Source organism: Pseudopodoces humilis, chromosome 9 (assembly GCF_049639895.1).
Source record: "Pseudopodoces humilis isolate 2021_Gansu_Grassland_sample_001 chromosome 9, ASM4963989v1, whole genome shotgun sequence".
Classification (NCBI taxonomy): Eukaryota; Metazoa; Chordata; class Aves; order Passeriformes; family Paridae; genus Pseudopodoces; species Pseudopodoces humilis.
This window is the reverse complement of record NC_142208.1, coordinates 21,435,089-21,496,036: the sequence shown is the minus strand read 5'-3', so window position 1 is coordinate 21,496,036 and position 60,948 is coordinate 21,435,089. Positions and strand designations below refer to the sequence as shown.

Here is a 60,948-nt window from a genome sequence, read left to right as displayed (position 1 = left end):
ATTTTTCGGTTAAATTGTGTAAGTAAACTGGTAAATCATATTTTTGGTTTTGACCACAAAGATTAAACAAGAAATTATAGGGATTATAAAGAATATTAAAATTTTTCTCCAACTCATGAAAACATCTGAATAGACAAAGGAAATAAGCACTAAAATTTGATAGAAACAATTTATTTTTTAAATTTTTCATTTGCATGAAGATAGAAAGCTCCTTACATGGATAAGCTTCCCTACAGTAGTCAGTCATTGGTCTTCAATGGATAATCTTTATAGGATTATCAGTTTTGTATCAAGAGGATAGCAAAGGAGCTGATGTGGAGCAGCACGCAATGATGTGTGTGCCCTCTGTAAAGTCCTCCACAGTTAAAAATTGTCTCTACTCTAACAGGTATCCTTTAGGAGGGACTCTAAATGCTAAACTTTCAAGGCTAAATTGTGAAAGACCAGAAGTCAAGGTCCAAAGTTTTTGAGCAGCTGGACACAGGGGATACAATGGAGAAATCCAACCCTTTTCCTGGTAAAATAATGGGTTAAAGTGCAATGGAAGAACTTCATTATTTCTTTCCCATTAGTTAAGTATGGGGGCAAAATCCTAACTTTTAAGTTTCCCAGTAATTTCCTTTATGTACTATAGATAATATATATAGAAAAAAAAAAAGGAGGTTGTATTAGACTCATCTAGACATTAAATGTGTGCTGCTTATTGTGGTTAAATGGATCCAGCTGCTTGATATGGTTAATTCTCTGTAATATTAGATCAAAACAACTATAACTATGGCATTTTTCCTAAAAAAGGAAAGGAAGAGTATTTGAAGTGAATGCTTAGTCTTTCTGGAATGTTAAACACCAAAAACTGGTCAAACCAGCATAAATTCTGCAGTAGTCTTGCACATGTAATTATATCACCTGTCCCAGATGCACCCAAAAATCTTTGAAACAACAGCATGACTTCTTCAAGTGACCTTCCCACAAGAAACTCACTTTTGCAAACAACACTTGAGTTTCAGATAATGAGATGAAATTTATTTGATGATCAATTTAGAGAAAAGTAATTTCTGCTTTACTATCAGTTGTGTAAAATCAAGAGATATATGTAATTTCTTAAACTATGAAGTGTCTCGTTAATAACACCTGTATATACTGATTGTAAGCCTACAGGTCTTCCCAAAAAATTGGCTAGTTTTGAATTCCAAGGGTCAAAAACTGAGAACTTTTTATTTTACTGTTACTCAACTGTGGCTCAATGGAATGACTATTTGGTTGATCTGATTCCCTCCCTGAGCATGAGGGAAGGAAGGTTTTCTTAAAGACTGCAAGAATGGAAAAGGTCAGGATGGCACAGAAGAGTATTTTTCAGTCCAAAAATGAGAAACTGATTGAAAGTTTGAAATGTAAAATTACAGTCTAATCTCTGTTTTGCAGAGGTTAAGGTGCATAGTTTTTGACCATTCACCAAAACAAATTTTTTTACTAGAATCATGGTTTACATAAAAGCAAACCAAACAAACTAACCCCTCACTCAGATTTTATTCATATACTTATTCATACTTAATATACTTCTCATGATACAAGTAAACTCTAAAATAATCATGAAATTCATTCCATCAACTCTGTTCTTCCCCAAAATGCTGAACAGGAATGAGGAGTGATAACAAATCAAATAGGTATGTGCATCACTAATCCATACAGCTCAGCTCTCCTTGAAATGTAAATTCCAGAAAGGAACTTGGATTTTCAAAGATGCATACAGTTTCTGCTAGCTGGTGCTCCTGCATTCAGCTCATTTAAAAATTAGCTGTAAACTTCAGACAAGAAAGACTTGATGCCTGCAAGAATAAATATAGAAAGACATTAGAACCTTTCTATATAGGGATAGATAATAGCTTAACAATATCAGTATTTTATCCCTCCTCATGACATATTATAGCCATGTTCCATTTTTCTGATTTGGATGAACGTTAGACAAGGAAGACACTGTTAGACTGCACACCTGCAGTTATTACAGTTTGGCTATCCAGTGTCCTTCTAGAGAAAATAACCCTACACTTAAACAAAACCCTAAACCTAACACCCTAACCCTAACCCTTCTAGAGAAAATAACCCCAACCTTAAACAAAAAACTAACCCAAACCCAAACCCTAACCCAAACCTAACCATAACTCTAACCCTAATCCTAACCCCAAACCCAAACCCTAACCCAAACCTAACCATAACTCTAACCCTAATCCTAACCCCTAACCCTAACACCCTAACCCAAACCCTAACCCAAGCCCTAACCCAAACCCAAACCCAAACCCTAACCTAACCATAACTCTAACCCCTAACCCTAACCATAAATCCCTACCCCCCTAACCCTAACACTTCCTTTTTCTTGGAAGACTTGAAATCTAATGTGGCATATGGGCATCTGAGTTTTTCAATTACTAGCATCTACCTTAAACTTTTGTTAAAGTATACATTGTTTTCAAATTTGCTTCTTGTAAGAAAAAATTAAAAAGAGGAAAAAGAGATTTTCAGAATGTGTAAGAAACAGAAAGTTATATATTTTTGTCCAATATAAGCGGCATTTTAGGTTGCTCCCTTTGATAATGTGTTTCTGAAATGAGTGGCCTGGAAGGGGTTTTGTTTATCACTGAGATTGCACTGGTCAGGAAGAACCAGCCACGCTAGAGAGTATTGGGAATTTGGATTTGGGTGTTCTGTTATCAGTGCTGTGCCCACAAAATAGAAAGAGCTATTCTGATATAGAACTGTACTGTTAATTCAGAGTTCAGAAATATTCTGGTTTAACTTTTTACTTGACAAAAGATAAAGAACTGTAGAATTGTTAGAAAGAAAAGACTTGTTAGACTGCACAACTGTAGTTATTACAGTTTGCCTATCCAGTGTCCTTGTAGAGATGGTAGAAGAGCAGCATAAACATTCTGCTCTTTGACTAATACAGATATTTTTGTATTTCCACAGATTCTTATTTGACATTATATTTCTTAGTGCCTACATCTGATCAATATTAATGATTAAGAAGCCACTATCTCAGAAAAGTGGCAGAAGTAAAAGAGAATTTACACCATCTATAGAAATCAGGGATGTATTAAATATATTTCATAAAGGTAATTTCAGAGACTAATTATATGCTAGTGAAAATAATTTGCTTTCATATATACACTGTATTTTCTTTCATACATACATATACAAGTAGTAGAGCAGATAAAAAATAAGATTTATTATAATATTTTTAACATTTAACATTTTTTGAGAGAATATTTGATGAAAGTTATTTCCACTTAGTCTGATTCTATCCAGCTTCAGAAAAATACTGCTATATGTCTATGTAGCCCTCTCATAAAGTATTAAAAGCTTAAAAATCAGCCCTGCAATACATACCTGTTGTGGAAAGTGGAAGAATCCCATGGTAGGAACACACACTCCTTTAGGCTGAGCAGTGACGTAGGTAGAAGGACACAGATGCAGAACCCTCACCAGGGTCCAGTTGGGTTTGATGCTCAGAGTTGATTTTCCTCTTTGGTATTGATATGCAATAAAATGCTTATGTGAAAAAACAGAAAAATCAGCACAATACTGTTAAAAAAAAAACCCTGAAAATAAAATCTTGATGCAGGGCTAAAAATGGGTGTAGTTCTTACATATAATGTGAGTATGTCATGCTGAACACTGTGTCTGTGTGTGTCACACAGCAAGAGGTTACTTTAATGTTGGGACTATCCCATGATCTGCACCAGAAATGGCAAAATAAAACTACACCATGCTTCAGGGGGCAAGAAAAGAATATTTTTTTTTTTAACAAGAGCCATTTGCCAATAGAGTTATATAAACCAAAATCAGGAGAACAATAGAATAACTAGTCACAGAGTACAAACATAATTTATATGGTAGTACTAAGAGCTTTCCCATTCAAGAGCAAAGTGACAATTTATGCAATCAAGTATTTGTACAGTTGCTCATTAATTATTAATAATTTTTTGGTATTGATTTTTTTTTAGTGTATAGAGTATCAGTGTTCCTGGGATATTTTAATTTCTTTACATTCAGAACTCTCACTTTAACCTTCTTCAAATAGTTCATATTCTTACTTCAAAAATTTTTTTTGCAAACCCAAGACAGTAAGAGCATGGTTTAATACTCATGTTATACAGACAGGTAGCTTCTAGATCACCTATCCAAAATTACAGGTGAAATAGATTCCTTCTATTATTAATTAAGTACTTCAGCATATTAAAGATGACAATTTATTTCTTGGAGCTACTATGTGCGCCCTTATTTTAACATACAGTTTAAACTCACTTTATGAAAAGTTCTATAAATCAACACCACTATCATGTGGAATATAAAAAATAATAACAACAAAAAATACAGAACAGTTAGAATAATACTATTTCCAATATTTACATTTTTTACAGTTAGATGTATTTTTCCAAAAAAGCAGAACTCTTGTAGAGATACATCTTTGCTAAGTCTGCTGAAGTTAATGTATTTGCATGTGAGAGAAAGAAGATCAGAATATGACTCCCAGTAATCATACAAATACATAAAGCTTATTTTTCCCAACATAAAGAGTACCATTTCAATGAGTTAACGGATGTTATTCCAATGAAGCATGTAAGCAGGATGTTAATTCTCATAATATGAATCTTTACAATTTAGAAAGATATGTCTGAAAGTTTGTCTCAGGCCCTTTTTAGGAAGCAGTGACTCCAAATGCATTAATGCCAGTCAAAGGAATGGTTAACCATCCTGTAAAATTTTGCATTGTGCTCTCTGAAGTAAGAATACAATTGCTCTAAGACAGTGCTGTTAACAAGAGGATGAGGACGCCCTTTGGACTCATGTAGACATCTCTCCCTCCCATCACTTCTGATGCAGTAGAATCCCTTGGTTTGGTTAAAATAAAAATTAGAAGACATAATTCTGGAAGGAAGATTTAGAAATCTTTCAACTTTTTGTAACTCAGGAAGAGGGTCCTTGATCAAAGTATTGCCATCCACTATGTGAATCTGATCCAAACTGAAATGCTTAAGCCACTTTTCCATATGGACATCATATAGACTTCTCTGAATAGCTTTGTATTTGGTGTTAAGCACTCCATTCTTAATAACAATATCTTCAAAGAGCTGAACAGGCTTGTGACTTTCTACTCTGTTGTAATATACTTGGGTATAGTCAGATATAACTCTCTCAGTGGGATCTCTTAGAATGAGCAGCAGTTTAATGGAGCTATTCATGTCATGAATTCTTCCTGGAGCCTGTGGTGATGTAAAATAGCCTGGTGTTTTCTCAATTGTAATTTGATTTCCATAAGAAAATGGCATCAGATTTCTATACCAGTCTATTCCTTTCACATAATTTTCATCCCAGTCAAAGAAGTGGACTTCTGTAGCTGCCACCACAATGTTAGGGTGAATATCCAACATTTCCAGCAAAGCCCTGGTCCCTCCTTTACGAACTCCTATGATGATTGTCTGAGGTATTTGTCGGCTTGTGCCAGGAGGTCTCACCTGTGCTGAATAGTGTTCACTTTTATTGCTGAATAATCCCACTTGTGACTTCAGTGTTTCCAACAGTGCCCCATTCTCAACAGGAGCACCTCGAGCGTGAGTCAGCAGAAGATAAGCTGACACAAGTAGGAAGGCCATGTGGAGAGGAATAATTATTTCAAGATAATGTTTTGCTCAATTAATGAAAGAATAGGCGAGTCCCCTCTTGAGATGGTTGGCAGAACCTGTGGTAAGCACACAGCAAGCTTCTGAAGCATCTGCAAAATAAAGTAAGACAAGTCAGTGCTTCTAAGCTCATCATCAGTTAAAAAATTCAACTCACAATTAGCTAGTTCACAAAGCTAATCTGTGATCCCAATAGGAAAATAATAGGGAAGGTATTTGTTTGAAATGAAGCTGACTTCATTATAGAAGGACAGAAAAGTCCCATGTGTTGGGGTTTTTTCTCCTTACCATGAGTGACCAATAATAGATACCAACCTTTCAACAACTTTTATTTCCTCAAAGCAGATAAGAATTGTTTACCTGATTTTAAATCCTGACCATTTGTTGCTTGCTTTTATTTTCCTAATTCCATATATACCACATACTTCTCTTGTTATAAATACTGTACCCCACACAATAACAATAATTCCAAAGAATATTTGAATGTCAACACCTTTCCTCAAATTCCCTGCTAGATTAGTATATTCTTCTATAAATAACAGACCAGGACAATGGTGCCACCATCTGGGTTCTACTGAGCTATGAATCATACAAAAACTATTCTCTTTACTTAGACACAGAAAACAAAACACAGATATAGGCAAAGTTTTGGTATCTGAGCCCTTTAGAGCATAAAACTGACTGTGCCAAAGCAAGAGTGAAGTGACCAAGTTGGATCAGTGTGGGAAAAAATAAATAATGCAGGGTGGATGGATTCTCTGCAACTATCCAAGCATTGTGATGCACAGTCATGTAAGTGTTGGAAAAGTCTTTGTAAAATCAGATCTTAAGATAATATTCTGCAGTTCCCCAAAGCTCTGTATAAGAGATACCCAGGTGCTTTCTGGTAATCTGTTTAAAAAACAATAACCATTTTTGGAATAATTTTGAATTATGGCTCTTATTTTAACGTAGCCTCAAAAATGTTACAACCTTAGCTCCTTCTCCAGTGTTCACTGTCTCTTTCTTCTTCTGAACATATTGGTCACAGTACTTCATCTCTTAGAAACAACCTTAGAAAACACAGCCAATTCCCATTTGTCATGGCACTGAGGAACATTCAATATTTCTATTTAAAAATTGTTCACTTTGAGTTTTACTTTACAGGCTTGAAAATTTTAAATTTTTGATAATAACAGTCACAATGCAGCAGATTCATTAAATCTATTTTCTAAATTTTATTGAAACCTTCTCCAGCTTCTTGGATATCTAGGGAATGACCCCAGTCAGACTCAATGAGCACTAAACTCACAGTTATATAGCAAATATTAACCCTAAAATTGTCATTTAAAAAATAAACTATGACCTTTAGTGAGGAAATCTGCAGAGAACATTCCCTGTTATGTCCAAGCAAGACTTAAAGGGAAACTGCTTCTTCAAAAAGAGCACAGTTTCAACTAGGAACAGTGAATATGCAATTACTAAATATTGGAAAAGCCTAAGTACAAATTGGCTTTGTGATGACAGACAGGAATGCTGTTCTTTAAAAACTTGAAAGGATGTTTCACTTTAAAGACCACAATTTCTTTACTAAGAACTTCACACTGAAGTTCTGTTTGAAGTTCCCTAGAGCAAAGAATGCAAGAATTTCTATGGCAATCACAGGAGGGAAGAACAGGTATGTTTATACCAAAATCGTTTATAGTTACTATTCCTTTGGATGGCAAGTTTGGAAAATGGTAACCATGCTGTTTAGTGCTGCTGAGGGATTAAAATGCATTTTACAATAATGGCAGCTAATGTTGGTTTTGGAAAGCTCCTCAGGATGCATTTGAAGCGTCACAACCCGGGTGATTCCTGGAAAGCCAGCTTTCAAAGGAGGGACTCTGTTTTAATGATTTCAAGCCAAATTTTTCACAGTTCTCAAGGTTCCTGAACAGTTCAATCTGAGGAAAGGCACAGCTATGCATAAGACGGTTTCAGGAGTAGCAGCATATGACAGCATGGCATCTTTCCAGACCTGTGGTGCCAGCAGCATGATTTGGGAGCAGGGGCCAAGGGAGAAGTTAATAATTCTTTTAACCTGTTCTGAAATCCCAGTGTTAGTTTGCATTCCATTCATCTTCATTGCTAAATTAAATTTTTTTCAGGAAGACTGAGGAATTGTTTTCATTAAAATCTTCCCATTTTTCTCAGTTTACCTCTTTCATGATAATACAACACATTATGCATTATAAATACACTTACACATATATACATTAGATTACAAGTGCTTTGAACTGAGGGAAGACCAGTCTGAATGTCTGCCAAGCAAGGGACTACTCAAAAATACCAAGGTGGAGACATACAGTTCATTATCTGATTTAAATTCTGGAACTATCCCATTTTGAAACAGTTTCATGAACTGATTCTTGACAGGTACGTTAAGTAATTTTATTTAACTTAAAAGAAAACTATTTTTATATTTCTTGAGACTAACTAGGTTAATAGCTTAAATTGAAAAAATAGAAAGGAAGAGGGGAAAAAGCAGGAATTTCTCTGAAATAAACTAAAACCAGAGTAAAAAAGAAACAAGTATTTGATACTGGGACTGTGCAGTAGTATAGACAGAGATATGTTCTTCCTAGACCTGGTGACAGGTGAAAAAATTCTCAAATTCTCTTTTTTATTGTGTTTAAAAAACTCAAAACACTAACATTATTCCATCCCTAACTAACTGAGTTCTCTGGTTTCATCACCTAAGAATCAGGTGCAAATACTGAAACCCAAAGAAGACTGTAAGCTGAATGAGAAAGTCATACTTATCACAGAGGAAAGATTGGTCTTCCAAAATATTCTCAGGTTCACTTCTGATGTGAGTGAGAGTCTGCTTAATTTACCATCCGAAATCAGCAGTTCTCTGTAAAACATAGTCAGACAGCAAGAAGCAGAAGGGATTCTGCATATTCTGTGGGCTGAAGTATTGTTTGAAAAATAATTCAACATAATTATTAACCATTTTAACCAGTTTTCAAAATAATTAGTTGTTTTACAAATTTCTTAGAATCATTGCTAGAAAAAACCTTACTCAGGAAATACTACAGAAAAAATCAAATTCAAAATGTACTGTAAAACTGGTTCCTAAATAGATCAAAATTGCCTTTGGGAGCAATTCTATCAAAACAACATTTCAGCTTTGGCCTAAGACATTTGATGGATTTCAGTGAAGCTCTAATAAGTTAGATTCTGTGGTTAAGTTATAATTGCTACATAAATGTAAAGGTTTTAAAGAAGATTTATCATATAATTAGAATGTTATTTGAATAAATTTTTGTTGTTGCTGTTATGCCTTTATGCAATTGTATTTTTAGAAGATATTAACTGCTTTTTATAATGAAAACAATATATTTTGCACTGGTGCACTGCACCAATGAAGAATTTGAAAGTATTCTTATGAAACTAACCCCATGACACATGACCAGAATTACAATGCCTTATTACCATTTTTCCCTATTATTTGGTAGTGTTGGTGCTGTTTAGTACATAAGGAACATCAATAGACATGGTACTTATTAAGCAGAAAAGTAATTCAGAAATAAATTCATGCTGCAGAAAGGACTAATTAAGTAAATAATACCTTGGGCTGCTGTTTGTTTTATTTTTTAAAACCTTAGACTAGACTTGAAAAGCTGCTATACTGGCTGAAAAATCATTTTAATATTACAAAAATGTACTAAAGACCCTTAACTGCTGCACTCTACTCTGAAAAAACTTCTAAGTGTCTTATGATTTATCTTGCATTGGGGTAAAGTACAAAATCATAGGGTAAACCTAAAGATATTATTATTACTAATTTGTAACATTATTAGTTCCTAATAATACTTCCTGTATTACACTGCCTGTAATGCTTTTCATTGGAGAATCCTGCAGCACTCTGAGTTAATGAACTGCCTGCACCTTATTAAGGCACCATTCTCACCTTGCAGGAAATTGCAACTGACCAATGTATAGATCCAGTTCAGGAGTGCAAATGCTTTGGAAAGTCAGGTTAATCCAATCTGCTCAAGGTCACAGAGCAGGTTTATAGTCCAACCAAGAATAAAAACCCCAGGGCTCCTAATTCTCCATCCAATTCCCCTTCCAATTCCAACTTTGTGTCATTCCATAGCAGCCTCTCACAATCCTGATGATAACTTATAGCTGGATTACATGCTGAACTGAAAAGCGAAGAGGTTCTTCGATGTTTCAACATAAAACTCAAGTTTTGGGGTTTTTTTTTGGAATAAAGCTGCTTCTTTCCACTTGTTCCTCGCAAAAAAAAAAAAAAAAAACAAAAAAAAACAAGTACAAACTTGGGATTTTAGTGTTCCAAGGCATTTGTGCAGAAATACTTGTGTTGGTGACTGAAAACTGCAGCAAGGGGAGGTGGTCAGAGCAAGCATAACAAAATACCAGTTTTTGTCTTGATTTTTAAAGATTTATTCCTGTTACATTCCTAGTTAACTCCTATTAGATACAAACTCATCCCAGCAAAAAGATCAATCCCTGAGAAGAGTGCAATGCAAACGTGTTAAGGTTTACTGGCACACAAACTTGTAACAGCTCAGTTATATCTCTATAATTAAGAACATCTCTAATACTGACAATATGAAAAAAGAATTCCAGACCAACTGCATTCACAACCAAAGGTCTATAAGGTGAACAGTTTCAGAAATTTTTTTGAAGGACAATCATACTGTGATGTCAGTTAGACCCATGTAAAGTATCCCTATACAAACTGGCTTATGTAATAAATAATTCTAAACAACAATATAATACTAAAAGTTTTGGAATATCTGAAATTAGGCCAGTGATTTTCTTTCAGTAAAACTGGAATTAGTTACATAGCATAATGAATGCAAATCTGCTCTCAATATGGCTTATGCATTTTTTCAAAACAGGCAAATGAATTATCCAGTGCATATAGGGCACAGTGCTCAATAGAATGCAGTATCAATGTATTCAAATCCAATAATGTAATGACTAATACTATTAATTGTAAGCATTAAATATTAGAAGTAATACTATCATCAAAAGTCCTCTGCATAATACCTTAATTCTGATTATAATATAACTTGTGAAATAATGGACATTTGAAAATACTTGGCACATGTCCAGTGGTTGAACAGAAAGGTATCCTCTTTAATATTAATTGGAAGGAAACACAGTTCAGCTACTTCTATCCACACATGCGAGATGCCTGGGCAGAGTTCAGGAGACAATGAGAGCACATTTCTGAGAGTGAAAAATGTTAAAAATTTTGGAAAAGTGTGAAGACAATTGTGAGTCTTAATTTTATTACAAGTAGAGCAATTTAGGTTTATATTGGAATGAGATCAATCAGGTGCATTGGAATAATTTTGGAGCTGTGCCCTAGAAGTGAGATTTGATTCAGAAGAATCCCAAATTACCTATTCTGTGAGACTAAAAACTATGTGGAAAAGGACAGTTATCCCAGAGAGATAACCCTTTCTAGGGCATTAAACTTTCCTGCCTCACTTTTATGCTATGCTCTGTTCCCAGTAGTAACCGAATAACATTTGCACTGTCATTACTGGGCTTTATCAGACTCAGGTAGGAGAGGTCAGTCAGTTCCCAGAAATATAGAGTGGGACATGAAGAACATCTCCCACCTGTGACCATGGAAAATGTCTGCTGCCAGCTGGAGAAAGCAAAAGGGTAAGAGAGTAAAATACGACACTGGAGTTTTGTAACAGAGCTGCAAGTTGAGCTCAGTGATCTCTTTTCTTACAAGGACCAGGGGACTAAGTACAAAAAAGACCACAGACCCAAAGTCAAATAAATATTGCAGCTGTTCCTATTGCTGATAAAGGATGCTGTAGATACCCAAGAATTTTTTTCACTTTCATTCTACTCAAATTATGGACATATTTTTGTTAAGGAGATGCATTAAGAATTCTTAAATGAGGTAGTACCTAAAAACCATGATCCCACAGACTGTCCAGAAATGCTGCTTTACTGTTGTAACACCTCTTTGGGTAATGAGAAACCTTAAAGGTTTCTCTTTAAGCATCAATACAATAATATTTGTTAGCACAAAGAAAGACAAAGACATTAACATTTTAAAGTCGCAATCTCAGCAGTGAATTTATTTGTGTGAGCCTTTTCCAATGATATTGCAGTTTTATAGCAGCCAACAGTTACTACCTTACAGGAATTAAAAAAAAGGGAATAAAAGAAGGAAATAGCTATTTGGTGAGTAAAGGTAGGTGCTACAAAGTAACAGAAATCAGCTCCAGGCTTCTACCAAGCACACAGACTATAATGGATAAAGAGGAAAGCTAAGAAATGTTAGCATAAAATATAAACACCATTAAATCATTGGCAGGTGATATTAGCAGATAGGAGTTTTGAAAAAAGTTTGCTTCCCTAAGGCTAGCATTACATTTCCTAATTCCCTTTTCTGATAGAAAATTGCCCAGTGTTAATATGACTGCAAATATGTAGCAGTACAGTAATATATACAGTATAAACACACTAACAATAATTTCTGAGCTAAATAAACCTACACACTTATATTTTATGGAATATTTGAAAAATACCATACTCAAACCATCCACATAAAAGTCACTGAATTGCAATTTCATAAAGATCTTTAAGAAGTTTAGCCCCTAAATCCAGGTACATTCTAAGGATGCTTCTAAATAGACATAAATAAAAAATTCTGTTCCTATTAAGATGCAAAGAGTGGATAGTGGTCAGATTAGCACAGATGAGAAGGCAAATTTTACTTATCACATTGGCTTATTTGAAATGGAATTGCATTACCATTTTGTTGAGTTAAATTTACACCTCTAATTGTTAATTAAGCATCTGAATTAATATAAATTGAAGTAACAAAGATTCTGTGCCACTTCTTCAGACAAACAAGCAGTAGTCATGTAATTATAAAGAGGCAAGATGCAATGATGCATGGCTGATAAGTAGCTTTTGTGTATATTTCTACAGTACAGAAAAAAGGTTAAACTTCAACCTCTCTACCTCTGGTATAATTAATTGAATATTATTAATTTTCCCACACTCATTGTCACAAAGAACACCTTAATACTCACAAATATTTAGGAAATAAAATTAGAATTTGATGCAGAGGATTTATGAGAGTCCTGTCTTTTAAAGGAAAAAATTCCTCTGAGGGTCAGAGATGGCAAGAAAAGCATTCAAGGGAGATGAGTTAACTCTGTGGTGCAAACCAGCAAATTCCTACAGGACATCCATGTCAAATAACAGACACTAAAACCTTTTATTCTTTTGTAAAGAGCACAGATTCCTGGTGTTAAAAAAAACAAAACCAAAAAATCACATACACAAGCCCTTCCATCAAATCCTACCCCTGCCAAAAAACCCTAACCAAAACTGAAAACCCCACCAAAAGCCAAAGAAAAACCATAAACCCATGCTGGTTTTAAGGCGTTACTCCAAGGACTCCAAAAAGGGATCTGAGAGCTTTTCTGGGCAGCACTTGCCAACATTACACCTTTTGTTTTCAGCACTGCCCCAGTGCAGGGGAGGAGCAGTCTGGAAAAGCTCATCAGACCATGGCAGTGGCTTGGGGATCGCCCTGAGCCAGCCAGGAGTGACACTTGGGGAACAGCCAGGGGGAGCAGCCAGGAAACAAAAGTCTTGCAGGCAGGAAGGTTTCTTTATCCCCACCTTGAAATCTTTTCAACAGTGAGACATCTCAGATGAGGTGGATGAGCCAAGGTCAGAATCCTACCCTTTGTTTAAATCCTTCTGAATAACTTCTCCAGAGCTGTGGCATTAGTGCTCTGATGCTGTCTGAGAAGCGCTGCTCTACTGGGTCCCATCCAGCTGTTGTCTATCCCCATCATACAAGGCATGAAAGAAACTGATCCTTCCCTTGGTAATGAGTCCTGCTATCCAACAACCACCAGGCTGAGACCTTCTAATGTCAAGTGCCAGCAGTAAGAGAAGGATCCAACTTCTTGGCTCAGGGTTACACTGTAAAGCACAGATGTAAATCGAGCAGGGAATTCACCCAGAGTAAAAAAAAAGCAGCTGAAAGGCCCATGAGAGTTCAAATCTTTTGGCCTTGTAAAGGATGACTGAACAAAATTTAAGAAAAAATAATAGCTCAGGAGGTTTTTTTTTTTTAAAGAGTGATTATAGAACAGGGGATGTGAGAGGATATGAAGAAGCTGAAATAATAAATCAATGATGGAGTTAAGATTGAAAATTTAATTTTGAAATTTTGAATACTGGCTCAGGCCCTGATAAGAGACAAGATCAAGATAAAGGTCAGAGAAAAACAGTGTGAGTATGAATGTTTGATAGAATAATGGGAGTTACAAAACCAAGAAACATATTAAATTTACGCTGAGTTTAGGTATGCTGAGAGACTTTGGGCATCAAAGAATCAAAAATTATATAGAAAGGAGTTCATAGTCCATCTTTTCTTAAAGTAAACAAACAAGTATGACTTGAAAAGACCACAGAAAGTAACTGCATAGTAATTCTTAACACTGATTAATAAATAAATTAGTAAAATATATAAAAATATATTAGTAAAATAAATATATTAGTCAAAACTCTGTCTTCCACTGGTAAACAAATCCTTGCTAATAAAGAAGGCAAATACACTGCAATACAGAAGAGGCAAACATATTAGAAAAGAAATAAATTGATAAAATGTCCCTTGAATAGAAGCTCAATGCCTACAACACATATCCATCATCAATCTGTGTGCACATCCAGCCCAGAGATAGCTGTAGAGCTACAGGAATGGAGGCAATTTAGGGAACATTTGAACATGTCTGGAAACTGGAATACAACACGTGAAACAGCCCTCAGTACGACACTCCCGTGTCTCTCACACTGCTCCTCAGGCTGATACTGGGAGGCTGAGATGACAGGCTGCAAACATGGAGTAAGTAAAAGGCAGATTATTTTCTGGCTGTTATGGAAAATCAGAAATCAGATCCTTGCTCCTTACTGAACCCATTTCAACTGCCAAAGTAGCACATTAAAATACAGTGAGAGGATACTCAGTACTCTTATGAGTCTGAGAGCAGATAACTAATACCACACAATTCTAATGATTTTCCCCAGGGCTTCTGAGATTTAGTAGGGTCCTATCTGACTGTCTTTTCCATTTTTAGTTAGGAAAGACAGAACTTAGAAAAGCTTCTATGCAGTCCAAATTTTTCAAACTTTGATGTACAGCCTGGACCCACAGGTATGTCAGTAGTACAACCAAAGATGTAGGTACACATGTCAAAAACTCCTACACTTCAGTGGAAAACAAAGCAATTCTCTTTCCTTTTTCTGCCCAGTCCAGACTGTTATGACAACTTCCCTGTGCAAAAATGTCCTTTGCATCGAGAGGTTTCAGGTGTCCTCACAAAAACACTTTCTGCTGTTACAGCCCTGCATTACACAGCACGGTTAATTCAAGCCGAACATGCTCCTCACCACGCAGCATCGCTTCTGCCCCACAGCTCAGCGCCATGCTGCACCCAAACATGTCTTCCACACTATTCCTTTAGTGCTGCTTCGCTTCAAATCACTTACAGCTTCTCAGAAAGGCCCTTTGATGGCTGAGAGTGCCTACAGCAGTTTTTTGGCACCTTTAAGCTCTGTCAATTTTCACCTAAGTCTTTAAGGTAAAATCATGTTTAGGAGCCATCACTACATTCAGGATGTGGACTTAAAGACTTCAGATTTGTGAGACTTGTGACAAATTGTGAGGATTTGGCACATTAGAAACTCTAACTATAAAGAGCTACAACAGATGTGTTTGGAGACAAAATAAGAACATGGTAAGAGTAGCTCTGAGATTCAATACTGTGTTCAATGTTTATGATAATAAAATTTATTAGTAGCAATTTTTTATTTGAAACTGTAGTATCGATTTGGAAAACATCAGTTGCACCTAGGTATTTTATAATGACCTTTTCATATTTTCTGCTTAAATCTGAATGGTCTTATCAGTATTCAGAAAATTGATAAGGTGCTAGGAACACCTATAGCAGAGAAAGAGGCAGAGGTAGGGAAGGGCTCTGACATATTCTCATAATTAACTGCATATTAATTAGAGCAGTAAAGAGTTAGAATATTCAAAGCCATTCTCTTAAGACTGGGTAGTCTGTACAACAAATGTACTTTAATTGTCTCTAAATCCCCTGATTTCAGCTACTCAAGCAGACAGTATGACAGCAGATTGGTCTCATAGTGCCACAACAACTGGATGTTTCCCGGAGGACCAATACTTCAACACAGCATAGAGGAGAGAGGTACCTCCATTATCTTACATTTTCTCTCTCAGTCTCTTCCCAAATAAAAGAGAAAAACCCTTAAAGCACAAAGTTTTGCTATTTTAGTTCCAAACTGGCAAAAAAAACTTAATTTTTTTTGTCAGAGGATGTGATCAATTTTGTGATCCTAGATCCATGTTCTACCTGCAATTAAATTTTTCTTCTTACTATGAATTGCAATTAATGCAATTAATATGCAATTAATATTTTCTTCTTACTCCTTAGCTTATGATCCACGTATTCCATACTGTTGTAGTCTACTTACTTTTTTCCTCAGGAAATTAAAAAAAAAAAGGTTGATGATCAGTACTCATTTCTCTTTTTGCTGTTCTCTATTACAAGTAAAACACTGTTATATAAAGCAAAGATGTAGGTGTTAGTATGTGGTGGTTTTAAACATGAAATACACTTCTGACCCTTGTTTCTTTGCCCCATGAATACCCTCAGCAGTCCCTGTGGATGGTGCAATTTTAAAGAAAATCATTATCTCACTGTACCTTTTACTTCTGAATCCATTTTCTCTGCTGTGAATGAATTCAGGGTTTTTCCAGTGCTAACAGGATATTATTAGCAGTTTTTTTGCAACATCCTTCGTTGGTGTCTTAGCAGTTACTTTAAACATTTTGAAGAACAAATGTCAACATGTGAATATCAGTTAATTTACAAGTCTAGTGGGATTCATAGATGAAAACAGAAAGTAAAGCTCCAAACCAACACTTTGAAATCAGACTGCTGAAAACCACATAAAGTCAGAACGATGTTCTGCTGCCATTTACCATGGAGAACAAGAGTTTACTCCTTTAATAAAATGGAGATGGAGTTGGATAGTGCTGAAACTGAGACTAGAGAATCTTGATTCACTGCATAAATTGTGGTGCAATTTTTAAAGGTTTTGAACACCTGAGGTTCTCTTGCATTTTAGGGTGGCTGAGAACTCCACTGAGGGTTGCTGTGTTCAGGCGCTGATACAACAATTTTCCAACTGAGCAACATGGAAGAAACATATGCCAGTATGTGTAAAGATTCTCTAGCAGACCTCCCCCTTTGCAGCTGATGATGTGCCCAAACCTTGTACCACTTCAAAAGAACTTTAATATTTTGAAAAAGCCTCACTTTCACACAGTAGTTCAGAAAGATTAATATGAATTTTAGTTAGGGAAAGAGGATCTCTGGTGGAATTTCCAATTTACTTACACAACCTATCCATCCTCCTGCTCTCAGGGTTTAGTATCTCAGTGTTTGGCCATTGCCACACGTAGTGGTTTGACAATACAGTCATAATACTATTTCCCCTAAGCCCAGTTTGTGAGAAATGTGTAATTCCATTTAAAGCAATATAATGTTTAATTTTGTGACAATAAATGATTTTTTTTCTGCATTCTGATTATGAGTGTTCATTCCTCTTACCTTAAAATATGCGCTCACAAGGGAAAATAAATCTGGATTTGAAATTTAATTTGTAACTATAAAATATGGAATAGTTATTTCTGTTTATAGCATACTAAAAAAGTTAGTGCAAGTACACAGTTTAAGCTACTGGTTATTGATGACAGTTCTGTTTTAAAGCAATAATAGCTTTTCCTCTCAAGGGAGGACAGTATTTCTTCTATAAACTATAAATTGTATATATTATTTCACATTTTTAATGCTGAATTTTCATCTTAGATTTGTAGTTTGACATTTCTTAGCTAAAATATTTTCACATTCATGTCCCACTTATTCTTAATGGCATCTATCAATTTCAAGCAAAAGGAACATTTATATTAAGAGAAGGTTAAATTTCTCCCAGAAGGTTTTTTGTCCAGGATGGTGATAGGGATACACTTGGAAAATTATTACAACTACTGATACCCTAAGAGGAATTAAAGTCAACAGAAAAAGTGACTTTGAGTTTACAGATAATAAACAGTTCAGAGCAAATTTTTGAGATCAGAATCAAGATGCTGGGATCAAGCAATATTTGTCAGTGTGTGAAAAATAAGGGATTCAATTACTGAATGTGAAAGAATCATGATTCCTATACTATGGAACTCACCAAAATTATATAAGAATTAGGGCACAGCATGTCAAAAAAGTAATAAAATAAAGCTGTTTCCTCTGACATTCAAAAAACGTAGCTGATATAACTGTCATTCAGAGTCTGGAAATATTTCAGTCAAATATAAAAGTACCAGGAGAAATAAATCACTAAGTCCAACCTATTTCATAAAACATCATGATCTACTGTGTGGGTATGAGTATGCAAGAGAAATTGAATGTGAAGTACCTTAAATTATAACACATAACCATCTTCCACTAAATGCACCACAGTAGTGAAAGAGGAAAGGATTGGAGAAAGCAAGGGAGGTGATGAAAAGCAAAAAACTGAGCATTTGTAGGAAAAAACAGGTTGTTAATAATTTAAGCAAGCACAGTTAGGTTCTGTACTTGTGCAAATACACACACACACACATATATAGCACACAGAGAAATATAGAACAGACAGTAATAGAAAATAATAGAGGCAGATTAAATAATTTAAATTATGTGGGTTTATGAGCAATGCAGCCGATGCTGATAAATGTAGATTATAAAAGTGAATTGCAAATAGCTAAATGTGTGTACACTAGAAACATGTCTGGGATCAAATATTCAAGTGCAGAAGAATTTAGATTTGTTACAACATATCAAACCTTAAGAAAATTTAGATTCTACTATGGTGCAAGTACAAAGGGTTGAAGGATGGTATTGTGGTAGATTCGAGTGGAAATTGAATCAATTGAAGTTCAGGTTTTACATTTTCTTGTGGGAACCAAATCAAAGACACCTTGTGCAGTTATGCCATAACAAAGTGAGATGGAGTTTGAATTTACAGCTGATTACATACCTTCCAAAGAGAGCAACTTACACAAACTCTGTTTATTCGCATGGGGAGTTAATGTTTAGCAGCTAATGTGTTTTACAATTTACACCTCAGATTTCTCACAGCAATTTCCTCTTGAAGACAAGCCTGAGAATGAAGTTTTTCAGAGCCATTTATGCTGATCTCCACAGAAGTCAGTCATAGTATTATTTAATTAGTAGCACAGTTATGAAAATTTTGAAAGATTCCCCTCTCTTCCTCACCTAGCTCTTTTCAGAATTGTATTTCTCACCTTTTAGTGATATTCCAATGGCAAATGCAAACACCTTGAATGTCCAGGTGATAGAAGAATGGGGGAAACCATGAAATTAATTCCTTAAGGTTGAAATGCTGAGTTGCATTGCTACAGCTGAACAATAAAGGAAACATTTAATCACTATGCATGTTTAGAAATACCTCCAGGTGTTCTGGAGAGATTTTAAATCACAGAGCTGAAAATCTGCCAAGCAATATCAGCCCACATATTGAAAGATATTTTAAACCTATGAACAATACTAAAAATATCATTGTCATTGACGTAAATTGAGAGAAATTGCACTGAAATTAGTGAGAAAATGGAAAGGAGTGATGATATGCTAAAATTAAATCAATTTGTTTAGATTATGTCTCCCTCCCATACGAACAAACACATATCCTACTTTGCTGAGCAAAATTTTTATGCTGCTTTTGGATTCCATTGGTCATGCAAGCTAAATAGCATAGGGTGAAAAACAAAGTTTATTTGGCCTTCTGACAAAGTACTTCACTATTGATTTCAGGGTAAAAAAGCTTCAAGGTGGATTAAAAAAATGGCTCAGAAAGCAAAGTGTAGGAATGCACAGGAAATCCTCAGCATGCAGTTAATTCACATCCTTGCACCAGACAGCCCTTTAGGAAAAGATACTGGCTGTGAGTTTCAGAGTCCAAGGAGCTTCAGTTGCTGATGCATTTGAAATTTGAATTTCAAATTAGAGATGGACACCTAGATCCCTTAGACTTCCTGGAAATCCTTACCCTTAGGATTCTTTATGAAGCACTCAAAAATCTCAGTGAAAACTTAAGTTGGATGCACAGCAGAGGACAAAGCCAGCACATTTTTAGTATGCAAGAGCAGTAAGAGAAAATGACAGTACAGTTTAAATGCATTTTGGTAAACTAATGGTTCAGAGTGACTAGAACAGAGTGTTTCATTCTGGTCAATCACTCTCAAAAGGAAGAGGGAGTTCAGAGGTGGCTGTCAACAAAAGATTGCAAGCATAAATAATTTGTCAATATAAGGAGATAGTAAAAATATGCAGAGTTTGTACTTTGCTGGCTGCATTAGATAAATGAACCAAGATAACCCTTGCTCATTCCCTCACAAGTTCACAAAACATATTTCAGAGACATAAAAAGGCAACAAAATTAAAACTGACGAAGTTATATGCTCTGAACAATGCACAATTCATCTAAGAGTGTCATTGTCACTTAATGTTACTGCAGACCTATATAACATAAACAAAAAGAAGGCAACTGCTGACAAAGAAAAAGGACATTTTAAGTTGTATTTCAAAAAAAAAGTATTAAATTTCTTATATAAAAATAGATTTTACAAGAGCTCCAGGTGAAACAGAGATCCATTTGAGAAAAACTGCATTTTAGCTTCATGATAACTAGGAGGTATGTCATACAGAAATATGTAGCAACTTACTAAAGATACTTCCAAAGAAATTTCATATAAATAAAGTCTAAATAATTTTAAATTCATTTGGATGTGTTTGTTTATTGTGTTCTCTGGAAAGAGGGAGAGAGAAAAAAAATCTCCATTTCTGACTAAATGACCATAGTTTCCACTTATCTCTCAAAGCCCAACTTTTGCCTTTCACTAATTTAGTAAAGACTATGAAATACACAATTAGAGCATACATAGTCTGACATTGATATTGAAAGTACAAGCAAATTTGGATCTGCAGAAAACATGGAAAATCAGAGCAGCATGCCAAATCGGAGTTACATTCCAGAGGGGAAAAGGCTGCAAATATAAAAAATGAAGCACTCTAACAGAGTAAGTTAGGAACACAGATGCTTCTATGTTTCACAGATGCCAGGGCACAAAGTAACATGATTAAATTATTAAACTTAAGAGGATGTGTGATAACAACAGTTCATTTAATTTCAGATTGTGAGTCGTGTTCTAGACTCTGACTATTCTCACTGATCTCTAAATTTTCTGTTGTTTCATATCCAATCAAGACACCAAATTCTAGGCCTTTTTTACTCAGATCACACCTCACTAACACAGAGAATAACAAGATTATGATCCATGTAAATAATCCTTACATTCTTCCTGCTTTTTTGCTTGGAGATGGCATCAATTCTCAGAGAGTTTCTAATTCATCAAATCGCATGAAATTCTTCAGGGCAGACCTCTTATCTAAGCAAAACCTCCACACCTGGGATTTGTACAGTTAGACATTTATCTTCTTTTTTCTACTTATACTTGTTTCTATTAAACTGTAGCCTATTTTATGCACACCATTTCTTGGAGATAGCGACAGCATTTTGACACCCAGTCCTGTTCTCCAGTATGCTTGAGTCCTTCCTGTCTTAAAGCCACCCTTGTCTCCCCCATTATCCAAGTAATTAATAAAAGATACCACCTACTGGGCTTTTCTGTGCTTTAAAATTGTGCAGTCTGATGTGGCTTTTTGCCAATAAACACTGAACTCTTCAGCACAACTTTCATTCAAAATGTATTAAAAAGAAAGTACAGGGATTAAATACAAGGCAAGAGTTGATATGTGATTAAATGAAGAAAAAGAGACATGAATATATGCAGTGAACAAGTTAAAATATAATTAGCCATGAAAGGAACATAATTTCATGTGACAAACAACAAACATCTAGAAATTCTATCTCATTCATCTCAATGGAGATGTTAATTTTAGATTAAGTAAAATTAAAACAAATACAGAAGAGACAAAGTCAGCTCTCCCTCTCCGAAGCTACAAGCAAATCAAAGCATGCTTACATCTTAGCAGTGTTTTTAACTGAAACATATTTTAACCTTCATCTGAGAAAGGCTATCTTTGATTGAACCAAGCATTTCCTTGTCTTGTATCCCCTCTCCAACAGTGGCCCACCAGGGACACTTGAGGGAGTGTACAAACCCAAGGCATTTTGCAAGCATGCTTTCCTAGGCTGCAGTGAGTCTGAGCTTCAGTGGCTCTCTGGAACAGAATTAAGAGCTTGATAGTCCTTAATGGACAATATCAGTAACTCTGTAAATATTACTACTTTTTGAATCATTGTTAACACCTTTGTGTCAAGGAGCTCCATGGTGTAACTGTGTGAAACTGAAAAAACACTTCCTTTGGTTCAACTTAAACACAGCACCTGCTAGTTCCACCTAATGCCCAATGTCCCTGCAATATGGAGCCAGTGAACAATCACTAATTACCTGTTTGCTCACCACTCATGAGTTAATAAACTTGTCATAGCCTCCTTCAATTTTCTTCTTCCCAGACTGGAAGCTTGTAGTTCTACCTGTTAGTTGTTTAAAAGGTTTATTTAATCATCCTTTACTCATCCTACCCATTCTTCTCTTTACCTGTTCAAGATGCAGGTGCAGTGCTGTGACACTGCTTGTAACTATGATGTTCTCTAATTTATTCTATTTCGTTCTAAAAATAATATTAAATTTGCCCTTTTTTTTCCTGCTACTATTTTATGATTCAGAATGAAAATCTCACAGTGAAGTTTTTCAACAATAATTGTCAGTTTGAAGCCCATTCTTGTGCACAAATTTATAATTTTTTACCCTTTAAGAACCACTTTGTATTTATTTACATTGAATTTCATTTGCCACTTTATCATTCAGTATCACTGAGGTATTTCTTTGCAGTTTGCTTTCATTTCTTCTATTCTAAATAATTTACTATCAGCTGCAAATTTTCCTGTATGAATTTTCCTGCTCTAATGCATTTGAAATAATGCTGGTCTTATGTCTTTAACAAGTTGCTTTGTAAGTTCTTGTGTAGTCTACACTATTGTGGTTTAATTATTGTTGTATTTTTGGGCTTTCTGTTATTCTTGGATAATGGAGTAACAGGCCTGCCTTAATTTCTTACATACTGATTTCTTGGTGCCTCGTAAGGAGACTTAGCCAAAATCTCCTTTTAGAGAGACATTTAGAATAGACTAAATGAATCTCAAAGACATATAGCAAAAGTAGCTGAAGAAAGCTATTTATTATATATTATCCAATGAACTAAGAATAAGTCAATTGAAATTTTTGCATTCTAGAGGTTCTTAATTTGTTACTGAAGTCCAAGACTGAAAACAAGCACACAGTTCAATATGCCAATACACTGCTTTGGAAGAGGTCTGGATGTAATCATCACTTCACTTTGCTGAGATCTGCTGATGTTTTTGCAATAAACCTGCTCTACAATAACTATAAAATACAAACCCCACCTGCCAGTGAGAATTATTTGTACTCAGTTTAATAACTTTGGAACAGTTTATAAGAATGGGTTAAATGCTAATGCTAAATGTTAATAAAGCAATAATGTTTTTACACCTGACATTTTATTATTTGGTTAAGACTATGCAACCTCTCTGACACTGACCAATTATTTCTTGAAGATCAGTTGTCAGTGTCTCAACTAAATTTAACGTATTTTCATTTTTCTCTCTATTCAAGACATGACTGAACAGAGATGTCCAATAAAGCTCTTAGTCATGTTCTTGAATTTAGGCACACATTAGAATTCCTTGGGATAAAAAAAGCCATATTTCAGTCTAAAATATTTCAGTCTAAATAATTACATTATTTTATAATGAAAGAAAACCAGGCTATATATATTCTCCCCCCTCCCCCCAATATCATGCTGCAATTTCTCCTGCAACATCTCCTTCAGCTGGAACATCTTCCACATCAGATCCTGGAATATTTTACCTAGATTGTTGTATCTGGTACTTGAACTTCACTTCAACAAGAGTAAATCTTTAAGTTCATGTAAATAGCTCCCTTTCTAAATTCATTGGAATTGCTCACACATTCTTAAATACTTGATTAAATGTGACAAATGAGCAAGGAGATCAAAAACAACAAACTAAAAAAAAATGCTCAAACTAGTCATTTCCTGTAAAAATTAGATTCTGACTCACAACATTTCAAGACTCCATAGACATGGAAACACAGGGCAACTTTTTTTAGAAGTTTTCAGTAAATTTTAATGCATCCCTTTTGAATTAAGATTAAAATGCATCCCTCCTAAATAAGGAACCTTTAATATACAAGATTTCCAAATACAAGACTAGAACAAATACAGCCCATATAAACAAGGACAGTCAGGTATATATCACCTGATAACTACACCAAACAGCTAAGAATAAAATCATACCTAATTGGTAAGTACTTTAAAATATGTATGTTAAATATTTTTCAAGGCAAGAGAAAATATTTTTCTCCCACTGTTTTCTTTTAAAGTGGATATTTGCACATGTGCTTACATTATCAGAACTTATTATTTTAATATATCTACTCAGAGTAAGAAAATTCACTGTGCATGTCCATCTGAGGTAAATAACAGCTTACATTACCTTCATGTTACCAGTTTTTAATCTTACTGATGAAAAACTTTAAGTACTTTGGCAAATAAAGGCAATGCTTTAGTCCCAGGCTGCAGGGATTTTCACTGACCTCTTAACTATTCCTGTTCTAAATTGCTACTTCATTTTTAATGAGTGTTCTATAAATGGAGTAGCTGTTTGTATTCTGAATCTGCAAATGTTGCAAAAATTTCTAAAAATGGGTCAGACTATTATTATATAGTAGTAAAAACTAATACCTTGGAGTCTATTATTATATAGTAGTATTTAAAGAACATTCTCAAGAGCTGATGTTTAATAGTAGACATATTTTTAATGACAGAAATATAAAATAACAATATCAAATAATGTTGACTTTAAAAAAAAACTCAGAAATATTAAGCCCCAAATAAAATCAACTAAATAAATTAAAACAAATGTCTTCAATTGAACAACAAAGAGCAAACACCAACATGAATATGCACAGATACAAATTGTTATTAAGCTTGAAGGATGACTTAACCATTAGTCACTGTTCAAGACTCAAGAAACCTCAATTCTGTTCTACCCCTAAAACTACTGCTTCACTTCCATAAGAGATTCAATTTCAGTTAATTCTAGCAAGCTTAGTTTGGACTGTAATAAAAAAGCCACATTGTGTTTCTCATAACATCTAAGCTAGATTGATTGTACCTACAACATGTGCTGGAGATCACTACTGAAAGGCCATTTGCAGTCCAAAGTTTCTTAATTGGTGTCCCTTCTGCAGAACACCAAATCTGAAACACTTAAATATTTAACAAAAGTGGTGTGTCATTAAGATATGTTTGAAGGGCTGCTGTTAGGACACTAGTCTGGGCTCTGGGAGGACATTCAAGTACTTGATTAATCTGACTGAGATCTAATTTGCCATTATTAGACCAGACCACTTCAAGATCAACACATTTGTCCTCTCCTCCTTACCCAGCTCTTCTATCCAATATACTTTTCAACTTCACTTTAATTAACACCTCCCTTTGGAATTTCAGTTTTTGAGATTGGGAAGTTGATAATAAATTGCAGGCATAGCTGCAGAGACATGAACATTGTTGTTGCCATCTGTTGGAATCTTTAGTCTTGAAGAGTCCTGGAGGTAACTGTACCCTCATTCCATTAACAGGACGATTTCAGTCCTGTTGACAACAGACAGTGAGAGGCTACAAATGCACATTTTGAACTGCACAGAACAGTCTGAATTAGCATGTGGTTTGTATCACTTGTTAGCAAAGGCTAACAGCTCTGCAAAACATATCATCATTTAAATAAGAAAGGTTGCTTTAGCAAATTCCTAGTCTTGATTTGTGCTGCCTTAGTTTTGTTTTCTTTTAATTAAGTCTCAAGGTAGATCTCAAAATAAACAATCCAATTAAATTGCAAAAATTTCCATAATTAATTAGGAATCAGTCTCCTTTGTTTGCTATTTATACGCATAAGTGCCCAAACCTTAAGAAACAGGAGTGGAATAGAATAGTAGAAATAAACTTTTTTAAGTGAGTAACTTCTATATACATATCTACAATATCTGGCATCACAATGCCACAGAGTCACAGAACACTGAGGTGGAAGGGACCTCAAGAGGTCACTGATTGTCACTCTGCCCCAAGGCTCAATCAACAATACTGAAACAATGCTTGACAGATGTTTGTCTAACCTGATCTTATAAAATTTCCAGTGATGGAAAACCCATCGTTTCCTTAGGCAATCTACAAAAATACTGTTAAAAATTGCAGCTATTATTCGAGATAGCAAAAGTCCTTTCTGACACCGGTCTGCAAGATTAATTCTTTGCAGTTTTAATCCACAATACGGTGCTCTTGAACTCATGCAGATAATGACTGTGCACGTATATCTCCGTGACTGGGCATACAAAATGTACATTGGTTTCCAATTATATAAAAAGAGAAATTCTGCATAACTGAGCACAAACGCTCTTAAATTAGTAAATTACAGAGAATTTCACAACTTATCAAGGTACAAATGCATTGAATTCTCCAATTCTCCAATTGTGTATTTTAAATAAATTTATCTTACTTTCATATTATTTTGGTACAGAAGGACACATATTTTCATGTACATATATATAAATATACACACACCTCCCCTGTGGATAGACAGCGGTTTAATACAAATTTCTAATGCAAAGTATTCCCTGGTGTCTAGGTCCGTTGAAGCCAAAGGTTCTAATGATAAAGAAATTAGCACCTTCACAAATGAGGACTCCATGGTCAGGCCAAGCCAGATGGCTCTTGACACCTGTCCACATCCTGACTTGCACTGAAGGGTCAATATTACCGTTTATTCACAAGCAGGAGCTGGGAATCCCTGTTGGTTGCAATAAGGATGAAGAATAAATTCTGTGCTAACAACATAAAACCCAGCAGGACTTTGCTTGCAAAGGCAACAACTCTTTCCATAATTTAATACACATTAACTAAGGCTTCTTATTTTTTTCTCCAACTTTGTATTTTTTTCTCCTTTATGAGAATAATTTTCAAGACAAATTAAAATTTTCATGGTGGTAGAGAGCAACAGATCTTGCGGTTATGGGAAAAGGACAGCTTTAAGGCTTTAGTCCCAATATCTGGAAGAAAAAGAGTAACAAAAATAGATCAAAAACAATTTTGAAAAGTGGAAAAATGGACAATCTCTTTTTTGATTTTATATCCGCTAGAAGAAAAGTTTTTAACTTACTGAGTTAAATATTGACAACATTCTACCAATAAGTGTGTGGGGACCTTTTCAAACAGCTGGAACATTATAGATTTTTGCAAGTTCACAAGCCCTGTGCTCACATTTCCAGTAAAAGCTGCTGTCTAATACAAAGCTAAATGCCCCAGGGACCTTGAAGTGAACATATTTTTCTGCTGGTTTAAGCACACCAGCAGTCACTTGTAGAGTTTACATGGCTTTCTTGTCAATACCTGCTGGTCACAGCTGGTGAAGAAGCAGTTTCACTTATGATCTACTTGCTAATTAAACATGGCAGAAGCCATTCAGAGTGAAATTTTCAACAACCTGACACACAAAAGGAAAGAATCAGATGTATGCTTGGAAGACTTCAATCTTTAAATCATTTGGATTCTGTAGTTACTGGAACGGAAAGATATAGCAGAAATTACTTTGTCAGATTAACATGTAACTCTTCTGATAAACTGTAACATACTGTATGTAGGATGAATGCCTTAACCCTGATGTTCTACAACATAATTCTTTAATAGAAGGAATGTTAAAAGGATTTGAAGCTATCCCAATAACGGCCAAAATTCTATATATTCTTCTGCTTCTCCTCATTTGCTTCAGTGGTTCATAAGCTATCCTTTTCTGTTGACATCTTTCATCATCTAGCTGTACTTTATGTCTGGTGCTCACTGCTTTATTTGGAGGATTACAAAATTGATGCTCTTCTGCACACAAAACATCCTAGAAAGTATCAGCAAAGCCACATCTTTGCTGTTTCAAATTATTTGCTTCCTTGGCCTTCAAAAGCCAGTTGCTTCTTTGCTGAATGATTATCATCTAAAATCTTACTGCTGCCTTATATTACTCCTCCTCCTTGGTTTGTATCCGTGTGCTGTCCCTTAGTTCATGCTTACATTACAAACTCATAGGCAGCAGACTTTGACATTTGTACAGCCCCACCCAATGGTCCCAGGCTTGAATTCCAAGACACATTGCAATATAGTAAATAAAATAACCCCTAAAATATTAGTTTCCTTGAGATCTCACTATTTTGTTATGTCCCTTGTCTGCAGGGAGGACAAATCTGGAGGGGCTGGTAACCAAACCTTGTAATAAAATAGAACACACCAGTAAAAGTGAAGCTTTTCTGAGAGAAACCTTAAGATGGCAAAAGCATTAGTGCAACTACCAGAGGTGAGTGGAAAGCCTCTTCCCACAGAGCAAAACCCACTCCACAGGGCACACTATCACATCCAAGCATATTTTTGAGCATTTACAAGCCATGCTCAAATTAATAAATATACAATAATTATAAATAAGTTAAAATACAATAAATGTTTATTGATATCCAGTTTGTAATTGCAACTTTTCAGTTCTTGTCCACCTATATTTTATATTCCTCTTCTCTAAAAATGGACATCTGATGTAATTGAAAAAAAAAAAGGAAGTGCCTTTTGCAATTTTGTCGTGTTCCAAAAGGAGTGTTCCTGGTGAGGAACCAGAGCAGGCAGAGATGCCTCTAGCCTGGAGCAGGCAGTTTTTGGGCAGTGGCTGTGGTGGCCCTGTCCCTGTGGATATTGCAGGGGGCAGCAGCTCTCCTGCCTGGACACTCCTCAGTGCTGTTCATGTTGACTCTGCCCAGCATAAGTTCTGTGATAAACTTCTGCGAGGGAAAACATCTGAGCATGTTACTGCAAGCCTGGTTTTAAAGAAAATACTTTGAAAACTATACTGAAATTTTGAAGCCCTTCTTATTTTATTAGAGACAAACTGAAGATCCTCAGATAGACAGTAGGAAAAAAAAAAAAAGCTTCAGGAATATACGTGTGTATAAGATTTCATTTTAATGACTGATATTCTTTCCTTGACCTTTGGCCATTTTTCTTTTAGTTTCTTAACAGCAAATGAGGTTGAGCTATTAAACTCACTGGAGATAATTCACAAAAGAGATCGATAAATAATCAAAATTGAAGCACAGTGGAAAATACATTAGAAAAACAAACTACCAACATTTTTAAATAAAGTAGGCCAAAGAATTAGAAAGCCTTTAAATTTCAATTTCATAATATTGTACTGAAAAGTTATCCCCTGGGCCTGCTAATTTTTCTGGTTTTCTTGTTTTGGTTTTTTTGTGTTGTGGTTTGTTTTTTGTCACTTCATTGGTATCTGTTCTTTGAAGTGTAGTTCTTGACTGAGATTTTGGCTGCACCTATAATGAAATTTTCTGCTGTGGAATACTTGCAAAATGCTGCCAATAGTCACTAATAATCAGAAAATGCCACAGAAGGCAGTGCTGTCAGTGCATGAGTAGCCTCATACATGAAATTCTGCATTGGAGAACAAAGAATAAAAAGTCTTTGAGCTTCTTTCAACATCAACTGCTACTTATTAAATATCAGGATTTTACTATGCACGCCTTTAGGAAATACTTCAATGGAAAAAAGGTCACAAGAAAGCCACTGGTATCATTTATTTTCTCCAGCTGGAGACTTTTGCGCAAATGTTACTCCTCTGCAAAAAAACCCAATTCTGTTTATGATGATGCAAGGATGACACAGTATTTTCTGTGAAGCTAGTTTTGCCCTGAGTAAGAACTTTCTGGCATCAAACTAGATTAAAAAGAACAGATGGTTGCAGAAACATAATTAAGAAAAAGAAAAGGGAGAAGAATCAGAGATAAAAACATCACTGTCTCTTTCCCTGAATTTTCCCTGAAAGAAGGAGAAAGAAAGTTCTAAAAAGGTTGGATCATCTAATCCACGTAAGATTCAATCCAAAAATTAATATATCAAACACTTGAATCATAAAGAAGAGCCAGATTCTCAACATGAACTTGGACACTGCTAAATGGTCACAACAGACATTCTCAAGAACTTAATAGAATTAAACAGAAAAAGACTTTACAGGTAGTTATAAATTATCATATTCTTATTCATTAGCATAGAATTAATCAAGCACAGGTTGGCTTTAGGTCTCACCTTGTTCTGTATCTGCCTTGAAGACATGACATTCCTTCTATTTGATTAAATAGTGAACTTTTCTGCAGCATTAAGAAAACCCAAACCAACCCCCCAAAAAACTCCAGACAAAACCAAATCCAAAAACAACTGCTAGCCAAAAGACAAAAAGTATTAACAATGAGCATAAAAACAAATGTATTTTTTAAAAAACAAAATACCTCCAGTTTTTCAAGAGCTGTTTTTGTACAGCTGTCAGACAGCAGTGCCTCCGGGGAGAGCCTGGGATTACACTTCCCTTCTACATCTTGGCTTGTTGAAAGCTGACATCTTCTGCTAGTGTAAGATATGGTTTATAAACAAAACATCTCTCTAGGAGTTAGAGCTACAATCACAGCAATGTAGGCAGATACACATGAAGTTCCCACATCTTCTCACAAGGAGCTGCAAAGTGCACCAGCATCATCTTCAGCGCTTCCTACACATGAATCTCTGTGTGTGAAGGTTCTTTCCTGCAGTTTAATAATGAGTTGTTCCATATGCACACTCTGATCATGAAGGTTATGCTTAGTATTCTGCAGTAAAACAACATTTAAATTAAGTTATAAGAATATAAATTTCATTCTAGTCTTTGATGCTCTTAGAAACAATTATAAAGCAGCAAGAATTTCAGAAAACAAGTGTTAGTGTTATTTAAATGTAATCAGAGATCAAAGTTACGAGAGCAGGTAAAAGGATCAGAAGTTTCTCAGAACAGCTGAAAACCTCCACATCTGAGTCATTAAAAGTACAATACTCTACAACTCCAACAATGTAGAATATGGATAATTCCAGGAAAAAAATAGCTATAGCATATAATCTATTCTGTGGCACATATTCAGGGGTTCAAAACAACAAAGAGGTACAGGTGTGAGAGAAAATGCTAATTATTAAAAACAATAACTCTTGTTGCTTTATAATAAGAAGAGTCAGTATTTTAAATTATTGTTGCTTTATAAATTTATTATAATCTATAATAACTACCTTTAAAGTCCACTTGTGCCACAGTAGTATCTGTACAGTCACCACAGATGGGAAGAAACCAAGAAGAGGAAAACTTGTATATTGGGATTGAAGAATGTGCAATTAGAGCACATGTAACCTTTTTGCTAGGCCTGCTCTGAGCCACTGCAAAAGACTTCAGTCTGTGGTGAAACCAATGTATTCATCAAGTTCTGTCAACTAGATTTTAATTTGAAAATTGAAGGTGTATATATAAATATAAGATTACTGTGTAGTGTCTAAAGGGTAGCCTTGTTTATTGAAACAATAAGCACAGCTCTTTAACGCCACTGATATTAAATCTTTTTGGCATCAATGTTTTCATTCAAAATTAACTTTGTGCCTGAAGTTATAAATTGTTGCCTTTTTCTAAGTAAAATACTACAAAACAGATCACTTAGTGAAGCATCTCAGAAACTGATGTGCTTGTGACACCTTTAATGTAGCTAATTTTTCCGAAGAATAAAGAAAAAAACCCCAAATTTCAGAATATTTATAAATTTCTATTTATCAGACAGGGAAAAAGAGCCTAAGTACATTACATTTAGGAGCAGGAAGCTTATATATTTATTTACTTGTAGAACTGGTAGGGATCACTGTCTGTCACAATTACAGCCACCACACTTCAGTCCTGACAGGACTTTACCGTGTCTCTGTTAGCCCACAGCGCGTCTGTGGGACTCATGGTTATCAATCTGATAAATCTCAGTGTGCTGTGTCAGTTTTAAGCACCACCAACTGCTCAAGCACATAAACATCAGCAGCTACCAGGTGCTCTGCGGTACTTTGTATCTGTGCCCTACACTGTCCTTCCTGATTTTCATTTTTAGAAATCCATTTTAAGTTTCATTGCTCTGGTACCAATAATCAAATGGCAAAAGGTGTTGCTTGAAGCTGGATCCAGTGTCGCAGAAAGATAATCTGAGGAAAAAAGGGGTGAACTAAAACAAATATAAGATATTAAAAACCATTTTTTATAATATATTTGAAACAGAAGGCAATATGACAAAATTTTACACAGTGTTAATAAGAAGGAAGATATATCTGTTATATGAGTTTATATGTGTTTTTTTCTTCAGTTTTACTGAAAACAAATCCTAAAATTTAAAATAATAAATTATGACTCCAGGAGAGACTTTAAATTTGGTATTTTTAAAGTGAAAGATGAAATAGAATTAAAGCATTCTTTAGACCTAGCTTCAAGTACAGTAATAATTAAGCCAGATGATAAGATACAGGGAAAACTGAATTAATGATTTTTTTCTACTAATGGATTTTTTTTGGTATTTTTGTTTCTTATTTGTTTGTTTTTGTTGTTGTTGTTTCTAAAAATATATATTTACAAAACAAAATTGAAAGAAATATGCAGAGAGTGTTTCCACAGCAGTGACTTTAGGGTGCTGACAGTATCTTTTTCTTCTCTCTTTGAAAAAACTGTTACAAGAATCACTTATCAACAAAATCATTTTAGAAATGCAGCAATTCAAATTTGAGTTAAAGACATTTCCTCTAGAAACCTACCTCTATGTATATCTATCTCTAAAACCTCATTTGCCTTTGCAGTCAAGTTTCTGGCAAACGCATCAAAACCAAGAAGCCTCAACAAAACTTCATTTCAATTTACTTTTAATGCCCCAAACAGCAAAGCTTTAAAACTTAGTAAGTGAAGTGATCAGCAAGGGATTTCTCAGCAAAATTTATCAATACAGGAAAAACCTCACCTAACACAGTCACCATCGATCGATAATAAGAGAACAAAAGTGAAAATTCACTTTCAACTAAAAGAATGCTTTTAAAATCTGAAGTCAATCTTCCATTTAAAAGAATGACTACCACTTTCATCTTTGAAAGAGAAAACTTGATAGTACCAGAAATGTTTTCTGAGCATGACTTGCTCTTATTCAAAGAGTGTTTAAAAAAATCCAAACAAAACACCTTTATCAGGTCACTCTAGATACAGATTCTGGTGCCTCTTTAGGTGTCTAAGTCCCCAAAGGCAGACCCTTCTAACCATGAGTTTCACAGCTAAAATATGATGTAGGCTACTAAAACATTTAATGCCTCATTTTCAGAACTTTCAGTAAAACTGAATAGTATTGTTATATAGAACATTTATGTAAGCAATTGTGAAGACAGTGTGAAGTTCATTCAGATATCACCGAGTGCTAGGCAGACACACACAGGCTGAGAAAACAGGCTGAGAGATGGGGCTGTCCAGCTGGAGAAGACTTTGGGCAGGCATTATGCACCCTTCTGTACCTAAAGGGGCCTGCAAGAGGGCTGGAGAGGGACTTCTTCCAAGGGCTTGCAGTGAGAGGACAAGGGGGAATGGCTTTAAACTGGCAGAGGGTAGATTTATATGGGACATGTGGAGGAAATGCCTCACTTTGACGGGGATGAGGCACTGGGACAGGCTGCCCAGAGAAGCTGTGGATGCCCCATCCCTGGCCGTGGTCAAGGCTGGATGGTGCTTTGAGCAGCCTGGTTAGTGGAAGGTGTCCCTGTCCCTGGCAGGGAGTAAAGTCCCTTTCAACCCAGCCCATTCTATAATTACTGCTTTGGCAGGGGAAGCATATAGGATAAGCACACTGAATTCTCAGGGTTTTATTACCCAAGGAGGAATCCAGAACACAGAGATATAATTCTTAATGGTACTAGTGGATTAACTGCCACTTCGAAAGGATTAGAGGTTTAGCTTTTGAAAGAAAGTTTGTTTCCAGTTTTCGGTATTCTCAAAATAAAATCCTCATAAAACCCTGCCATGCAATCTACTGGAGACATATTTTCTAATGGAAAAAATAGAAGCCTGACAATCTTTGCTTGAAAACTTCCATGACAGACATTAAACGATGGGAAAAAACTCAGTGTGTGTTTTTCTCTCTGTGGCTGATGCATTTATATTGAATTACTGAATTTCCCTAGGACTACTTCACTGGTGAGGAAATGATGTCCAAGCAGAGGAAAGCTGGTCTCAAGGAATATTTCGTAAACAGAGCTTTGCCTTAGGACAAAATTTCTACATATTTTAAATATATTTTAATTAGACAATAATATGGAACAGCTGCTGTAAAGAAAAATTAAAATATTGACATAGATTTCTCTTTTCAGGCTTCTTAGATGACAATAGCTAATATAACCACTGTGGGTGGCACAGGGATCAATTTTCAATGAAACCATTTTCAGCTTTACACTCAGATGTTCTATATACTAGTACAAGAGACAGCAACAGCTGATCTGTGGGGTAAAAAAAATCATGTTTAAAAAACCCCAATCAAACAGCAAGACAAGGTCCACAGTCTACTGAAAACTGTTTTCCTTTCCAAGTTATGTGAAGGAGAAGTCAGGTAAAGATGGGGATAGAATAAACATTCCCTTTCCCCTAAAGACGTAATTTAATTAAATAGTAGTTCTTTAGGTTTGCATGAAATGAGGATCCTTTGTGAAATCAATGCAGATTGTGCTCCTAACTTAGACAGTTGAATTAGTCTCTGAATCCACCACTGACTTTGGAGAGTCTAGAATCCTAATTTTAGCTTTATTAGGTGCCAGAATTCTAGGGCATGAAGAGGGATGCGTGCATAATCACATGATGCAAACAGCTTTGCCTGACATTCTGAATTATGGAGCAGCATTACCTAAATATGGCCCTTGGCATCATCAGCTCCAAATAATTCTAGAGAGATGCAAGTGATTATTGCATGAGATACAACTCCCCAAGTTTACTTGCCCTAATAAGCAAAGAATGCAGATATTCCAGTATACATACTTATCTGCAAATAAAGATCTTAAATACCATCTCAGAGATGTTTGGCAATCTCTCAATATACACTCTTTTCCAATTTTGCTAATAATCTGTAATTCTGAATATCTCCAGTTACAAGCCATAAATCTTAAAAAGCCTCTACTCTTTTCCAATTTTGCTAATAATCTGTAATTCTGAATATCTCCAGTTACAAGCCATAAATCTTAAAAAGCCTCTACAAATTTTCAAGTTTGTCCTCTGGAAAATTTAATTCAGAATTATATTAAACAGCTATCTTAAACAACAAATTCATTCTGGTTTGTGCACCTAGCAGAATAAATTTCTATTAATGTTACTTGCTTTATAAAATGTGAGATAATAAAAATCAAAATTTTTTTTTTTGTTATAGAGTGAGTCAGAATACCTTGCCTTTTTTTTCCTATTGGAACAATAGAAATTGATTGGAACAATAGAAATTGATTGGAAACATAACCCACAACTTTTAATAACATGCTTAACATTACTGCAGCAAATAGAGACAGTGCCTTCACAGATGGAAAAAAAAAAAATCAAGATATTTTTTTCTCATTTCAGTAGATCTATGCCTCTGAATAAAAGGCAATTAAGAACATAGCATTAAAAACAATTGTTTCTCAGAAAAATATTTTAGCTGTTGTTCAGTTGGCTCCCTTTAACTTCCATCTCATCTTTCCATTATCATATAAAACTTCTACATGAGATTATTTTTATTATCTCCAGATAATAAATAAATAAACCAAACCCAAATCCAAACACTTCTGCTCCAAACCTCCCCTACATTAAAAAACTTTTTCTTATGTTCATATGGAATTCATGTGCTTCAGTTTATGTCCAGTATCTCTTGTTCTGCCACTGGGCACCACGGAGAAGAGGAGAGGCTCATCTTTGCACTCTCCAATTAGATATTTATAAACACTGATAAGGTCTTTCTGAGCCTTCTCTTTAAGCATCCACATCTTTTACAGAGAAGATAAGACACACAGGACAAATTGCCTCCAATACCTTTTTGATATCAGAACCACAAAAAAGGAAGTTAATCTTCTAAGTGAGGCAGAACACTCTAACATCTATAAAACTACTATTAACAGCCTACAAGGAGGTCACCACAAGAGCAAAGCCAGGGTGTTGCTTGGTGGGAGGACACAAGATGTAAGCTAGGACACAGGATTCCAAATGCTGATAAAGAAAAGCGGTTTTGGTCCAAGGACAGTCAGTCATGGGACCAGGTTGCCCCAGGAGGTGATACTGTCTCTGTCCTTAGATGTTTTCCAGATCAAACTGAGAAAACCCTGAGTAACCCAGCCTGACTTGAACACTTTTTGAGCAGAGGACTGGACCAAGATGCCTCCAGATGTATCTACCACCCTGAATTTATTGTGTGAGCCTAAAATCTATGACAGAAATATTCACAATTCATTTTTAAGGAACAGAATAAGGCTATAATAATAATAAGAGCTAGCTCTACCGCTGTTAGACAAGAAATAAAATCCAACCAAAACACCATCTATACAGAACTACAGACAATATGACCACAAATAACACACTGTATGGGAATAAGAAAAACTGTCCTTAAGTAGAGGTAGGCAAGAGAAAGAGATGTTAAATGCTAATTGTGTAGCAAGCTTTACACATACAGCAAGAGACAAAATGGTGCAGGAAATAACATTTTTGGTAGACTCCATCATCTTGCACACTGCATATGCTGCAGATTACAGGTTCTCATGCTTTTAAGCAAGTATGGATAAAAGGAACCCGCATTACCCACAACATAAAAAAAATCAACATTCCATTCTGGAAGAATTAATCTTTTCCCAGTTTTAACATGACTAGGTTTGGGTTCAACAATTATAGTTCTCATTGCTCAACAGTTAACAAGTCAGGGGCAAGAAGGGTGCTCAGACCACTCCTCAGACCCTGTCTGGCTTCTAAGCCATTTCAGTGGAAGCAGGTTCAAGTCTTTCAAAAGTGAGTTAGAGTGCACTGTGTAGACTTAATAACTGCTTCCCCAGCTAGAAGAATGAGTGCTCTAAGAAAAATAAATGAGAAAAATGGTGTCCCCTGGCAATCCCTTGGGCCAGCTACACAGATCAGAGATTGAATGATTCAAAGCATGATGGACCTGTCTTTTCCATTCTTATCTTGATTATTTAGCATGTAAAGAGTTGATTCCATCTAAAGGCAGAATCGGCTCAACTACAGCTGACCTAGACAGCTACATAAAATTACAGAGTTCTCCAAGCCTTTTTTATTAAGAAAAGAAAAACAGGTGATGGAACTTGGTGTCTGGTGCAGTCTTGCTTATTTAGAGTCATTTTTTTACTATATTTAGAGTAATTTCTGCTTTTTCTGCTTTCCCTATTTTCCTGTCTGTCCACTTATCCAACTACTCCCAACTTCTGTGACTGTATCCAAGAATTGCACTGACTTGATCCATTTCTACTTTTTACTCTGAAGGTGCAAGCAGTGAAAATTATGACCACTCTTCTGTGACACTCCTGTTAAATGAAACTGTTCCTTTCTTAGCTTTCCAAAGAGATAAATTTATCCTCCAGTGGGATCCTACTCTCATGTCAAATTCAAACACACTGTACAATGAAGGAATAGAGGTCCTTTCTAGAGTGACAAGAACTAGCTCACACAATCCTGTGCTGTGCTAATACGCTCACATTAATCTTTCTGACAGATGGAGGGAAAAGACAGCATATACACCAAGATTATATGGAAAAAACATAAAACCAAAGGTTTCAATTTAAGAATTAGGATGGCTGGGTGATATTTAAGGCTTGCAGACTGTCTTCCTTTAAAAAACATTCACAATGCTTTGGGGAAAAACATATCAAAGCAAAAAGATAAAGAGAGGGATAGACGTGAACTAGTTACTTTATAAAAGCAAATAGCAAGAAATTGAAACTGAGCAAATGTTATTTCTTAACAGTAGCTTCAGAAATGACTGAACACAGAATTCATATCAGATGATCACAAACTAAGTGCAGGGAAAAAGATGAGCCACAGCAAAGACCCTCTAGTTTCTACAGTTAAAGAACTGAGTATGATAAGCATGCAAGATCAACTTCAAGGTTAATTTCAGGTATCTTATATTTTATGATGCCAGAGACAAAATTTCTCCTTTGCACCATGGACATTTTTCAATTCCTTTTCTTCAGCTTACACCATTCTCAAAATAAGACTGTCAGGGTAGGTAGACAACATCTATTTAAACTACCATTTGGCCAAGCTCCTGGGACTAAAATCTTGGCTTAAGGCTCTGTCCTTCCCCCTGACTTCTAGTGCCGGTTCAACAGCAACACTACAGCATTATCACATTCTTGTAGCATCCATGGTTTTCTCCAGGAATTGGCTATCACTGCTAGAGATTGTTAATTTCTAACCTGAGCGATCTGTTAACACATGGCTGCAGATGGGTTTCAGACACCAATTATATGGATGATGAAACACTGGCCTTTCACAACAAGGCTCTACAGTTGAGCCCTTTTCACACACAGCTGCTGGCCAACTGTTGATTATTCACAGCAGAAAGCTCAGCTTTTGCACTGACAGCCAATCTGAGCCCCATCTATAAAGTCAAGCCCAGTAGATCAAAACAGACTCAGTTCTTGAGTTTTCTGTGCCGAATGAAGAATCCGATGAAGGGCAAAGAAGGTTGCACTTAGAAATGCAGCGCAGTGTACAATCACTTTCTGGTCTGTGAAAGAGATGAGCAGGGAAATAGATGGCACTGGTCTCTGCAGGCAAAGACAGTTCCCTTTTACACTGGTGTCATATGGAGAAATTGGATTACCACACAATAACAAGTCCAATAAACACAGATTATGAGTGTAGGCTAGAAAGTAATTTACCACTAGATTAATCCCAGGCATTCCTCTTACCTAGACTGCATTAAAACAGGAGCATCTATCTTTCCAGCCTATTGTTCAACGTGTTTCATATTCTTTGCTCCCCCCAGAAAGAACAGTACATGAATTTTTTTATTATATTCTATTTACTCTCTACCAGCCTCTCCAAAATAACAGTTTCACATGCAGCAGATTAAATCTATTTGGCAAGAAGGTACATGGGTTTTTTTAACTTGTCTGCATTTTCACTGGGAGATAACGTGGATCTATGACTTGAGCACATGAAGTAGCTACTCTCAGACAATCACACAGAGCACGCCTTACTTTGTCAGCTAGGATCTGAGGTCACAGCAATATAAGAAAACTCTGGAATATGAGTCCAAATTAAATTTAAATATTGATCTATGTGTACAGGAACTTCTTAGGAAATCTAATGGCCATTCAAGTGAAATGCAGTGAATGGAGAGAAAAGTGTTACAGATGTATTGAATTAATAAGATTTAAATAAAAATTATTAGTTCAGTTTAACTTCAAAAGGATTGTCTAGATGCCTTGGAGGAAAACCATTTATAGCTCCTCCCATTTCACTCAGCCCTCCTAAACTCATTCTCTTGACATTAAATAAGAAGAAGTTAATGTATAAAACTTCAAATGGGGAAAATGTTTTCCTTATGACCTTAACAATTAGATGGTAATATTCACTTTTCAGAGCCATTCCACATTAAGCAGGAATGTATTAAAGCTAAGTAGGTATTTACTCAGAAGCAAAATTCAAATAAATTAGATATTAAAAGGTCAAGATTAAATTATTTCGTACTTGGATACTTATCTAACTGGAAGGTAGAATTTGTATTCTGAGGAATCCTAAAGCTCCAGTAGTACAATAAATTAGTTCACTTAGAAAGCAAAATTCCTCAGATAATTTGTAGAAGGGGAAAGAAGCTTTTCCCTAGGTCTTTGCTACAAAAAAAAAAAAATAAAAGAAAAAAGAGATTTTTCATTAGGCTTGGTGAAACAAACCCTGCTACTTATACAACTCAGATTCCTGGAACTTGTAGCTCTCTTAAAGTTAGGAGTAGGAAAACAGTAATTCTATTAAACATAATTAACATTTTCTCAGGTAATATTATGCTGAAATACTGTATGGACAGGTATATTCCCTCCAAAAGTTTCTCATTAACCCTATGCTGATACCTAAAATTTCTTCATGCCTTACAGAAATACATTTTAAAGTGCTAAGAATAAATTCACCTCAATTACACACCACAGTACATTTAAACCACTGTACATGAGGCAAATTCTCACAGTAAAAATGTTTCATTCAATAGCTACAAACCCAAAACCTAATTCTGAATCTTACCCAAAGCTTCCTGTATAACTCACAGTACATGCTTGGTTGTTCCACCTGTTTAAAAAATAAGATTATAACAAGACTGAAAAAATAAATTTAATCTTACTATCCACAACAAAAAAATCAACAAAAGAAAAATTATAAAGTAACTAATGCTATAAATAGCTATACACAATTAACACATTTTGTGGGACCAGGATCAACAGCACATGGCTGAACAGACAGAGAATGTGTCAAAATACTAATGCACATAGAATACACCATATGCAGTGACAACTGATACTTTTTGATTCATACTTTTAAAAAATTACTCTGTAATTTTAACTTTCTTCTTTTTTTGAACCTTTTTAGCAAGGAACCATTTATAGATAAATGCAAAATCATCTTGATTGAAACAATACTTTCAGTTTAAGAACTATCTAATAACTATTCCCTCCCCATATATATATATAAATTATTATTTTCATTTAATAAATGAGAATATCCTAGGATCACATAAAATAAAGTAGAAGCAACAGAGTAGCCCATATTTTTTATTTATATTAGAAATTAATATGATCAGCTTGTACAGCAATAAACATGTTAAAACATGTATGGTATTCCACAATTGTCTGAACAGTTAATTGCCTTAATCAGTATATATGGTATATACTTTATGGCAGTTTTACACACTGAATCTTAGAGTTTTACAGAAACAAAACAAAATGCTTTAGCAGCATTTCCTTCTAGTGCAAGCTAGCACAAATTTAAATATCTCCCAGCAGGCAAGAGAGAGCCCTGCTCGATGCTCGTGTGTTTCTATTGGCTTCCATTTGATTAAAGGAAAGTGCTTCACTATAGAAGCAAAGTAGAACAATTCCTGGGAGTATTACAGCACCATGTTCTGTGAGTGTGACCACACAAGGATTCAAAAGAAGAATGATACAGTGTTCTTTTCAGAATAGCAGATGATTTAACTTTGAGTAATGACTATTTAGTGAAGATTTATATTATTTCCATTTTCTAAAGCTCTATGCATAATTATCATAACAGTTCTCTTTTCGAGATAAATTTAGTTTTGAAACTTCAGTTTTCCAGCACTGGCAATACTTATACTCTCAGGATACAGGAGATAAAGTGCAAGCATAAAAAGCCAGCCATGAACCATTTAAATAAGTTTAACTATTTAATAAGTTTAATGTCTTAAACTTCCATAATTTTGCAGAGGGGGGATTAAGAACAAAGTGAAGGCAACACAAGTGTTCAGCTTTCTGACTTTCTAAAGGGTCCTAAGCTCTCAGGAGTGTTTGCAGTGTATAGCCATGAATCTTAGTTTAGGATCCAGAAATTTGGAGCTAAGATAAGAATGCAGCAGAGTATGAAAATAACAAGCCTTTTGTTCTTCATTCTCCAGTGCACATATCAGATTTTGAATTTAGAAAACACTAAAAGCACAAAAGAGTCTATGCATAGTAAGGATATTTCATTACTCTACTATAGGGCAGGAGGGAAAATACCATAGCCAGGAAATCAGTGATACAAAGGTTGCCAAAACTACAGGAAGACATCACAGAATATAGTACAGAATAAAATCAAAGCCATAAAATGAAATTCTGTAAATTAATTAGATTTAAAAAGCCCAACAAAACATCATCTAAGTAAACTGAACTATTTATTTACAAAATAAACAAAAGGTAGCATGTGGTGCAAAGGAAGCAGAGTCCTAATTTGTGAGACTGAAATAGCCTAATGTTTGGGGATTAGGTCTAAAAGATTTCTGACCGTGGCAATCTAGAAAAAGAAACCCCTTAAATGTTTATTTTCATATTACATCTCAAGAATCTAGCACTAGAAAGTGTCAAAGCTGACAATTCAAATTATTTTACATCTTAAGTTTGATAGTATTTACCTTTATAAATGGTACAATGGAAAACATGGTGCTGTGAGAATTAATGTGAGCCAAGTCTGGGAGTTACTCAAGAATCTGGATTTTATAAAACACAAACTTCTTTCATCCTGAGAATTACCTATATGTCCTTCATATATGACAAGGTCACAAAATGAAATATTTCACTATATATCTGTGAAAGGCTTATTTTAAAGAGCTAGAATATCTAGAAAATATAAATAACAAATTCTGAAGTTCCAGTAAAAATTACATTTTTTAAAATTTTGTGTTACACACTATCGTTTTCAAGGCTCGATGGCCTTTATTTAATAAGGTCTGCTTCCTGTATAAAATGCAGTGAACAGCTTAGCTGAGTAATATGGCATTTTTGTGGCTATGATTTTAACTAGTTAAGCCATGGAAATAGATGACAGCTACTTTATTTTTAATCTTACTGTTGGAGAAAAGCTGTAAACTTTTTCCTTCCAGAAATAATCCACAAACTGATTGCTGTCAACTGCTTGCTGGAGGGAAAGCCTGTCAACCAAGGAGGGTGGAGACAGGAGAGACAAACTCCCTCTTTCCATGTGTAAATACCTTTTTCACAAAAAAATGAAGCTAAATTTTATAGAATATTCGTAAATTAAAGATATATTCTATGTGAACCTTTAAAAAACATTCTTCACAGTATCCAACACTTTTTTTCAGGAAAAACTGTCTGACTAGACTTTGTTATCAAAGAGACCTGATGTTATTCAAGTGTTCTGAATGAAACCCTGTATCTTTGTTCCTTAAAAATGAAAGCATATCTTGTAAGAGCTGGTTCTGGATTCTGAGGGATACAGTCTGCCCTTTACAAACTTCAAACACATTTATACCAAAATTCAAACTCTTAGCAGACTTATAGGTCTAAAAATATTGGTCCTATACCGTTAATTTGCAGAACACCTACCTGCCTTCAGAGGGTATAATGAAGATCATTAGTATCTATAAGGTTTTTTACCTTGTAAACACTACATAAATGCTAAATTATGACAAGGATAGAAGTAGCCTAGTTTATCTCCATCCAAAAGTTAAAATGTTATGCTTGTATTTGAATGACCTTATTAATTAATGTCTAAAACCCAGTATCTCTGCAGCTGATACTTTGCCATTTATCAAAATTATCTGTATCCCTAATATCTCACTTTTTTTTAAAATAGCCATTAAGATCCCATTGTAAATAAATACAATAATCTCAGAACACATTTTTGTATTGTCAATTTCTAGAAAAAAAAGTCTGTTGTTTGCAGTTTACAAAAAGTTAAATTCAACATTTTTTTACCTCTCTGAAACTTAAATGGTTGGTTAGCAATCTGGAGAATTGTAGTAGAAAAATAATATTAAATAATTTTCTCCATTGTTCTGCAGGTAATGTGTAACATTTTACTTAATAACTACTTAATAACACCTTTTATAACCTCGGTTGAAAAGGATTTGCTCTGACTTTCCAAGTTAAACAGATGTACAGTGTTAACAGGAAATTTTAGACAACAATAAAAAGAAGAAAAAACAAGAGCAATTATTTTTCTGAAATTCAGATGATGAGCATATGTGCATTTATATTGATTTTGGAAATAAAAGTAAAGCTAGAGCTGCATATTTGCGCTGGTGCCCATTCACAATTTTTCAATTCCCACCTGTTCACGGCAGCTTAGATGCCAAGAGTAATTTCTCTCCAAATTCTGGAGGCATCCTGAGAGGCCTTAGCATCACATAGAGAAGCAAAATTCTCCCTTTTTCTGTTGGAGTTACTACAGAACGTGAATTCACCCACATACAGATTGTGAATTCATACACATACAGAACGTGAATTCATACACATACAGAACATGAATTCACCCACATACAGATTGTGAATTCATCCACATACAGAACATGAATTCACCCACATACAGAATGTGAATTCATACACATACAGAACGTGAATTCATACACATACAGAATGTGAATTCATACACATACAGAACGTGAATTCATCCACATACAGAACATGAATTCACCCACATACAGATTGTGAATTCATACACATACAGAATGTGAATTCATACACATACAGAACGTGAATTCATACACATACAGAATGTGAATTCATACACATACAGAATGTGAATTCATACACATACAGAATGTGAATTCATACACATACAGAATGTGAATTCATACACATACAGAATGTGAATTCAGAATCAAACTGCAAAGACTAGATTGCTTCTCAAAATCATTGTCAAGGTATTAGGTTGAATGTACAATTAGCTCATCACTGTCCTTAGGACACTATATCCTCATTTCAAGGTAGAGAAAAAAGAGAATCATCATTATCAGTATTTTAAGTGCTATCTTTGCAGTATTCTGTAAATGGAAAGCAACTTGATTAAAAAGTTCCTTTTCATCACTCTTCTCTGTACACACACACAAACAAAACACATCTTTTTTTAGATAAAAGCAAAAGTATCAGTCACTTGCTAAAGAAACAGAAAACTCCTTCTCTTCAAGCAATATTTAATAAATTTTCCTGCAGCTAAACGGCTTGATCTTAGACCAAACTTAAATAATTTGAGCTTATACACAGCTTATTGAGTCTCACCCTAGAAATCTTAAGCACTGCTTGCAATGAGGGTAGTTCAGTATCTTTTCTCACTGCTGCTGGCAAAGCAGGTGAGTGTGACTAGCAAGAGAAAATATGGAATACAGAAGCAATTTTTCTCAAAAATTTTTTTTGCTATTTGAAGGAAGCAGAAAAGAAGCCCTTGCATTTTTCAACACAAGGTACACAATTGCTTCATGTGAATGAAAGGCCATTTGGCTTCAAAAACTTCATCTACAGAGCAATTAATTCACCTGTATTTTGCAATCTATTTCAAGATTACATATTTCAGATTCCCCATAACTATAACAAGCCCAGAGGTTCATTTGCCCTGCAAAAATGAGGCAGAGCAATAAATTTAATGCAAAAAAAAAAAAAAAATGCAGTGCCTGTACGACATGTAGAAGAGTATCTTCCGTGCATCAAACATACGGCATGAGTAATTCACAGTCACACACTCAAACACAAAAAGGCAACTGTCAGTTGGTGCATGTGTGTACACACACGTGCCAGGGCTGTAAAACCAGAGCAAGGAAAGATGGTGAAGACATATTTTTACCTGTTAATTTTTCTGGTCACACAGCAGTAGTAAAATTGTTACTGATGTTACTGTTATTACTAACAATTACAATATTATTAATGAAGCATGAAAGTGAGGCGAAATGGAAAGTAGTGGAATTGCTGGGCTCGGAGGATTGTGATCAGTGCCACAAAATTCAGCTGGGAATGTTACTAATTGTGCACCCCTGTTGATATTGGGGCCATTTTCCTTAAAGAACAGAATAACAGGACTGAGGGCACTCTCAGTGAGTTGGCAGAGCATATGAAATAAGGAGCAGAGTTGCTCCCATTAAGTGGGTCCTCAACAGGCTGGAGAAATAGAGTTCAGCAAAAGGAAATACACGTTCTTCACCTGGGGAGAAATAACTCTGTGCACTGGTAAAAGTCTTGGGACCAACCACAGGGGAAGAACCAGGCATTAAAGGATGGGGAAGGTCCTGGTGGGCAAGAAGATGAACATGAGTCAGCGAAGTGCCCATGCAGCAATGAAAATCAACACTTTCTGTGCTAGGAAAAACAGTGCCAGCAGGCTGAGAGAGATGGTCCTTCCCCTCAGCACCAGTGAGGTCACATCTGGAATATTGCCTCCTGTTCTGGGCTCCCCAGTACAGAAGGGACAGGGACATACTGGAGTACATCCACTATGTACATCCAGGACACAGAGAAGATGTGGGTCTTGGAGCACCTGTCATATGAAGAAAGGCAGGAAGAGCTGAATTACTTTACCTTGGAGAAGGCTCAGGAGGGATCTTAATCAGTATTTATAAATGCTTGGTGGGAGAGAGAAGCCAATCCTTTTAAAAGAAAATATTATGGGAAAGGAAATTCAGAATCCACTCTCTCCAGATTTAAGTAAAGAATTTGATATGGTATCACCCAGCAATTATTTACTGACTAGGAAATAAAAGCATAACACAAAAACAAAATTACTACAAAGGTGACTAGTGGTAACATATTGAATGGACTTCTTTAAAATCATTCTTCCACTCATCTTATTACATGTCTGTAAATGTGGTGAAAAGCAGAGGTTTTTTGATAAAAAGTGATTATAGGAAGCCCTCTTGATATAGGGGAGGTTCTTGCTAACTTACAGAAGAAATTGGAGCATTTTCACAGGCATATTAGAAATGGCAAAACCTTTAGCAATTCTTCAAAGCCACGTGATTATGAATATCAGAATCTCTGTGATTATTTCTGTGATGGGCTCTTATCATTTGAGAGCAACACAAAAAGATAAATCACACACCCATGTTTACTATTAACAGATTAAAACAATCTGGCTTATCTGTAAAACAAACTTGATACTCACCACTGTCTGACAAAGTGTTTTCAAAAGGCTGGGTGGAGTATCAGTACTCTTATTCAAGACTTTGAGCAAACACTTCAGGTACAAGGTTCAGAATTCAGGAGAATCAAGTTACTTTTCTCTGTATCTTTCTATTTATTCTGTTTTGCCAGACAGACTAAAAGGTGCTTGCTCTGCTTGTTTGATCCTAGCACATAAAAGCTAAGGAAGACACATGATCGATGTTTATAATTTATTGAGGGCTACACACTGAGGAAGGAATTGGTTTTAAATAACAATATTGAGAGATTAAAAATTAAAAATTAGGAATCAAAGAATATATTTAGGCTGAAAGTTCAAAGAAAGCTCTGAGCATTAGGAGAAAGGTTTTGAAACATCTTTGCACAAAGAGCAACAGGGCAATGTACTTAGACTGTGATGAGTTTATGACTGAAATTAGATAAGATTGTTATCTAACTCAGAAAGATCTTTTCTTCAGCCCTGAATTACTACAGTGATCAATTACTCCCTGTTCTGCTCCCCTTCTTCCCAGACTTCTTGCTCACACTCTTCCCACTAAAGTTCAACAAGGGCTATGAGAGGACTTCACACAATTTTTTGTCCAAAAGAGAAAACAATCTTAAGACTTCAACTCCTACCTCTCTAGTTTTAATGGTTTTATAGAATATTGCATCAAAGCAGATGACTAGAAGATCTTGAAATCAGCAGATTTAATCAGCAGCTAAACAGAGCAGTGCACTACAAACATACAGAAATTATATTGCCTCTTTGGGTCTTCATTAAATATTTGTCCTCCTTGGCAGTTTAATGGATTCCTGCTTACTATATAAACAGTCAAGAGGGAATTTGATTGCACTCAAAGCGAGGACACCTCAAACACTGTCGCTGTTCAGAATCATGTAATTTAACCTGTCTGTTAACACACACAAATATCCTCCACCCTTCATAACCCAGTACTTCTGTGTTAATCATTGAACAACCCATTCAGAAGTTTTCCATGGCAGTGGGTAAAGCAAAAACAGCTACAGAAAATAGAGAGGGCATATTCACATGACTACAGCTACTGGCCAGTTGTCACATAGTTATTTGTATAGCAGTAAGTGAACATTGAGCAACATTGCAGACAACAGCTCTTCTTCATTCAGCTCCTTTCAAAGCTGTGTCCATCAATAAACAAGCAACTCTGTGGTTTCTTGACCCAAAAACCATGTTCAGCTTGCTGCAAATGTGGAAAAGGTAGGCAGGTCTGTCATTCACCGACCCCACAATCCCTTGTATCAAACACTATGGTGGCCGCTATTGTGAGGCCAATAAAGTCTGGTGAGTGTGAACACATTTCCCCACCTCCCTCTGGCTGACAAATGACTTTTTTCATTTTGTTTCAGAAAAGAAGTATATGTTTTTCCAATATAAGTCAATCCAACACTTGACAGCGAAACAAAAATGTACTCTAGACTGAAATTTACACAGTGACTTACATTGTTCAAACCCCAAATCAGAACTCCCATATTTCATTTATGACTTACAAGGCCAAAGCACTGGCCAGAAGAATGCCAGTTACACAGAAAAAAAAAAGTATTTCTATTGTAATGGTATCTCAGAACAATAAATGTTCATTAATTAATAAATTTTGGTCACTTTGTAGACTGGTGTCCATGACAGAGTTTCCAGTTAGAGACAGAAGATTTGGAAAAGAACACAAATTATTCTCCTGTTCCAAGTTCAAAGATGAACTCCACTTTTATTGACTATCATTTGACCTCTACCATCTGGTGTCAAACAAAATTTCTAACAACTGAACCTCTTTTAATTGGTTGGTTATAGTCTAGACCAAGGCTTCCACCTTAAATGCCGTAAAAATGCTGTATATGTGACTTTGATTTCGTTTTGCAATGACCTGCAGTCTTGGATTTGACAGAAAGACTTGATTTCCAAATGTTTTTCCCCACCTGACTAGTCTCATTTTAAGTTTTTGTCTTTTTATTTCTGGCTCGTGCTTATTTTTGTCTCCCTTATTTTGTTGCTATAGAACAGTGATATGAAAACTACTGCATCCAGGCTTGCTTTCAAAGTAAGCATATTGAGTGGTTAGCCTGGCTCATATGTTCTTGCTTACCTCACAGATTTCTGTGTTATTATTAGTTTCTTGTACTAGCATAGCAGTCTTTTGCCACACACATACACACACTTTTAAAATAAGCTCACAACTTAGGAAACTTGCAAATCACACGTGCTATCAAAGCACACAAACTCCTTAATTCCCTCATTCTGATGCAATGTACAGGATCCATCTATAAAACATAACATCTTTTTTAATCAAAAAGCAATATTTTTACATAAGTGGAACAAAGGAATAATATTTGTCATTTACAGTTGTGTCAAAAATACGCTAGGCTGCCAAAGCAATTAACCTTAATCAAAATTAGTTCCATTTGAAATTACAAAACCTCAGTCTACTTTTATCAGCAACAAACCTAGTGAAATACATGAAAATTCACAAAACTGAAGTATGAATAATGTCTACAATATGAAGCCATTATCTCATCAGACAAAAGCTGTCATTTTGTATTTTATGGTGAAATACCTGGCACACAAATAACACAAACATCTTACTGAACTGTAGGTCTCTCCAGTTCAGTTCATTTAGCAGGCAAGTGTCAAGAACTATTACAATATTACCTTAGAGGAAATAAGTAAGTGAAATTCTTGGAAGTAGCTTATGATATTTTTTAAAGCTTTTTTTTCAAAGGTTGGAAATAATCAAAGCAGACATCACACGGATTTTAGTTGCTGCAGTTGAGAAAGTCAACATTTTCAATGGAAGTTATGCTATCCCTGGTCCAAGTCTTCCCCATCCTGTATCACAGAAAATACGAGTTTGTACACACTAAAAACAGAAGGTAAAACAGCCTGGTTATTCTCAGCCTTTCATGTGTGACAAAAATAAGAGGACATATACGATTATAAAGCACTGTCCTTGCACTCCACCACCTCCAACTCTGCAAGAGATTTCAGGCTGTAATGTGTAAATCATTACTACATGCTCTAACAGTACTTTCTATTTAATCAGGAGAGAAGAAAAATCCCCTCTAGAACAACAACAAATAACTACAGTTTTTGTTTTAAATTAAATGATGTAGTTTATATCTGACCTGAGTTTCAGTCTTTTCCTAGTGGGAAATATAAATTCAGCATTTGGATACATAATCCTAACAGCTCTCAGAAGAAGCCGACTCCACCGCGAACACTTTACATGATTTATAGCTCTCCTCCAGATTCAGATGACAAGTCTCGGCGGAGCAGGTGCAACGGGGTATATTTTCCTTCCTTCAGACATCATTCCCTCGTATGTAAATTAATTAGCAAGTCTTCCTCACTTTGGCGTAAGCGGGGAAGATGAAGCTAATGGAACATCAGCGTTTGGTTTCTCACGAGGAGCGGGCGACCCGGCGGAGGGAGGGAAGGAGGAGGGAGGCAGGGAGGGGGCTCGCTGTTGTTACTGCTGGAGCCACAGCGATTTTGACAGCGTCAGCGGCGATAAAGTGAGCTGGCTCCCGCGCACTTATGCCAAGAGAGCGATTTTTAAACCGCTGGCAGGATTCGGGGGAACCACGGGGACGCGGAGCGAACACATCCCGCGCACCTCCCGCGGCAAGCCGAGCCTTCCCGTCCCCCCTGCCGGCAAGTTGGAGCTGCCCTGTCAGCGCCTCCTCCGCGCCCCGCCTGCCCTGCCCCTTCCCTGGCTGCCGGGGGAACGGGGAGCGCGTCCCGACTCCCATTACCTCCTCCGGAGCCATGGAGAGCGCCGCGGCCGCGGCTCGCCCGGCGCCCAGCGGAGCGGAGCGGAGCGGAGCGGAGGGGCCGGCGCTCCCCGCGCTCCCTCACCCGCCGCGCCGCCAGCCACTGGCACAGCCCGCTCCACATAAATGCATTAACAGCAGCCACATCATGATTAATTCATCAGTCCCAGTGACCAGGGGAGGAGGCAGGAGCGGGGGCTGCGGAGAGGCAGGGCGCACGGGACGGTCCCTTCTCCCGGAGTTCGCCTCCGGCACAGGGCTCCGCCAGCGCGGAGGGAGGGATGCAGGGAGGGAGGGACGGAGGGAGGGAGGGGTGGATGCCGCGGCAGCTCTCGGCTTCCCGCGGGTGCCCGTGCGCTGCCCGGTGTGAGGGAGGGCGGCGTCTCCCTGGACAGGTCCCGGCCGGCGGGAGAGCGCTGGGAGCCGGCCGGGGAAGAGCGAGGTAACCGAGCGAAGTTGGGAAGGCTCCGCGTCACGAAGCGGGCAGCAGGCACCGCTCAGCTGGACGCTGGAGCATCCTCGGCTCCACGGGAAACGGGCTGCGGGCGGCAGCTGCAGCCCCGCCGTGTCTCCTGGCTGCCAGCGGCCCGGAGCCCCGAGCTGCCGGCACGGAAGAGCCAGCCGGGCAGTACAGGCATCCCGGGCATCCGTGGGGTCGTGATCGCGGTTAGCAGGACTAAGCTCACTTGCACAAATGTGTCCAAAACCCCTCCTCAGCCTCGGTGAAAACGCCTGCTCGGCCGCTCGCCAGTTGCTGGAGCCAGGTTTTTCCATGGAACACATCATTGGTGTCCATGGGAGCTTGCCTTGGTCCGCTGAGACAGCGACACCGGCTCCTTCCCCAGCCCTCCTGCACAGAGCTTTGCTGTACTCTCTTCTGAGGGCAGCGCTGATTTCTTCAAATACCATTTTTTAAGCTAGTGGTACGCTGGACTTTGAGTTTCTTCACAGAAGGGGCAAAAGACTTTAAGTGTTTCAGAACAGCTGTTAAGTGCAGGAAACCCTTTCCATTTCTCTGCCATTTTCCACTCCAAATATAGGCAGAAGTCCTCTGAGTTCACCATCCCCCTCCAATATTTAATACAAGGTGTACTTTACAACACTGAGCAAGACACCACCTTACCTTCTTAGGTAAGAGGACTCATCATCCCCAGCTGGGCGATAAAATTTGTGTAGAACAAACGATTTACCACCTACTTATTCATCTATAAAACCAGGTTTGCCTACCTATTGTCATACTCTGAGGGAATGTATTTGAATAGGATATTATTGTGGTATTCCTTATGGATCATGTTCCAGGAGCAAAAAATCACCTCTTGTAGATTTTAGATTACCAAAGAATCTTCAAGCTGACACAGCTATATATAGAGATTTCCAAGTACCAGACTGAGTTCATAAGCTTTACATAGAGAGATCCCCATATTGTCACAAGCCCTAAGACAGGTGATCACAGACAAAGGGGTTTAAAGCTGTGTAAGGACAAAGAAGAAAATAAATTAAAAAAGTAGAGCAGTTTTGCCCGAAAAATTAATTCACATGACACATTAACTTTCCTTTTGTGATATGCTGTAGATTTGTGTTACTCATACACAAGAGTAATTCACTCCACAGTTAAGGCTGTGTTGTGGTTTGCACTTATAGAGGGACTAAAAATGTCTAGGTTCAAATACTTGAATGGTGCATTTAGACTACACAGCACAATAGCACATAAGAATTGCAGCTGAATTTTCTTTCAAAAAATACTTACTTACCTTCTTTCCTGTAGAGAAAAATCTTAATTGTCCTCTTTTTCCAGATTTTCCCATTTTCATATGTGAATTCAGAAGGTTTCTGTGTATATTAGAAGCCATTCTTACTGTAGGAAAAGAACACAAATAAAGCTGGTTTTGAATATTTAAAATTAAGCAGAAATAGGGAACACAGACTGTATTCACCATATTACTTCATTGCACTTGGGACTGGTGTTCCAAGATAATTACAGAACAGTAGATTGAATTGTTCTACCTATTTTTTTTTTTAATGTATTTTATCAGAATCAAACGTTTCCTGCAAAACCTGATGTAGGCATCTGAAAAAGTAAAAAACTGGAACTTTATTAAAACCTCTGAATCACCAATCCAAAACTCTGCTTTTTAGTCGACATTACCTAACATCTTCTGTAATCCAGTGCTTCATTTTAAAGTCAGTTCATTTCACTCTTCCTAGTGAAGGCAGTGCCTGAACATGCACTGGCTCCTCTGATTAGAAATTGTCCCATTTGTTTCTCTCCCCAGAATCCTAAGTATGATTCTCTTCTGTTCACCTAGTGATATATTTATGTACAACACTCACATTTCCTTCAACTGAAACAGATCCTCTTTCAACCTCTTTCCATAAATCAAGTTCTGGACTTCCCTGATGATGTCTATGACCTATCACAGTTTGAACTATCAGTTTTTAAACTGGCAGATGGACAAAGTTTTATACATGGCATTCCAGTAAACTCTTACAAGTAATGCCCACAATGGTCTCTTCACACCCATTTAGACACTGATAAATGTGGACTTTGCCTCACTTTCTTTTTTGACTTTCCTATATAGATAGGTTTCAGTTTTTCTTGTGCTCAATACCAACAAAGCCTTCTCATGCCATACAACTTTTGACTCACAAATTACTGGATTATACCAAAAGTTTTTATCAGGCCCTGGTGCATAATCTTGAATGTTGTTATCCTATAATACAGTGCCGTTTCTTGGCTCCAGTGTTCTGTGTGTTATTATTATTGACAAGCTGCAAGTCAAAAGCAAATTACTAATTTTCTTTTTTCTAAGATTATTAATGACTTTATTAATGGATACAGAAATAAGAACTGAGTCTTAACAAACCCAGCAGATTCCATTTATTGGTCTCTTTTCAGCATAAACTCTCTTCCTTTGCAGGTCCTTCACAATTTTTATACAGGTTTTCTTGTCTTCCATTTCAGCAGTTGTCCACACACAGATGATTGCTTCCAGGTTACTAACATTAAACTCTGAAGGAAGCAAAGGTGTTAATGAGATGGTGTATGAGGTGTCTGCTGTTACAGAGTTTGGGAAAAAGATGTAGTATAATTAAAAATGAAGGAGAAAAACAGTCATGAGTAGCCTGGTAAAAGTCCAGTCTATCTGCTATGCTACATTTCCAAGTTAAAAATGGCCAGCTACTACAATCCAAAGAAAAATCACCATGGCTAGAGAGGGAGAGAGTGGACCTATTTTCTGTGCTTTTCACTCATTTCTTCTATTTTTGGAAATTCTCCAGGTTCCTTATTACAGAACTCTATTGCCTGGGCAATTTTATTCATGTATTTTCTCAACAAGAGTGGTAGAACTACATAACTATCAAAGTATGCAAAACTTCAAAGCCTGGTTTTCTTATTGTTATTTATTGAAGTACAACTTTATGTTTCTACAAAATGGTTAATATCTTTGCTGATACCTTATTGGTATGAAAAGATGGATGCATAGTTCCACTACTGCAACATCTGAAATTATATGGACACAGATTCATTAAAAATATTTCAAGTAATTTTTTTTTTTTTTTTTTTTTATTGTGAATCAAGTTTCAGTGCTGCCACATCTACATGTTTGGTCTTGGTGTATCTCTGCCTAAGACTTGAGATGAAATCTCAATCACACAAAAATCAAAGAAATTCTGCTAGTTAATTCATCAGAGCTAGGATTGTGTTCACTGACTTTTCTCTGAGGCTTCACTTGACATGAAATCTCGAATTACAGTAGTTTATATTAAATATAAACATATATGTGTCTAGGTTTATTTCTAGAAAATAAATTATACTGAAGGAAGAATACTGCATGATAGAATCAATCCTGGTTTAGTAAAACTAAAAGCAAATGATAATAGTACATCTATATGAAATATCCCTGGCTTGAAGGCCATATGACATTTTCTTGATTCAAGGCTTAATATTCAAAGCTTGGTCACAGTTATTCATCGGTTAAGGTTCATGAAGCTGGTCTGATTTATGACTAATTCTGGCTACTACATGGAAACTGTGGTTTCAGATTAATTATGATTATTTTTTTTCAGTCTGAGGCACAGACTTAAACTCAAGGCATAAAGAGTGTCTTTTGCCTCGATTTTTAACTAATTTTCAGTGAATTAGATATCTGACAAGTAAGGGGGCAAGTCTGCCTCTTGGTACTCAAAGCATTAGTGTTAATTAAGAGTGAGTTTGACTCAACTTTCCGCATTCTCCAAAGAACTTTTCTTCTCAGCTTTATAAAAGTCAGATTATCTAGACAAATGTCTATGGGAACTGTATCATATAAAATCTCAGGGCTTGACATGGACAGCTTCCATTATTCAGTACAGTAACAACCTCTGAAATATTCCAAAGTGCATCTTCTCTCATGTTTATCTGGTCATTGGGCATTGTAATTTCTGTAATTTTCATGAAATTACTTTTTCTTACCAAAGCCAGAAACCCTTATTAACAGTAAAGCAATAGAAACAAATTACTCATAGGACATCAATGATGTTGAAAGATGATAGACTTATTTTCTGAAAGGGGGGAAATTCTGTCATTCCTGAAGGGTTACTGAGCCTTTCCAAACAAGTGTAGATAATTCTTGAAACTGAAACGCTTCGCTATATACATTATTTCTGATTTTTAAAATTGCCCTCAGTTTTAAATACCTTCACTCACAAGTCAATTGTGTTACCTTAAATTGTGTCACCAGAGGCAGAGAACTGAGGAAAGAGAGAAAATAGGAAGGGTGACTGAAAAATCACAGCAAGAAATAAGATGATCCAAAAAAACCATATTACTCCAAATTGCTAGTCCAGCTGAGTTGTACCTTCTGCAGACTCAGAGCAGACTGTAACTAAAGTGCAATTGCTTTTGTAGTTCTCTCACCCTGAAAACAGTCCAAAATGATCTATACAAAGCTAGGGCCAGTTGCAGACAAGGCTGGTGCATCTGGAATCTCTGAGCATCCTCCTGAAGCTGTGCAATTTGCTAAAGAGTAAAGCACATTGCAGGCTTGCCCTTCAGAACCTCAATGCATTTCCTGCTTCTGGAGAAACAGACATATGAGATCACTGGAAGAAAATCTCACTACACCACAATACTGAACAAAGACCATTATTGTTTTGCTAGCCCTGATGTTTCAGCTGACATGTGGTTTATAATGCTGTAAAATTATGGGTCAGGTAAACCTCATTGCAGCTCTTGGGTATAGCTGTCCCTCTTCATTTAAGATAGATGTAAGAAGTCATTATGCTCCTTTGCTGAAACAAGTAACTGAAATGACTTTAGTCTCTAAACCCCAAACACAATTACACATCTCTGTGCAAAACAAAAGCTTGAAAAAGCCAGGTCAGAATGTGAATGAAGTGGGTGGATGGTTTTGCTGTTTTTTTAAGAAGGATACAAATAAAAGTGACACAATGTATGTAGGTTATGCATAAATAAGGAGAAATAGGAAATATGTAGAACCTCATGTCAAATTAATGCCAAAGAACAGGTACCAAGGAATAAACCTAGACAGATTTTGGGCTGCTGGCACAAACTGACATGGGCTGAATCTCTGAAAAATAAAAAGCTTTTTCAATATGTATAATTTCTGCTCTTTCTGTATAATTTTATGCTCAAAGAAAGAAGATTTTTAATGTTGCTTCTTAGAAATAGGAATGCACTGAGAAAAGATCAATCTCTATTAACAGCTCCCCCATCTACGGGAATAATCAACAAACCTCCACATTTTGAGCAGCCGTTGGGCACAGTAACAAAGCTGTGCGACAGAGGGATAGACCTCAGATGTAAATATACATGTTATTATTAAAGATATAAACATCAGCTAGAAATATACTTATCATTATTAATTGATTTACAGAATTCCCACCCCATATTTTCAGAGGTGTTCCTTCCCTCAGATTCCGTAAGAATCATTTTTGCTTTGGGACCTTGAACTGCTGTATCTAGCTACCTTTCAAATTCCCCAAGGACCTGCTAAATCAGAAAGACATTCCTATACAGGAGAAAAATATTTTAATTCTCAACTTTTATATAAAGATTTAGATGTCTGTAACCTCCCAATACATCTGCATCCCCTCTCCAGCAAGTCCAGGAAAAAAATAAAGAGAATGTAGGCGTGTATCTTTTGACTGCCCCCAGGTGCCTTGAAAGAAGCTTATTAAAGGAGAGAGTCTTTTGGGGTAGTGGGCTGAAAGTGGCTTGGAGCAAGGAGTGAAGAAATACTCCAGTGCCTTGTTCAAGGAAATAGGATTTTGTAGTTTCTTGTAAACAAACGGAAGCATCTCAAAGAAACAGCCATACATGAGGACTGAGCTTTACAAAAGCCATCAAGCTTTAACCTACTGTTAAACTCATCAAAGTATAAGTACATTCCTGACTTATACAGACCAGGAAACAGTTATCTCAAATTATCTTTCCCAAAGGAAATTCTGAGAGTAATCCAGATAGTGCAAGCGATTGATTCATTTTCTCTGTGCACACATAACTGCTGACTTCATTATTAAACAGTGGCTTTTTTCCATACCTGTAGAACTTATGTGGAAGATGCAACACACGCACGAATGAAGCAAAAATATTTAAAATGTCTACCTCTGAGCTTTCTAAATCTCACAGTATTAGTCAGGACTCACAAAATCCTTAAGGTTAACATCCAAGAATGGAAGGCAATTTTTTCACTTTGCTAAATAAATGCACAGCATGGTGTAAAATGGTCACATAAGGACAGTTTAAAATAAACACACTCTGCATATCATATGCAAAAGCAAAACGAGACATCTTGCAGAAGACAACAGTGATTGCTCAAGTGCTCAATACACAAAAATTGAATATTTCACATGCTGGAACTGATCAAAGGTCCAGTACTCTGTCTCTGGTGTACAGTTCATCTACTTTCCTGTCCTTGGCCAGATGGTTAAAGGCTGTAAATGAATGTGTGGACAAAGTGGTCCTTTCAGAACATCCTGCTACCTTCTGGCAGCATTAAAGTATTAAAAGTATTATTTTCTGAAACAGATTTTCTGCACAGACCTGTCATGTTTCATAGCCACTCATGGATTCAATGAAGGAAAAACAACACAAGCGATGATTTACCCTTTCTGAAGGGGAACCGTCACAGCTCCTGCATCTTCTGTGCACCACGTACAGCACCCTGGGCTTTCCTGAGAGGTCTCCTATCTAATTACCCACCGAGTTCAACCTGCTTAGCTCATGAGATCTCACAAAGTCACAGCCTGATGTGGAGCAGCTGGGATTTAACTTTCATTTATAAAATTTAATTGGGAGATTTTTTTCTTTCCATTTTTTCCACTTCTTCACCTTAAAATCACATAACATCCACATATGTACATACAAACACACAAAACAAAGAGTCAAAGCAAACCACAACAGTCAGTGAAGTTACTTACTATAGAAATAGCAGTGCTGGTATTAGCACTTCAAAGGGAAAAGCTATTTTAAAATTTAACTGCCTGGCAGATGCAGCAGATATAGGACAGGGACCAAAGAGAGGTAAGGAGGAAGGGAGGGTAGGAAGAGTAGAAAATAAGTGGGGAAGGGTACAGATGAATGGTACATTAATTAAAGGTAAAAATAGCCAAACTCTATACTGGCAGTGAAATTTTGGCAATGTGGAATACAGTAGCAAAATTCCAATTGACTTCAGGGAAATATGTTTTTCACCCTGTATCAGTAGTTTTACTCTCATGTACTGCAATGCGTCAACAAAATTCCTCAATGTATTTATTTCCTATTAGTTCATTCTTGCCAATAGTTTATTCTACAATGATTCTACAAATGTTGTAAAGGCAAGAAGGAAACTAACCCTGACAACTGAGTTTTCAATATTACATTGGAAAATCAAGATAGTTAGAAACCTGTTCGTTTCTATGGCACAAATTGCTATTCACACAGGTGGTATTATACAAACCATAAATAGTCATTCATCATATATTAGACTCTTGCATAGCTACAAAATTTCATCCCCATCATTCCTGGGATTTGTTATCATCTACACTGCTGAACTCCAGAGGCCACAATGATTTCAAAGGGAGGGATTTGTTTAGTCTGTAATGCAGGATATATGGGATGGTTAGTCAGTCTACATTGATGCATAACTGATTATTCTTGAGGTTCAAAAAATATTCATTGAAAAATGTTTTATATACAGTCAGTCTGATTGCTGTGGTATGAATAACATGAATAACACTGAATAACATGAGCTGGCTCATTGAATCCATCCATGATAGAATTTTTTCTGTTTCAGTTCTTTAACAACAGTAGTAATAATCATATAGATAAGTCATTAGTCTATTACAATTCTTTAATTTGCTCTTAGATCTGTTCTGAACAGAGTTCAGGCAGCACAGTTAAAAAGTTACTACCCCTGCCAGTGTTATTCCAGGAGATTTTTCTGATAAAGGGCATGACAGCAAATATAAAGAAATATACCCAGATCAAAATAATTTACAGGACCACCTTTGCCTTGACATCAGCAGTCCATTGTGTAAGCACTGTGTGACACCACTTCACGGGAAGCTTCGAAGGAAAGGAGATGGATCCTTTCTCAGGGCTCCTGAAACTACTGAGGCAGATGCAAACATTTTACAATAGGGAATCAGACTCCATGAATCCATGTAAAATTCTCTTGGCATATGGGCATATAGCATCAGAAACAAGCTCATAACTCCAAATGTACGATCCTGTGGAGAAGCTCTGGATACAGGGAATAGCAAAGGTTAGCGCATAAACTTACAGGATCATAGCTGAAGGACTGTGAACTTTACAAGGACTGTCAAAAGATGAGGGCACAACTCCAGGTTAGGGTTTTTTTGCAGATTATTTTGTGTCTCTTTGATAAACAGAAAAATGAAAACATTGTAGTATATTAAGAAATAAGAACTTCCTTACCAACTTAGTGTGTTTGTTTTTCTGAAAGTTGCTTTAAACTCAGCTTTCTTTCTGTAGGTGCACAAAAATGTTACATGGGGATTTTATTAATCCAAACAATATGGAGTGGTTAGTATCTTCTTAACAGGATAAAAACTGACTATGGCTTTAGACAGTAAAAGATACAGAAGGGACTAATACAAAGAACTGAGGAAATCTACAGTTTTCAAGCGTGTAGTCTTACCAATCAGCCATATGAAACAGATTGAGATACAATTGCATTTAAAGTAATCATAGAATCATACCTTTACCTTATCCACTCCATCCTTCGTGTTTTCTCTCACTTACTTGTCCATGTTTGTTAAAGTTCAGACCATTTAAAGTTCCTTTATCTCTATGGCTGGGTTAACAGTTCTTTAATTTAATTTTTAAAAAATCAGTGGTTTTGCTTCATGGCCTCAAATGCTGAATTCCTTGGCTGAAAAAAAAAGCTTTGTAGCAGATAAGTTTAATGGAAAAAAAAATTAAATAAAATGCTCATGATTAAAATAAAGAAATTTCTCTAAATAGCCAATTTTATGTATAAAATAATTTGGCCTTCTTTTTCATATATGTAGCTGTAATCATTCTGGATTAAATAAATCTGAATGAATGTAGAAAGTTCTAAACATAAAATTATGAAAAGAATAATACTTGCAATACTTTTAAATGAGGTACTTGCACTTTGTTCAGCTCTCAAACTCCTTTATAGGCTTAGTCTATTTAATGGTAGCCAAGACACTGAATCTACCCCATCTCTTTAAACACACTGCAGATTTCAAAGTTAAGAGTTCTCAACTCTTGAAGTCCTTCTTTCCCATGAAAACATTTTCATTTGTTTACATGCATATCACATCTCTGTCTACATTTGTAGAAGTCAGCTGAGACTTTTTCATTGGACACTGGAGGAAGTACACACATTTTATATTAAGGAAATGACAGTAATTTTTAAAACGTGGCCCTTGACTTCATTTAGGTTTTGATATTATATCTTTTTGCAATAATTTTTATGTAGTTTTTTGATATTTCAGTTAGATTTTTTTTCTTGGTAAGAACATACAGTAATTGGGTCATTTTAACACCTCAGAGCACTATGGAATATTTTAACTAAAGAGAATCCACCTCTCTTGAACTCTAAATCACCAAAGAAGTTTACTCATTATGATTTTAGTCTTTAAAAGAACAGGTTAGCCTTAAAAAAAACAACTCACCATACTTTTCAAAGAAAAAGAAATCACTTGAAACAAGAAAATAATGGTATCTGTATTCTTCTGATGTTAATTATATGCTTTATTGTTGATTCTACTCTCAAATAATAAAGATAATCCTCTATAGAGCAACCTGGCCTTCAGTTTGGGGTACATAACTCATGTCATAGTCAATTCTTTCACAGCTGTGCCTGTAACAGTGGAGACCTGCTTAATTAGACCCCTCTCCAAAAACCACAAAGAATAATTGCATTCACAGGTTTTTAGGTACCACATAGTGTTCTGAACAAAAACTAAAGGCATAGGAGCAAATAAAACCTCCACTAATAATATTTCATGGGCAAAGGCTACCATGCAGGTTAACACAGAAAATAATGGATCTCTTTGCCTCAGATTTTTTTTGCAGACAGACTTAATTGCTTATTAACTCTACAAGTAGAGATAATTACAAAGATTTAAACATATGCCTTCAATTTTGACATGTCCAACCTATGCAAAACTGAGTCCTGATTTTT

General features: G+C 36.1%; 1 protein-coding gene across 5 annotated transcripts; it reads right to left on the bottom strand.

The window, feature by feature from the left end:
- Positions 1-4,684: 4,684 nt before the first annotated feature.
- Positions 4,685-57,465, bottom strand: LOC102109527 (heparan sulfate glucosamine 3-O-sulfotransferase 1-like). Of its 5 annotated transcripts, none has more exons than XM_088059812.1 (3): positions 57,393-57,465; positions 52,036-52,139; positions 4,685-5,770 (listed from the first exon to the last, which is right to left on the bottom strand). In XM_088059812.1, exon 3 carries the CDS (start codon positions 5,649-5,651, stop codon positions 4,722-4,724), a length of 930 nt encoding a protein of 309 aa, XP_087915938.1. In that variant the 5' UTR covers positions 5,652-5,770; positions 52,036-52,139; positions 57,393-57,465; the 3' UTR covers positions 4,685-4,721. The 5 variants fall into 5 exon arrangements, with proteins under 5 accessions (XP_087915938.1, XP_087915939.1, XP_005520701.1 ...); XM_088059813.1 differs by having other exon boundaries at positions 57,330-57,409; XM_005520644.2 differs by lacking the exons at positions 52,036-52,139; positions 57,393-57,465 and adding an exon at positions 49,637-49,766.
- Between the last annotated feature and the right edge of the window lie 3,483 nt (positions 57,466-60,948).

What these genes read in the sequence shown, in the direction of transcription:
- LOC102109527 (XM_088059812.1), bottom strand. Translation starts at nt 5,651, where the DNA reads ATGGCCTTCCTACTTGTGTCAGCTTATCTTCTGCTGACTCACGCTCGA.